This window comes from Euleptes europaea, chromosome 11 (assembly GCF_029931775.1).
Source record: "Euleptes europaea isolate rEulEur1 chromosome 11, rEulEur1.hap1, whole genome shotgun sequence".
In the NCBI taxonomy this organism is placed as follows: Eukaryota; Metazoa; Chordata; class Lepidosauria; order Squamata; family Sphaerodactylidae; genus Euleptes; species Euleptes europaea.
Genome location: NC_079322.1, coordinates 69,562,102 through 69,633,042, shown reverse-complemented (window position 1 = coordinate 69,633,042; position 70,941 = coordinate 69,562,102). Strand labels below are relative to the sequence as shown.

Sequence of the window (70,941 nt, the reverse complement as noted above, 5' to 3'; positions counted from 1 at the left end):
GTTCTTTCTGTATCATGCATATAAAATAAGATGCAAAATGCAGGCATTGCATTTCATGTATTATGTAAATATCGGACTTTTGAACAAACTTTAAATGAAGATATTCAAAGTGCTGACAGTTCAATCACATCAAAAATCTTGGGGGAGGGAGGGGTATCAAGGTGGTTGTGTTGTCTTATCCAAGTTTAACGGACACAGTTCCATAAATGTTAATTTTTTTGTGTAATTCTTCAATTTTTATAAAGATGCTAGTAAGTCACTACATATATCCTGATCTGTGTATTATTTGTTCATTGAGATTCAGAAACTTAAATTTGGTATGGATATTTTAGCCAGTATCTACTGTAGGTGGAGTCCATTTTTTTCTCCCTCAGAAGAACTTCTGTTTTAATTTTGTGACATTTTCAAATTCACATTACCGTTTATGACCTTCCTAATGAAAAAAAAATGCAGCCAATGTTGTGCAATGTTGGAATAATGTTCTTAATTACAACTTAACGGTTAATATTTAACTGGGCAATACTTTTTTTTTCCAGTGGAAAATACAGGGGAGATTTTTAGTTTGGTCCTGGGAACTTTTTATTTTTTTTAAAGATTGGGACACGGTTTGAGAATTTTATTTGACAAGGTTCGTAGGGTTATTTCCATCAGAGTAAATGCTTCCATCAAGACTAAAATAAGGTTGATATTCTTCAAAATGGCAATTCAGGCTGGTCATGGAATTCCCCATACTCTTCTGGCATACTGAATTTAACACTCCTTCATACTATCAAAAGTTGCAATATCGATCCTAAAGAAAAGTAGAGATGTCCATTTATGAATACTTAGATTGGACTTAGTATAGGGAGACTGAAATATTCTTATATAGTCCTACTAACAAAAAACACAGCCTTTATGTTCTAGGGGGCAAAACTCGAGAATGGGGATGAGTTTATATGATTATTTTTATGGGGAAACATTGGCACAAGGTGACATTTCTCTTTCATTCATGCTCGCTTGTTCATATCATTGTGTCCTATGTGGTGAAATCCAAAGATAACATACAGTATTTGTTTTCAGCAGCTGAGTTTTATGTGGTACTATCTTTGTTTCATTACCAGGACAACATGTGTATCCAGAGTAGCAACCCCAGAAGAATGAAGGGGGGATGTCATCTTGTGGTGGTATTCCCTGTGAGAACCAGTAGTATCACTTTTATTTTTTCCATAGTTTTTTTTATTTCTGATTTTTGTATGTAGATTGACAACTTCACAGCAAGGTTTAGCTTGAAGCATAGATGACATCAGGAATTCTGGCTGTTGTATGTAGCATACACATCAGTTGAGAGTGGATTTTTTTTTAGTCTATCCTTGAGCTAGTCCACTTTAATTGTTTAGCATCTTCCACAAATCTCTTGTGTATGAGTATTAGGGGATGGAATGATGTGTTTTGCCTCATCTCTGGCATTCCCGGGTAGGCTCTAGATGTCCTTATTTATTCCCCTTCCTTGTTTGTTACATTGTTCTTTGGCCTTCTGTTGACACATCCTTTACTCTGATGGCCTACACATCTGGGGGGGGGTTATCAGCTGCTCATAACTTTCTCACTGTCTTCTAAACTTTATTTTGCAGCAGCAATTTTGGACAAAACATAGATCTGGAGACCTCTTTATATAACACCAGAAGGTGCAATTAGATTGTAAAGGAGCACGCTGTAGAACGCCTCTAGGTTGTCAACATGTTAGAGTTTGCCTGTGGAATGTTGCATTAGCACCACTGTTAAATACCAATATGAATTTCAGAATATCAATACTATGATAGTAGCATTGCAAAGTATTAAATCCTAAGGATTTTCTGTAAGGTTTTTTTGTAACCTATATATATATCTACATAAGCCTTAGGGGGCCTTATGTACAGACTCTAGATTCATATTGGATCTCACGTATACCATCTTCTGGTATAAATGTGGTTGGGAAAGATCTCTCATTTTCTTTTTCGGTGATCTACAGAGGATACTTTCCCAATTTTCATGTTCATCTTGGTAAGAATGTCCTTTTTTACAATACATGTATTTTGGTGAGGTCAATTCTTCTTGAATACCATCAGCACCTTTCACCACTGGATTGGATGTGGATCTAAAAAGGCAGTCTGTTAACATGTGCTACCTTTTCAGCAGATTCTTGTTGTGTGTGCTACATGCCATCAAGTCTCTTCCGACTTATGGTGACCCTGTAAATTAATGACTTCCACAGGGCATTGGCGCACTCAATCTGGGAGGATAAATCTCTTAGAACCAATGTGCAGATTAAACGGAGTGTTCCAGTAGTATTTTTTAAAATGGTGTTATTGAAATTATAGATATAATTTTGAAAAAAATCTCTGAATGGTAAAATTCTGTTTTTTACCTGATTCTTTAGTCACTTGTTTTGCAGTGTGTAGTAGTTTTTATTGTTTGCTATTTGTATGTATCTAAAATTAATACTCTTTGTTTTTAAATAATTCAGTAATTTTCTTTACAGGTGTAGGGGAGACCGGGGAGCTGACCCCTAAACATCTGTAGGATTTGGCTTGGAAGTAAATACATTTCTTTTTACAGGTGCAGCAGATATATTAAATTCGTTTATTTACAGAGGATCTTTCGTTTTGCACATTTCATTCAATTTTAGTAATGTTTTAACGGCATTTTTTCCCAATTCCTGTTTTGCTTTTTATGTTCGCTTAACTGCCTTTATTAGGCTGTGAGGTTGAGGCTCACCCAAGGTCATCCATTTAGCGAAGTTTCCTACAAATTTTTCCGTGGTTCTTTCGTGTCCATATCTGCTGCTGTGCAACATTTTCCTGCTGTTTGACCAGACAGTGGCCTCATCTTCCCCTTCTTCTTATTCTCACAGTTCTTCCTTCCTATTTAGAAGACTGATAGAACCTAAATAGCTACTCCCTGGAATTTTTCATTGGGCCATATTTTGTTTGTTTCTGCCCCACCCTCCCCAGCCAAAGCTGGGCTCAGGGCAGCTAACAACAATAAACACAACAATTATCCATCATAAAATCATACATAACTATTATCATTAAAACACTGGCCATGCAGTCTTACTTGCTCACTGTTTGGAGAGCAGATTGCAGAGTGGCTCTGGGAGCTAGGGATGCCAGCATCCAGGTGGGACCTGGGGATCCCCTGGAATTCCAGCTCATCTCTGAACTACAGAGATCAGTTCCCCTGGAGAAAATAGATACTTTGGAGGGTGGACTCTGTGGCATTGTACCCCACTAAGTTCCCTGTCCTCCACCCCCAAATCACTAGGAGTTTCCCAACCTGGATCTGGCAACCTTACCCCCCCATCCCCCGCCGGTGGCCAGGGGGACCCAGCAACTCTAGTGGGTTCCTGCCTCCCCATCATGTGAGCTTCGCATCCGTCCTTGTGTGCAAAGTCCCAGTCAGGTCAGGTGAGGCCCATGCTGTGTCTCATATTGAAACACTCAGGTGACTGGATTACCTTCACAGTGCTTCTGTCTAATGTGTGAATGCTAGGAGAACTGAGGATAATAGGCAGTACGTACAATGCTGCCGCATACCATCAGACCATTGGTCCATCTAGCCCAATACTGCCTACTTTGGCAGCTGCTCTCCAAGAACTTAGGCAGAGGCCTTTCCCAGCCGGTGTAGTGGTTAAGAGCGGTGATTTGGAGCGGTGGACTCTGATCTGGAGAACCGGGTTTGATTCCCCACTCCTCCACATGAGCGGCAGAGGCTAATCTGGTGAACTGGATTGGTTTTCCTGCTTCTACACACGAAGCCAGCTGGGTGACCTTGGGCAAGTTACAGTGCTGTTAGAGCTCTCTCAGCCCCACCTACCTCACAGGGTGTCTGTTGTGGGGAGGGGAAGGGAAGGTGATTGTATGCCGGTTTGAGTCTCCCTTAAGTGGTAGAGAAAGTCGGCATATAAAAACCAACCCTTCTTCTTCTTCTTAACTGGGGATTCCAGATGTGGAACCTGGGACTGCCTGCATACAGAGTATTGACTCTACTATTGAATTAGGGCTTTGAGTGGATCGCTGAGTGCTTCAGTATAAGGTGCTCGAGGCGCTTGTGCTGATGAAATTGCAGTGCCTACAGCATAGCGTCGCAGCCTGAATATCCCAGGCTAGCCGGAGCTCATCAGATCTTGGAAGCTAAGCAGGGTCTGCCGTGATTAGTGCTTGGATGGGAGACCACCAAGGAAGACCAGGCTTGCTGGCAGAGGAAGACAATGGTGAGCCCCCTCTGCTCATCTCTTTCCTTGAAAACCTTGTGAGGGGTCACCATAAGTCAGTTGCGACTTGATGGCCCTTAATATTACTACAGCAGAGCATGTAGCAGGAGCTGTACCAGCCTCCAACCGAGCCTCTTTGTACCCACCTTTCATCTTACAGAACGTGCAGGATTGCACCTGTGAGACTTTTCACCACATCAAGCATCAGCGGCATTCTCCCTTTAGTAAGGGGGATCCAGCTGTCCATAACTGGCATGGAGTGAAAACTTCCAAGTCCCTTGAGTGGCATTGGTCTTTGGAATCCATGGCTGCTCAACTCTTAAATTGAATTAAATCAAAAGAGTTTCCGTCTAGACATTAGGAAGAATTTTCTAACAGAGCAGTTCCTCGGTGGAACAGGCTTCCTCGGGAGGTGGTAAGCGCTCCTTCCCTGGAGGTTTTTAAGCATAGGCGAGATGGCCATCTATCAGCAATGCTGATTCTATTACCTTAGGCAGCTCATGAGAGGGAGGGCATCTTGGCCATCTTCTGGGCATGGAGTAGGGGTCACTGAGGGTGTGGGGAGGAGGTAGTTGTGAATTTCCTGCATTGTTCAGGAGGTTGGACTGGATGACCCTGGTGGTCCCTTCCAATTCTATTATTCTTGTCCCAACTACGAGACCTCCGTGCCCCAGGAATGATTGCAGATCCATGGCCTATGGCCTTAATAAGGCACTTCAAACCAATATTTTAGGACACAAATAGGTGTTTCCACAGCCTCAGAGGAGGCTAGAGTGTTTGCAAATGCTTACAACACACCTGAGGTGGGATTTATTGTGGGTTCCCCCCCCCCTTTACATATTCTTTTTCTCCTTCTAGGAATGTTGTGAGGCTCTTAATCATTAACGTAGATTTGTTATCCATACAGGCAAGTGCCCCAGATCCCAAGGTATGTCTTGGCAGTACCTGGAGGATGCGTCGTCGCTAACCTCTTCTCTTTCCTCCTCCTCCCTTTTTTGCAGGCTCTCCTAAGTTCTCCCCGAACTCAGTGATAGTGATAGCTTTGTAACCTTTACCACGTAGCGATAGCAAGAACCTGTCGATCCGTTATAACTGTGACTGAATGTGATCCTTCCTAACCTGTGATCTCATGGCATGGTGTGCAGACTTGAATGTAACTGGCAGTGCCGTTCAAACTTGTACTGCTCTAATCTGGACTGTGAAATTTGTATTTATTAGGATAAGTTCAAGAGCTGGCTGCTGTGTTATGGCATTTGACACCACTGGCGGTTTGCAATCTGCCTCTTGTTTTCCGCAGTATCTGATGCCCTCATTGTGTTACACCTTGTTTTCTTAAATGTCATCCACGTGCCTTTATTGCGCCAAGTTCATTGCGCTTGTTTTACAAGGTTTCTCTGGAGTTTGTTGACTTGGTATGAATTCACGGAGAAAATCGGTGTGTAAATTTGTGATTCCAGATTTCAGAATGTCACTCTGCAATTAAACTTGCTCAGATGTCATTGTACAATTAAACTTATCCACTGTAACTGAAGTGTGTAAATAAAAAGCCCTTTCTTCATGACACGGCTTGTGTATTTTATTCAACAGCTTCAAGTATTCTAATATTAATTTGTGTGTGTTACTGTAAGTGCCGTCAAGTCGCTTCCAACTCATAGCAACCCTATGAATCAGTGTCCTCCAAAGTGTCCTATTTTTGACAGCCTTGCTCAGATCTTGCAAATTGAGGGCTGTGGCTTCCTCTATTGAGTCAGTCTATCTCTTCTTGGGTCTTTCTCTTTTCTTGCTGCCCTCAACTTTTCCTAGCATGACTGTCTTTTCTAGTGACGTAGGTAGTTACAATCCAACCTGGGGCAGGTTACCATACATTAGCTTCTTTCCACAGCAACCTCATGAGGTAGATACATTCTTCTTGACCCGGCTATGATCTGAATTGAGAACGACAACATCCTAAACCACTGTTCTGCCCTGTTGACCACACCTGATCTAGTTACGAGGTTGTGGTGTGGTTAAGAGTGGTGGTTTGGAGTGGTGAACTCTGATCTGGAGAACCGGGTTTGATTCCCCACTCCTCCACATGAGCGGCAGAAGCTAATCTGGTGAACTGGATTTGTTTCCCCACTCCTACACACATGAAGCCAGCTGGATAACTTGGGCTAGTCATACTCTCTCAGCTCCACCTACCTCACCGGGTGTCTGTTGTGGGGAAGGGAAGGTGATTGTAAGCCAGTTTGATTCTTCCTTAAGTGGTAGAGAAAGTTGGCATATAAAAACCAACTCTTCTTATAGATCGCAATTTCCTAGAGAAGACTATTGAAGAGCCAACTTAAGGAAAAAGTTAGAAGGACCACAGTTTTGATGGAATGGCTAGAAAAGTGTATTATTCAAGGTAAAAAGTAGCTCAAGGTTGAAAGAGTAAAAATGTTGCACTTTCCTGAAGGGGCATTCACATTCTTCCTGGCTACTTACTCAAAATTGAGCTATTGGTATATTTTGAGCATTCAATGTATTTTTCGCTAGCCTTTTTCCCAGTTCCTTTGGCATCTTATTTTCTACCGTGGTGTGTTTTCGCTGCTTATGGTACTCTGCCCCAGATGGTGGTTAGAATTCACGATGCAGGGTCTTGTTCTGATAGTCTAAATAAACAATACATTATAAATGTATGATATTTGCCAAACATTACACACAATATTCTTTTTTGTTTTGTTTTTTAAAGTCTCACCACCAGACACAATCAGGAACATTAACAAGAACCATCTTGCTCTGATGACTTGAATGATCTGAACTGTTTCAGTTTCTTAAGTTTCTCTGGTGCCACAAACCAACCAACCGCTATTCTCAAAAATAGTGGAGAGAGCGGGAGAGCAGGTAGTGCAGAACCACGAGCATACATAATACCACACGATGTTCGAAATTTGCAGTGCTTGGTTGCAGTGGTGGCTAGCACCCAGTGCGGCTGAAGGAAAAACATACACATGAACACATGAAGCTTCCTTATGCTGAATCAGACCCTTGATCCATCAAAATCAATATTGTCTACTCTGACCGGCAGCGGCTCTCCAGTGTCTCAGGCAGGGCCTTTCACATCACCTGCCTGCCTAGTTCCTTTAACTGGAGATGCCAGGGATTGAACCTGGGACCTTCTGCAGGCCAAGCAGATGCTCTACCATTGAGCCACAGCCCTTCCCCTTTCCCCACTATATTTCTAGATAAAGTGTTCTTGCTTTAAAAAGTTTTTTTTTAAGTTACAGTCAGACTTACAAGGATTGTCATGCATCACTCTTTTTTTTTACATACCCCTCCAGAAACCTGTATCAACTCAGTGACTTTTACTATAGCAGTAATTTTTTCTCTTTATTTTAAGGTTCTTTCTGGCCCTGGTCTGGTCTCTAACTTTCTGTAATAAATAGTTATACGGTAGAAAAAAAGCAAGAGTCCACCAGTAGCACCTTAAAGACTAGCAAAATTTCTGGCAGGGTATGAGCTTTTGTGAGCCACAGCTCGCTCCTTCAGATACAGCTAGAATGTGAGTCCATCGATCCTTAAATAGAGAAGTTAGATAGATGGAATCAGTCCTTTCTGCTCCAAAGACAAATGCCTCACTCATAAGGTTGCCAACTTCCAAGTGGCCCCTGGAGATCTCCTGCTATTACAATTGATCTCCAGGTGATCAAGATCAATTCCCCCGGAGGAAGTGGCTGCTTTGGAGGGTGGACTCTATGGCATTTTACCTTGTTGAGGTCCCGCCCCTCCCCAAACCTCACTCTCCTCAGGCTCCACCCCCCAAATCTCCAGGTATTTCCCAACCTATAGCTGGCAACCCTACTCACTTTCCTCACCCTCGTTCGGGCCTTCGGTGTTTGCCATGCATAGGGTTGCCAGTTCCCTCTTGGCCACCAGCGGGAGGTTTTGGGGGTGGAGCCTGAGGAGGGCGGGGTTTGGGGAGAGGAGGGACTTCAATGCCATAGAGTCCAGTTGCCAAAGCAGCCATTTTCTCCAGATGAACTGATCTCTATCAGCTGGAGATCATTTGAAATAGCAGGAGATCTCCAGCTAGTACCTGGAGGTTGGCAACCCTAACCATGCGACTGGGAAGTCAAGTTCATTGTCAGTCTTCAGTGCAGCCCCACATATGGGCCGTAATGGCTGTGGGCAAGAGGGAAAAGAGGTTTAGTTCAAACTTTTAACGTGAAATACTGATCACGGATCTCTGCCGCCATGTGTTTTGGCCCTTCCTCGTCACCTCTCATCTTGATCGGCAGCTTTGTTATGACAAAGCTGTCCCAGCTTTAAAGGAACCATCTCTTTAAGGGGGGAAAAAACCTACACATGCCTAATAAAAGCTATATGAAACATGGAATTCTGTTTTTTTTTTCCTCCCCTTCGGGCCTCACCCCACACGTCCCATTTAATCAGCCGCATTTTAAGCGAAAAACGCATTTCCTCGTGTCGAGAGCGGGGGCTCCGCCTCACATCAGCCAAACCCTCAATCACCACGCGTGGCCCAGCGGGTGGGCAGGGACCCTAATTTTCATCGAAGATTTCTTTGTGGCGGCCCGTTATCTTTTCCCCGGCTTCCAGGTCTTCCTCTCCCACCCCCCAGCCCCTTGTCCGTGCGTTTATGATCCCCCCCAAAAAAGTGGTCCCGAGGACCTGAAAATTAGAAGAGCTAAAAGGCCATCAAGGTTGCAAATGAGGCTGAATGATTATATGCTGCCAGCTGCTTACGGGGCACTGATTGAGCCTAATTGCCCAGAAATAATTGCCTCCTCTCGAAAACAGGCCAAATGGGCCCTAGTGCTGAATGCAGCTGATGAAGGGGCTTCCGGGCGAAGGGGGCTGGAGGGTGCTGCTCAGGCCAACCTCCAGGTACTAGCTGGAGATCTCCTGCTATTACAACTGATCTCCAGCAAATAGAGATCAGTTTCCCTGGAGACAATTCACAGTGGGTAGCCGTGTTAGTCTGTCTGCAGTAGTAGGAAAGAGCAAGAGTCCAGTAGCACCTTAAAGACTAACAAAAAAATTTTCTGGCAGGGTATGAGCTTTCGTGAGCCACAGCTCACTTCTTCAGATCTGAAGAAGTGAGCTGTGGCTCACGAAAACTCATACCCTGCCAGAAAATATTTTTGTTAATCTTTAAGGTGCTACTGGACTCTTGTTCTTTTCTACTCCTGGAGACAATGACTGCTTTGGCAATTGGACCCTACGGTATTGAAGTCCCTCCCCAAACCCCGCCCTCCTCGGGCTCCGCCCCAAAAACCTCCCACTAGTGGTGAAGGGGGGACCTGGCGACCCTAGTGGCTGGAGATCTCCCGCTATTACAACTGATCTCCAGCCGACAGAGATCAGTTCCCCTGGAGAAAATGACCGCTTTGGCAATTGGACTCTATGGCATTGAAGCCCCTCCCGTCTCCAAACCCCGCCCTCCTCAGGCTCCATCCCCCAAATCTCCAGGTCTGCTAGCCATGTCTGATGCCTTTCTACTAAATAGGAGCATTTTAGGTGAATACATTTCTGGTATGGCTACATGTCCCTGTTCAGTCTATGCATAGGAGCAAGTTTTAGTCTGTGGCCTTATACACATTACTAACTTATATTGTAGCTGTAAAAAGGTAAAGGCGTGCAAGCACCGGGTCATCATTAGCTTATCCATTCAATCGAGGTTTTTAGTTTCTGACTTTATACAGTTTCCTTTTTTCTTGATTCTCTTTTTATACCTACTGATTGTAATTTGTATGTATGCTGGTCTTTAACTGTATCAATAAAAACTGATTGAAGCCCTAGCTTGCCTCTGTGTAATGTGTAATAAGGCCCTAATGGGGACAAAAAATCAGCACAGATTCTAAAAAGATTTTATTTAACTTTTCCACAAGATGGCACTCAAAACGCATCCCGGATCTGCAGACCCTTTTGCATGCGCACGCACAACGATGCAACTGCTGACACAGTTAATTGGGTTTAAATGGTATCATTAGGACACTGACGAGGGAATTTCCACATTTAAATCTGGTTTCTCCACTGTTAGGAGGTTGGAAATACTGTTACACCGTGCAAATGTTAAACGCACAGCAAAGACCAATGGGTCTCCAGCTAGGGTTGCTGCAATTCGCATTTTCATGTGCTGTTTTATTTTTAATTTTGTTGAGAGTACATGTTAAGGTTGCCAACTTCCAGGTGGGGCCTGGAGATCTCCTGGAGTGACCATGACAGAGTTAATTTCACCTGGAGAAAACAGCTGCTTTGGAGGGCAGACTCGATGGATTTCTTCTGGCTGAGATCCCTCCTAAGGCTTCACCCCCAAATTCTACAGGAATTTCCCAACCCAGAGCTGGCAGCTCTAGTATATGCTAGTTTTCTTAGTGGTAGGGTAAGGATAGAAATGGCTCAAATAAAAAAAAAAAAAGTGAGGCATGGCTGCAGAGGACGCCCCCTCGTTAAATATCTTAGTGATTGGGAAAAAATATTATACACCCTTGGCCAGTGGCCCCCTAGATTTTGAGGCACCAAACGTTTACTAGGCAGACTGTTTATGGGGTGGTTTGCCATTGCCTTCCCCAGTCGTCTACACCAAAGCCTCTTAAACTGTTGGTCGTGACCCCATGTGGGGTCACGTAACTGAATGTGGGGGTTGAGAAAAATTTGATTTATTATCAATAAATGTTTGATTTGTATACCTATTTTATATACCTATATACCCGGGGTGAAGAAATCAGAAGGAGATTGAGATTGGGAAGGGCAGCCATGAAAGAGCTAGAAAAGATTCTGAAGTGTAAGGATGTGTCACTGGTCACCAAGATGAAGTTAATTCATGCCATCGTATTCCCTATTACTGTGTATGGGTGTGAAAGCTGGACATTGAAGAAAGCTGATAGGAAGAAAGTAGACTCCTTTGAAATGTGGTGTTGGAGGAGAGTATTACAGATACCCTGGACTGCCAAAAAAACAAATCAGTGGGTTCTACATTAAATCAAGCCTGAACTGACCCTAGAAGCTTAAAGAACTGAGGCTATCCTATTTTGGCCACATTATCAGAAGACCAGAGTCACTGGAGAAGACAATCATGCTAGGAAAAGTTGAGGGCAGCAGGAAAAGAGGAAGACCCATCAAGAGATGGACTGACTCAATAGAGGAAGCCACAGCCCTCAGTTTGCAAGGCCTGAGCAAGGCTGTCAAAGACAGGATATTTTGGAGGACATTGATTCATAGGGTCGCCATGAGTCGGAAGTGACTTGACGGCACTTAACACACACACACACACACACACACACAGTTGCGTAAAAATGTCTTCAACAAAAAGTGGGTAGCCGTGTTCATCTGTCTGCAGTAGTAGAAAAGGGCAAGAGTCCTGTAGCACCTTAAAAACTAACAAAAATATTTTCTGGCAGGGTATGAGCTTTCGTGAGCCACAGCTCACTTCTTCAGATACAGCTAGAATGTGAATCCATCTGTCTTTAAGTAGAGGAGAGTGAATTCAGACAAGCATTAGTATGTAAACGTGAACAGTATGTCAATGTGAATAGCAGGTGTGATGGGATTCGGTGTGGTCTGCAGAAGAGTCTGTGATGTCCAGGGGAGAGAGGGGTGTGGAGAAATCAGCCTTGGTCATGAGCCATGAATGCAAGGTCTTTATTCAGCCCAGGTAAATGCATTGTCTTTATTGGTTCTTGTGGGTTATCCGGGGTGTGTAACCGTGGTCTTGGTATTTTTTTAGTTGGTCTTTAGTTTGAATATTGTCTTTAGTTTGAATATCTTTCCACGAAAAGGGGTCGCGAGTGGGAAAGGTTTAAGAAGCCCTGGGGACTCAGCCTTCCAAGCCTTTAGGTAAATCCGGCACTGCCTGTAGGGATATCCAAGAGCCACTAGAGGTCGCTTTCATTCCACTTTTTTTTGGGGGGGGGGAAGGGGGCTGGCCTGGTATTCCCCGGGGGGCTTGCTCCCATTGGCCAATCAGCGCCTGCCCGGGGGCAGGCAGGGAACCTCCGGCGCGCGCGCCGGGCGCGTGCTCTCCTTTGCAGGGAGGTTCGCAAATGCAAATGCAAATGCAAACTGCAGAGCATTTTGCTGCGCGGTCCGCATCGGGGGCGAGGCGGGGTGGGGGAAGAAAGGGAGGGTTGCGGCGTGCAGCCCTGGGGAGGCGTTGGAGCGCTGCCTGGAGACTGTGGGGAAACCCCCATGGGCAACACCCTGAGCTCCTGGAAGGAAGGGCGTGGAGCTGAGATGTGGCAAATAAATATATGTTTACGCTCTGGGAGCGCCTTCGCTCGGTTGCTTTTCCTTGCTGCAGTTGTGGCGGTTGAAGTGCAGGAGCAGGCAGATCTGGGTTCGAATCCCCCAGTCAGCTGCAAAAGTGACCCTGGGCCAGTCTCCTGCTCCCACCAACGCACACGGTTGTTGTTAGGATAAGGCAGAAGAAGGGAGAACCATCTGTCTGCCTAGTGCGTTGCAATCTCATCCTTCCATTGCTCCCCTTCCCATATTATCCTCACAACAGCCCTGTGAGGTAGGTGGGGTTGCCAGTCTCCAGGTACTAAAGTAACAACAAACCTATGCTGGATTAACGTAGTTAGCAACAAGTAACAGCACGTGGGCTCAATATAGCAAGGAATCAAATGCACAAAAGTGGTTCTACAATTTTCATTCACAATAACAATAAACCAACAAATTATACACAAAGCAACAAGTCCCGTTTGGAATTACAACTCATTCCAAGTCAGCAAATATATATATTCCCAGTGGGAAAGTCATTGAGAATTGCAAGGACTTGAAATTGACATTACTTTCTCACTTGGAATGAGCTGCAATTCCAGACGGGAGTTGTTGCTTTGTGTATATATTTGCTGACTTGGAATGAGTTGTAATTCCAAACGGGACTTGTTGCTTTGTGTATAATTTGTTGGTTTATTATTATTGTGAATGAAAATTGTAGAACCGCTTTTGTGCATTTGATTCCTTGCTATATTGAGCCCACGTGCTGTTACTTGTTGCTAACCTCCAGGTACTAGCTGGAGGTCTCCTGCTATTACAACTGATCTCCAGCTGATAGAGATCAGTTCCCCTGGAGAAAATGGCCGCTTTGCCAACTGGAATTCAATGGCATTGAAGTCCCTCCCCTCCCCAAACCCTGCCCTCCTCAGGCTCCACCCCCAAAACCTCCCGCTAGTGGCAAAGAGGGACCTGGCAACCCTAGAGGTAGGTGAGGCTGAGAGAGAAAGTGACTGGCTGAAGAGCACCCAGCAAGCTTTGTGGCAGAGGGGGGATTTGAACCTGTTTCTTCCAGAACCTACTCTGAAACCAACTACTGTTCTAGCTATGGCTTACATCGATGGCTCTTTGAATGAAGGATGGGATAAAACAATGTAATCTTTATTTACTTAATTTATACGGCACCTTTCTCCCCAGTGAGAGCCAAAGTAGCTGACATCATTCTCCTCTCCTCCGTTGTATCCTCACAACAGCCCTGTGGGATAGGTTAGGCTGAGAGGCCAAAGGTCATCCCAGGAATTTGATCCCTGATCCCAGTCCAACATGGTGACCAATACACCACACTGGCTAGGTAGACATAGACTGCTTGTTAGAGTTGCAAAGGTTCCCATGCTCAACGGTATAGAGCCGTAGGGATAAATTCACTCATATGAGTGGATTTTCTGGCCAAACATCCAAGAACTAGCTATATCCAGCAATTTGGATGTGGAATGATAATTGTGAATCCACCTTTTTGTTTTTCAGATGGTTCCCATGGTCTTGAGAAAGAGTTTGTTTGGGGTTTTTTGCCATCAAGTCACATCTGATTTATGGGCCCCCTGGTAGGGTTTTCAAGGCAAGAGACGTTCAGAGGTGGTTTACCATTACCCACCTCCGCAGTGGTTTTCCTTGGAGTTCTCCTGTTCAGATACTTGCCAAGGTTGAGGCTGGGCGTGTGTGACTGGCCCAAGGTCACCCAACAAGTTTCCATGGCAGAGTTGGGATTCAAACCTGAGCCTGTGTGGTGTAGTGGTTAAGAGCAGTGGTTTGGAACAGTGGAGTCTGATCTGGAGAGCCTGGTTTGATTCCCCATTCCTCCACATGAGTGGCAGAGGCTAATCTGGTAAACTGGATTTGTTTCCCCACTCCTACACGTGAAACCAGCTGGGTGATCTTGGGCTAGTCACAGCTCTCTTAATGCTCTCTCAGCCCCATCTACCTCACAGGGTGTCTGTTGTGGGGAGGGGAAGGGAAGGTGATTGTGAGCTGGTTTGAGTCTCCCTTAAGTGGTAGAGAAAGTCAGCATATGAAAACCAACTCTTCAGCTACCTAGAGAGGTGGTGAGCTTCCCCTCACTGGCGGTCTTTAAGCAGAGGCTGGACAAGCAGTTGTCAGGGATGCTCTAGGCTGATCCTGCATTGAGCAGGGGGTTGGACTAGATGGCCTGTATGGCCCCTTCCAACTCTGTGGTTTGTGATTCTAGAAGCAGCATTTGAATGGGACTTCTACAACTTGGCTAACCTGCATTGGCAAGGAGAAGGGAGAGCCTTTTGGAGCCTGCAAAAGAGGCCTGGCGCCACAGAACACCGCAGCGAGGTCATTCGCCCGCCGTGTCCACGCCCAAAGCTTGCGTGTCGACAGAGAAGGGGCCGAGGGAGCCTCGCATTCCTGCCTCCTTTTGTCGCCCTGCTCTTTGACAAATTGATTTTCTTTGCACGTCCATAGATTATTTCGCGTGTAAATATTATGTAGGCCACTCAGTGTTTAATTTGGGTACGAGGTGAGGGGGGAAACGACAGAAGGGCCCTATAGACACACCTGGAATTCCTGACATATTTGAAGCAAGTCGAGATTCTGCGGCTCTTTCTGAGCAGCGTCAGAATAGCCATTTCCAGTAGGAGAAACTTCAGTGGACTTTCGTCCCAAAGGAAAATGAAGGTGGGGGGAGAGGTTAGCCTCAAATGGTGCTACGTGCTTAAGAGCCATCATGGTGTAGTGGTTAAGAACGGTGGTTTGGAGCGGTGGACTCTGATCTGGAGAACCGGGTTTGATTCCCCACTCCTCCACATGAGTGGCGGAGGCTAATCTGGTGAACTGGATTTGTTTCCCCACTCCTGCACATGAAGCCAGGTGGGTGACCTTGGGCTAGTCACAATCTTTCAGTCCCACCTACCTCACAGCGTGTCTGTTGCGGGGAGGGGAAGGGAGGATGACTGTAAGCCGGTTTGAGCCATCCTTAAGTGGTAGCGAAAGTCGGCATATAAAACCCAACTCCTACTCTTCTTCTTCTTCTAAATGCAGCCATTGATAGACCTGTGGTCTAGGTGATAAGTTCTGTATAAGACAGTTCCATGTGTTTTACTTTCTCAGGGATCTAAAGTTCCCAACCCTGGCTTGCGAAATTCTTGCTAGTTCCTGGGGGAGGATGGCATTTGTTTGGAGGGAGGGGTTTCAGTGGGGGATGTGATGCTACAAGGTCCACTTTTTGAACCTCCCAGAGATCTGATCTCTGCCATCTGGAAATCAGGTGTCATTCCAGGAGAACTTCATACCTCACCTGGAGGTTGACATGGATCTCTGGATCAGGGCCTCTGGAGGAAGAGCAAGAGATGAAAGGGAGTTTCATGTACAATCTATATTTAAAACTCAGAGTGGAAATCCCAAAGTGTGAAGACCTACTGGCTCATACATTAAGTTACTCCTTTTTGGATGACTTCCAGGGCTCAAGGTAAGGTATAAACTGGCTGGATGTTGTGGTTGTACCTGGCCCACAGAGAAGGACAGCCTGGGCCTCTTAAATGGAGTTTTCTTGTTTGCCTAACATCTACTTGATGGCCCGCACGGTGATCTTGATCAAGGCCAGTGCAGTGGCTGTGTTGACATAACGCCAAGAAGTTTGGAATCCAGAAAAGGAAAAAGAAGAAGAAAGAATCTCTAGCGGTACCGATAACGAGAAAGCTCTTAGAAGCCTATTTGCGGAAACATTAGGGAGGGAATTATCAATCACTCCGAGTTTTTATAGAGCGTAGTATACACCCCAAAATGTACATAATCCAAACTCGGAGAGTTTATAACCTCAAAGGTAGTCACAACATGCCAGCAACAGAGACTTTATAGCCTTAATGATGTTGACACAGGGCTGGGAGAACTGAGCACGGCTTTAACAAGCCCACAGGCTGCCCCTTTGTAGGGAGAGCCGTTCCCCACTTCAAGATGGGTTTACAACTCTGATACTGTTGTCACATTCTGAGCAAGGGCATAGCAGTGGCACGCACTACCCTGATCGGCGAGGACTAGAGAGGTCCACATTGTGCTGAGTTTTAAAGAGAGGTCAAGGTTCCTCTATAACTGAGAATGATCCCCCCACCCACCCAAACCTCCTCTTACTTTGAACTCACGTGAAATATCTCTGAAGCTATCTTCACAGTACATGGCTATCACAAAAAGTGACAACTCCTGTGCATTTCCATTGTTAAGAAGTCTAGGCAACTGACCCACGCTTTACTCTCTCTGGTTAGACCTCACCTAGAATACTGTGTTCAGTTTTGGGCACCGCAATTTAAGAAAGATGTAGACAAGCTGGAACATGTCCAGAGGAGGGAAACAGATGATGAGGGGTGTGGAGACCAAGTCCTATGAGGAAAGGTTGAAGGAGCTGGGTATGTTTAGCCTGCAGAGGAGAAGACTGAGAGGGGATATGATAACTATCTTCAAGTACTGGAAGGGCTGTCAGAGGAGGGTGCCGAGTTGTTTTCTGTTGCCCCAGAAGGTCGGACCAGAACCAATGGGTTGAAATTAAATCAAAAGTGTTTCCGTCTAGACATTAGGAAGAATTTTCTAACAGAGTGGTTCCTCAGTGCAGCAGGCTTCCTCGGGAGGTGGTGAGCTCTCCTTTCCTGGAGATTTTTAAGAAGAGGTTAGATGGCCATCTGTCAGCAATGCTGATTCTATTACCTTAAGCAGATGGTGAGAGGGAGGGCATCTTGGCCAACTTCTGGGCATAGTGTAGGGGTCACTGGGGGTGTTGGGGGGAAGGCAGTTGTGAATTTCCTGCATTGTGCAGTGGGCTGGACTAGATGACCCTGGTGATCCCTTCCAACTCTATGATTGTATTATTCTGTGACACATGGTGCCAGCAACGGGTGGAGATGGTGTGGAGTGGAGAGAACATCAAGAGAGGCGTAAGCTGCCCTAGACATTATGGGTGGTGGTGGTAGAAAGTGTCATCAAGTCACAGCCGATTTATGGTGACCTCATAGGGTTTTCAGGGAGGCAAGGCGGCATGGTATAGCCCAGTGGTCTGCAAACTCATTAGTCAACAGAGCCAAATATCAACAGTACAACGATTGAGATTTCTTTTGAGAGCCACCATCCTACTTGCCTGGTTCCTTTAACTGGGGATGCCGGGGATTGAACCTGGGACCTTCTGCATGCCAAGCAGATGCTCCACCACTGACCCACAGCCCCTCCCAAACGGTGCAAGTGCAGACTTCCCCCCTCCTGGTTTCCAAGCCCCCCCCCAAATAAAATGGCAACCGAGGCTGGCTGCCCAACCCTCGGAGGCCCCCGCCGCCACCCTCCCCAGGAAAGGGGCTCCTCTCTGCCCCCCCCCCCCGCCCTCCCAGCGCTGGGCACTGGCAGGCGGTCGGCTTGAAAGGTCCAATGAGAGGAGAGATTCGGGGACCCTCCCAATTGCACTCACATGAAGCTGCCTTATACTGAATCAGACCCTTGGTCCATCAAAGTCCATCGTGCCTGACCCCCACCCCCAGCCGATGGAGTCAGTCTCCTAAAGGGATTCCTCCGTGCCCCACTGCCGCCGCCCTCCCCTCCTTCCCGGGCCGGCTGGGCGAGGCAGCGGCAGGAGCGCACGGGGAGCGCAGTCCTCTCCAGCCCAGCATGAGGTGGAGCCTGCCTCTCCCCCACCCTTGCAGCAGCAGCCTGGGCGGCCGGCTGCCGCCTCTCCCCACCGCCTCTGATCCCTCCCTGCTGGGGGGAGAGAGAGAGAGGAGGGGAGGCCAGGGGAGGGGGCTCCGCCTCTCACTCGCCTGCTGGCTCCTCCCGCCTGGGGCACGCTGGAGCCTGGCGGGAGTGCAGAGCCTCTGCCTGGCTGGGCACGGGGATGCGGAGGAGCTGCTGAGCCGACGGACGGGGGGTGTTGAGGCGGGGAGCCGGATTGCTGGCTGGCGGGATCCCTCTGGCAGTTGGGCTGGGCCAGGAACCGCGGCCGCCCGGGCCCCGGGGAGAGCCGCATTCAAGGGGCCAAAGAGCCGCATGTGGCTTGGGAGCCGTGGTTTGCCGACCACTGGTATAGCCCAATCTCATCAGATCTCGGAAGCTAAGCAGAGTTGCTTCTTGGATGGGAGACCACCAAGGAAGGCTCTGCAGAGGACGGCAATGGCAAACCACCTCTGCTTCTCACTTACTTTGAAAGTCCCTTTCCAGGGTCATCATAAGTTGGCTGCAACTTGACGGCACTTTAAACCCACATAGTGTTTTCAAGGCAAGAGCCATTCAGAGATGGTTTGCCATTGGCTATCTCAGCGTAGAGACTCTGGACTTCCTTGGTGGTCTCCCATCCAAGCACTAACCAGGGCTGACCCTCCTTAGTTTCCAAGTTCTGACAAGATCAAGCTAGCCTGGCCCATTCAGGTCAGGGGAATATTAATGAGAGGGGAAATAATTTGATATTATGGGAGGGTCAATTATGTCCACTTAGCTGTTTTCACCATACATTGGACACAAGGGTTAGGTCCTCTTCACACAATGCATAGTTAAATTGTGGGACTCCCTGGCCCTGGATATGGTGATGGTTGCCAACTTGGAAGGCTTTAAGAGGGGAATGGACATGTTCATGGAGGAGAGGGCTATTATCCATGGCTACTAGTCAAAATGGCTACTAGTCATGATGCATACCTATTCTCTCCAGGATCAGAGGAACATGCCTAATATATTGGGTACTGTGGAACACAGGCAGGACAATGCTGCTGCAGTTGTTTGTGGGCTTCCAGGCCCCTGGTTGGCCACTGTGTGAACATACTGCTGGACTTGATGGACCTTGGTCCAATCTAGCATGGCTTTTCTTATGTTCTTATGTTCCTGTGGATCCATTCCACTAAAGGTGCTACTTTTCCCTAATGCAAGGATCCTGCCCTTGCCTCTTCTGGCCAGGGGAAAGCATTTGCTGGTAGAAGAATGGATTTTCAGGATCCAACCATCCAACCCCAAGTGTAGTTCTAGCCTCAGTTTGGAATCCTTAAACTTTAGAGAGCTTGCCCTCAGCCCTTCCCCACCCCAGACTTTCATCAAATATGTAAGTCCTTACAGCACAGCTAGGATGAAAAACATGAGATTTGCCAGGAATTATTGCAAATTATTTTGGCAATCTTTTTTGAAGTTCAAATGAATTGAGAAGACAGAGGCAGGACTCCCTGGGATATGAGAGAATCCAGCTGGCACCCTGAGCAGAAGCTGGGCAGAGCACATACTCACACAGCGGCTGGGAGAGCCAGCGTTGTGTAGTGGTTAAGAGCGGTGGTTTGGAGCAGTGGACTCTGATCTGGAGAACTGGGTTTGATTCCCCACTCCTCCACATGAGTAGCGGACACTAATCTGGTGACCTGGATCCCCCCCCACTCCTGCACATGAAGCCAGGTAGGTGACCTTGGGCTAGTCACAGCTCTTAGAGCTCTCTCAGCCCCACCTGCCTCACAGGGTGTCTGTTGTGGGGAGGGGAAGGGAAGGTGATTGTAAGCCAGTTTGATTCTCTCTTAAGTGGTAGAGAAAGTCAGCATATAAAAACCAACTCCTCTTCTTCTCCTCCTCACACCAAGGCCCCAATTGATGGTTTCCCAGGTGGAGCTTAAGGCTGGCCTAGAAGCTTTGCCCTGACCTGGACAGCGCAGACTAGCCTGAGCCAGTGAGATCTTGGAAGCTAAGTAGGATCAGCTTTGGTTAGTACTTGTATAGGAGACAACCAAGGAGGTCCAGGGTTACTACGCAGAGGCAGGTAGTGGTAACCCACCTCTGTTTGTCTCTTGTCTTGAAAACCCTCTGGGGTGCCATAAGATGGCTGCGACTTGACGGCACTTTCCACCAGAAGCTTTTATAGCCCTACCGAGTCAGGAGAACCAGTGGACTGCTCTAGGACTGGGTATCTTTCAGTCAGTTTCCTTGAGTTAAATTATCCCAATATTTCGCCTCTTTTTTCCGCCAAGAGGAACTGAAAAGGAACAGGAGAAATGTGTCAGAATGAAGACTCTCACTGTATCAAAGGCAAATCTTCCATCTGCGACTGCAAGGGTGATGAATTGCCTGTTTGATTTGGGCCTGGTTCTTTGCGTGATTGTTTCCCGGACTGTCTTTAATGCCTTTGATCGCTGGTAAGTAATCCTACGCGTGGAATATTGTGATGGATTGGGCCAGGCAATAATATCATATTTTCAGTGTTCAAAGCACTTCATATTCATTGGCGTGGATCCATCCCTACAAGCCTGGACATCCCCCCACATTCTCCTCCGTTCCTGAAGACTGCTCCCATCCCCAGAATGATTGTTCCTGGTATTGTGTGATCCTAGCGGGTTAGTGGGCAGCATTGCGAAGGGATGACCAGATGGCTTCTTAGCTTGTGGAGCTATGCTTGCCAAAGAGGAAGGGAAATAGGGTTGCCGACCTCCAGGTGACGGTTGCTAACCTCCAGGTACTAGCTGGAGATCTCCTGCTATTACTACTGATCTCCAGCCGATCAGTTCACCTGGAGAAAATGGCAGCTTTGGCCATTGGACTCTATGGCATTGAAGTCCCTCCCCTCCCCAAACCCCGCCCTCCTCAGGCTCTGACCCAAAAACCTCCTGCCAGTAGTGAAGAGGTACCAGGCAACTCTACTCCAGGTAGTAGCTGGAGATCTCCCGCTATTACAACTGATCTCCAGCTGATAGAGGTCAGTTCACGTGGAGAAAATGGCCACTTTGGCAATTGGACTCTATGGCATTGAAGTCCCTCCCTTCCCCAAACCCTGCCCTCCTCAGGCTTCACCCCAAAAACCTCCCACTGGTGGCAAAGAGGGACCTGGCAACCCTAAGGGGGAGGGATTTCACCCCTTTGGCCCTCCTTGCTTCAGGCCCCCCAACCCACACAGTTATTCCTCCACACAGGTTTCCCAACTCTAGAAGTGGCCTTTCTAGGGGCTGGAAGGGGCTGCAGGAACAGAGAGGAAGAAGAGAACATTCTGTTTTCCCGTGTTCCAAGTTGTAGGATACACACCATTGTTATGTTGTAATCATTACAACTGCCCTGTAAGGTAGGCCAATATGATTGTTATCCCATATTATTGATGAAAGGCTAAGGCAAGGAAAGGCTGATTGCAAAGTGGGTAGCTGTGTTCTTCTGTCATAGCAAAATAAAACAATAGTCCCGTGGCACCTGTAAGACTGTTGAAGCTTATTTTGATACAAGCTTGATACAAGTTGTGTATGATTTATCCTGCATAATATTGCACAGACAATGATTATATAATTGTATGTTAACTATATGCCTAAATTGAACAAAGATATACCTTGCATTTATTGAATGCTTGTTTTTCTGCTATTTTGTATTTGCTAACTAACTGTATAGCAGGCTAACCTTTATTTACCGAAACCTCCAGGTAATAGCTGGAGATCTCCCGCTATTAGAACTGATCTCCAGCCGATAGCAATCAGATCACCTGGAGAACATGGCCACTTTGGCAATTGGACTCTATGGCATTGAAGTCCCTCCCCTCCCCAAACCCCGCCCTCCTCAGGCTCCGCCCCAAAAACCTCCCACCGAGGAGGGACCTGGCAACTCTACCTAGTGCAGGGGCATCAACTCATTTGGTACAAGGGCCGGACATGACATAAATGTCCCTACGTTGGGCCGAGCCATGCCTCGTCAGCCCAGATCGGGACTGGGAGGGGTGCTGTCTCGTCTGGCTTCGCAGGCTAGATAAGAGCTCTCGGGGCCGAATCTGCCCCCACCCCGGGGCTATATGTTTGACACTCCTGGCCTAGTGGGTTTGAGGCTGAGGCAAGATTTGCACTGGGGACTTCCAAGATCACCGCTCATTTTCTCCACTGCCCCCCCACACACCCACACATACCCAATGGTCCGTCAAAGTTAGTATTGTCTACTCTGAATGGCAGCGACTCTCCAGGATCTCAGACAGAGGTCTTTCACATCACCTACTGCCTGGTCCTTTGGGGATTGAACCTGAGACCTTCTGCACGCAAAGCAGATGCTCCACCACTAGGGCTGCAATTGCCCCCCAATCCAGTGCCCGGCTTGGAAGCAGGGATCGCGCGCGCGGGCACGTGGACGCGATCGCGTCACTGCCGGTTTACACCCGGAAGCGCTGCATCACAACAGGCAGTTGACCACACAATCCCTGCATCAGCTTCACCCCAAAGACCTCCCACCGGAGCTGGGAGGGGACCTGGCAACCCTATCCACCACTGAGCCATGGGTGATATCAGATAGTCACAGCTACTATTTAAAGAACCTTTTTAAAAAGAAAAAAACAATGTGATGCACCAGGAATTCTTTGTTCTTATATACTAACCAGACTGTGCATGGCACATTTTATTTCTATAAAACTATTAAAACTATTACAAAATATTCAAAAAATACATTTTAGTAAATTGACAGCGGTTATTTATCAGTTTATTAATGCAAAACATCCTTTCCCCCCTCTGTACAAACTATTCTCCATTGTCACTTAATCGCCCACATGTGCGCTTTTTCAAAAATATTATTTTCTCATAAACTTCTTGATTTTGAAGGTAAAAATAAGAGAGTTTCTCCCCTCTCCCTTCCCCCACTCCCCATGGGCTTGCAAATGAAAAAGTTTTGTGTAACAGTCTTGAATTCTTTCTTTTTTTATACAAACCAAAATATGTCAGAGACAATGGCAAACGATAACAGGAGCCGACATTACATTTGATACTATTTAAATTAAAATAATATATTCTCGTATTTTACACTATTTCAAAAAAAATGAAATGTGACTGTGAAGTATTGATCTCTCAAAAAAATTGAATTTACAATTCTGTGTATAAAAATATAATTTACGGACCCCCTCCCACCCCATGAAAATTCCCTTCTGTTTGTTCCAAGACTCGTGGAAAGGAAAGCGCAACGAAATGGGCAGATGAGAAGGAGAGAGAGAGACTTTTTTTTCCCTTTTGGAAAGTCTGGACACGCGTGACGTATAGAAAAATAGAACTCTGTGCAGTTTTGCTTGGCCTCACAAAATAATTTTCTTCTCCCTGTGAGTATACAGTTCGCATGATAATAAATTACCAAAGAAACTATTTAAGGCTCTTGACGATCAGGTTCATATTTCTTTAAAACATCTATTTCAAAATACCAAACAAATAAATATCCAGGAGATGAAGACGACAAAAAAACCAACAAAACAGACAAAAAAATATAAATCAAATAAAAATATATATATTTATAAACTAAAACAACTTCCTGGGCTCTTCCTGTTCCTTTACGTCTACTTTGGACTGTCCTACTATTATTATTGATTAAAGTCTTTTTCTTTCTTTCTCTTTCTTTCTTTCTTTCTTTCTTTCTTTCTTTCTTTCTTTCTTTCTTTCTTCCTTTCTTCCTTTCTTCATCTTCGTTTCTTCCTCCATTTGTATTATTTTATGTTTATGGCGGAGAAAGGTGGAGTGTTCAGAGACCCGTTCCTCCCGCCCCTCAGCTGGCCATACCCAGCGGATGCAGTGTCTCAGAATCCAATACCCAGCGTCCGATGTGGTAGAGGAGGCGGGAATACCAGTGGACGCCAGCCGTGGCCTCGCCGGGAGCAGCAAACAAGGAAAGGCTGGGATAAGAATGGCTGCTGGGGGTCAGCATTGCCAGGATGGTGTGGGCTACCCGGAAAGGGGCAAACGCCCAGTGGGCCCAGCTATGCTCTTCGATGACGGCATAACACGAAGCCAGCACCTGATTGATGAGGATGGTGCCCTGGGCGGTCAGCGGGGCGTACGCCCCCGAGGCCTCTTCCTGCAGGGACACCCGGTGCACCGCGGCCTGGAGCAGCGTCTGACCCCTGTCGCCCAACACATAGACACGTTGTCCCGGCTGCACGCGGCTGGCAAAAATGGGCTGGGGCTGAGAGTGGTTCTGCGGCGGGGCTACAAAGAGCAGATGGGCGGCCGTGAGCAAGAGGCGTGTCCGGGGCCTCCGGGTCTCAATGACGTAGAAAAGCCGGTGGACAGGGGGGTCCTCTTGGTCCAGGAAAGCCAGGAATTCACTGTAGAGCAGTCGCCCCTGCCCGTCCGCTGCCAGCACCCGGTCGCCCGGGCTCAGGTCCTTCACCTGCTTGGTGCCCCCTTGCTCCAGATTCACCAAAGCGGATCCGGGGAAGCAGCCGCCCGATTTGGCAGCCACTGAGTTCTCTGTAGGGGAAACAAAGGAGTAGGCATTAGAGCAGAACAAAGAGATCCACTAGTAAATGATTGGGGGGAACAAACTTGCGTGCACTTTTGCAAGCATTTGGAACTGACTGACAGCCAAATTCAATCTTATTTCAATCTTTCCTACATAAGAACACAAGAAAGGCCATGCTGGATCAGACCAAGGTCCATCAAGTGCAGCAGACTGTTCACACAGTGGCCAACCAGGTGCCTCTAGGAAGGCCACAAACAAGATGACCGCAGCAGCACCATCCTGCCTGTGTTCCACAGCACCTAATGGAATCGGCATGCTCCTCTGATACCGGAGAGAATAGGTATGCATCATGACTAGTATTCATTGTAACTAGTAGCCATGGATAATAGCCCTCTCCTCCATGAATATGTCCACTTCCCTCTTAAAGCCTTCCAAGTTGGCAGCCATCACCACATCCTGGGGCAGGGAGTTCCACAATTTAACTATGCTCTTCATGATATCAGTGGAGATCAGTTGTAACAGCAGGAGATCTCCAGCTAGTACCTAGAGGTTGGCAACCCTAACTTGATGGCACTTTACACACACAAACAACGCTGTACATTGGAAGAAGAACTCTCCTTGGGAGCACAGAGGGGTGGAGGTTCCAGGTCTCGTATAACCTCTAGATCAGCTTCTCTTGCTTTTCAGTGGCTTCCTGGCAAGGCCGAATTAGCAGTTTTCAGCATCCTTCAACCAAACACCCCCCGGGTGTGTGAGCTTTGGTGCCTTGCCTTGGGAATGCCCTTGCCAAGGCTCACCTGGCCCCTGCCTCAGTCTCCTTCAGGCACCAGGCCAAAACATTTCTTTTTACCCAGGCCTTTAACTAAGAAGTGTTTATCAGTTTCGGTCGTTTTATGGTCTGCTTCTGGCCCAAGGCCTGTTTCATGAATATCATTTGAGGCTGCTCAATGTTTGTTCCAGGCCGTTATTATGCCCCTGGCTGGTTTTTAATATTGATAATTTATGTTGTTGTTTTTATGATTTTGTTGTATTGTTTGGACTTGTGAACTGCCTTAGGCAGTTCCCTGCAGAAGTGGCATATATATTCCCTGAACAAATAAGAGAGAGGAAAATATTTAGCATATTAAAATTTTGGTCAGTGTACGAACACATCAAATTAAGCCTTGAGGCTTCATGCTTATAGAATCATAGAGTTGGAAGGGATCACCAGGTCATCTAGTCCAACCCCCTGAACAATGCAGGAAATTCACAACTACCTCCCCACCCCCAACACCCCCAGTGACTCCTACTCCATGCCCAAAAGATGGCCAAGATGCCCCCCTCTCATGATCTGCCTAAGGTCATAGAATCAGCATTGCTGACAGATGGCCATCTAACCTCTTGTTAAAAACCTCCAGGGAAGGAGAACTCGCTACCTCCCGAGGAAGCCTGTTCCACTGAGGAACCACTCTGTTAGAAAATTCTTCCTAATGTCTAGACAGAAACTCTTTTGTTTTAATTTCAACCCTTTGTTTCTGGTCCAACCTTCTGGGGCAACAGAAAACAACTCGGCACCCTCCTCTATATGACAGCCCTTCAAGTACTTGAAGATGGTTATCATATCACCTCTCAGTCTTCTCCTCTTCAGGCTAAACATGCCCAGCTCCTTCAACTTTTCCTCATAGGACTGAAGGAATTTGAAGCACAAGGAGCCAAATGGAGAGAAGGGAAAATCTAAATATATCCACAAATACAGGTTGCTTGCATTAAAAGTACGCTAAAAAGAGCCATGAATATATATTTGTTTGTATGTATATATATACTGCCCTGACCTGGATGGCCCAGACTAGCCTGATCTCATCAGATCTCTGAAGCTAAGCAGGGTCGTCCCCGGTTAGTACTCGGATGGGAGACCACCAAGGAATACCAGGGTTGCTGTGCAGCGTAAGGCAATGGCAAACCACCTCTGTTAGTCTCTTGCCTCGAAAACCCTACTGGGTTGCCATAATGCAGCTACGACTCGACGACACTTTACACACATATATATATACTGTCAACACTATAAAGCTAAACTGGTGGTTGAAAGTGCCTTCAAGTCACAGCCAACATATGGAGACCCAGAATGGTTTTCAAGCCAAGAGACCATCAGAGGTAGTTCGCCATTGCCTGCCTCTTCCACTAGCCCTCTCCATCTTTCTCACAGCCCTCTGTTCTCTGGGTCGTCCTTTTGCTTCAAGGCCTGGTCCCTCTTGCTAATTCACCCGGGGGCCGGGTGACTCTCCCTTTATTTGTGCCACAGAGATCATTCTGGGCCACCCCGTCTACATGGACCAGTACTTATCTTTGAGTAAGCAAACCTTTCATACAATTCCCTAGAGATGGGTTATAAATGGAGATGGACTGAGTGTGGCCAATATTTTTTTACGGGCCCAGTAAAACTTTTCCTATCATGGAGAAATAGAATGGGCCACCCTTCTGTTGCTCACTTTGGCCATTTTCGCATCATTTATCTGCCTCAAGCTCAATACTGTTTGAAAGTGGGGGTTTTCCTGTTTCTCCACAGTGTCGTGGTGCATTTGTGCACATCCCAGGTTTCCCCAGCTTTTCTCCAACCTTTCTGGAACCTGATCTGCTTTGAGGTTTTGGGAAAGAATGCATTAAAGCAGGGGTGTCAAACATAAGGCCCACGGGCCAGATCCGACCCCTTGAGCGCTCTTATCCAGCCCGCAAGCCAGCTGAAGCAGCCACACACACCACACTCTCGATCTGGACTGCTGAGGCATGGCCTGGATCGACCAAGTGACATTTATGTCATATCCGGCTCTCATAACAATTGAGTTCGAAAACCCCTGCATTAAAGCCTCAATGGATGATGTGTGTGTGGGAAAGTTCGGATTTTCCCACCCGCATGACAGCCATTTAAACTGACACCCTCCCCAGGGTGGCCAGTTCCTCCCCCTGCCACCAGGGGCTTTTAATCTTTTTTAAAAGTCAGCATTAAAATATTGTTATATTGATATACTGTTGTAACGATATACAGAACAGGTTTTCTGCATTCTCAGCTTTCAAAAAGTAAATATTTTGCCCATTTCTTGCAAAGATACAAGGGGAAAGGTGTATCTCCACAATAGAAGAGGCTAAAGACTTTTTTTTTTTAAATAAAAGCTGGGAATTCAGATAACTTGTTACACTTATTGTTATAGGATTGCCAACCTCCAGGTACTAGCTGGAGATCTCCTTCTATTACAACTGATCTCCAGCCAATAGAGATCTGTTCGCCTGGAAAAAATGGCCGCTTTGGCAATTGGACTCTATGGCACTGAAGTCCCTCCCCAAACCCTGCCCTCCTCAGGCTCCGCCCCCAAAACCTCCCACCGGTGGCGAAGAGGGACCTGGCAACCCTATATTGTTATGATGTTACGAGTGGGGGGCCTCCAATACTCGCAGGGAAGGAGTTTTCCTCGCTGCCACCAGGCCCAGCATGGTTCCCCCTCCCATCAATGGTGAGTCCCACGCGGCTCCCAGCTGCCAGGCCTGCCAAGGCTGTCTCTCCCCCCCCCCCCGCCGCTACCAACACTGGTGAGCCAGACTCTGCTGAAGAGCCCACCAAGGCTCCCCCCCCCCATCAACAATGATGGTGAGTCCCCTTAGGCTCCTTGAGGTTAGTTTCTCCCCTGGAAAGCCCTGCAAAACTCCACAGGGCCAGTCATGGCTTCCTGCTGCCACCACCATCCAACAGAGGAAGAGGAAGAAGTGGGAGTATTGTCTACTCATCTTTTTGTTTTTGGAGGGATTTAAACCCCCAGTGTATTTTAAAACCTTTTCAGCTTTTTCTGCAGCCCTAAGCAGAACTACCTGTTCTTAGTCAACGTGGGCCCCATGTGCGGATTTAGATATCCACAGATGAGCCCATGTGTGACTCTTAGAATATGTGATCCTGATATAACGATATTCTAGTGCTGGTTTTTTTTTAAATTGCAAAAACCCTGGTGGTCTAGGGAATGGAGTGGCCATTGCTGAGGGGCTAAGGTAGGGATACTGCGGGGAAACCTGCTATGTGGAAGCCTGGTTGGCGCTGGGCTTTATCAGCAGCCACACCAGCAACAGGGGAACGGCCTTTGATACATAAACGGTTCATTGCCCAAAAAAAGCCAACTCCTCCCCTTCTCAGAGTGCCTCCGGTCACAACAAAGAGAACTACTTCTGGGGAAAATCACAAGAGAACTAGGGACAGTGGATATGGCAAAAAGAGGTTGCTGATAGTTCACCAGGGGTTGGTGGGTTCCCCCACAATCCTCATTGCCTGCCAGAAATTTGATACAGCCATGGTTTAAGGTAAAGGTAGAGTTCCCTGTGCAAGCACCGCGTCATTACTGACCGATGGGGTGACGTCACATCCTGATGTTTACTAGGCAGACTATGTGTGGTTTGCCATCGCCTTCCCCAGTCATCTACACTCCCCCTCCCCAGCAAGCTGGGTACTCATCTGACCGACCTCGGAAGGATGGAAGGCTGAGTCAACCTTGAGCCGGCTACCTGAAACCGACTTCCGTTGGGATCGAACTCAGGTCGTGAGCAGAGCATTTGACTGCAGTGTTGCAGTTGACCACTCTGCGCCACTGGGCTCCTGTTTAGTGACACATAAGCCCTGTGCTCATCTACCTCACCACTCCCTCCTTCTCTCCAGCACTCTTGCGGCCATAATTATGACTAAACCATAATTTGCCATGACATACAAACGAGGGAACAATGGCGAGCACTCGGTCTCCAAACCCTGGTTGCAAACCTGCCTGCTTCAAACCGTAGTTTGCAGTCCAGGTTTGGACTGGGTCAAGTGACAAACCATCATTGGCTGGTTCAGATGTCATGGTTAATGCGGGATGATGCTGAAACACAAATATAGAATTGAATCGCAACAAACAAGGGGAGGAGGGCGCAAAAGGGGGAGAGCTGCACGCTCCAGGACTGTTCCTGAATCGTGGTTTGGCACGATGTGTCGAACCAACCCAGAATCTGTTCATGCCAGCTCCACTTCTCTTTGCCAGCATGGAGAGACTTCAGGATTCACAGGAATGTGATGTGCGGTTTCTCCACATTACGTTCCTGGCTTTTCCCAGGTGCCACTGGGAATGCATAAGCCAACTCGTCAATAGAAGAATGTTAGATGCCTTCAGTTTGGCTGGCCTGCTATGGTTCAGGCTGCACTGAAACAAGGCAGCTGCTGCAAAACACAGTCGGCTTCTGGCTCAACTCCATGTCTGTCCCTATCTCTCTCCCTATAATTATAATTCCAAGACCTTCTTCACATGGAAGGGAAAATCCAGGACTTAATTTGAGCCCAGGAACATGTTTTTTTTTTAAGCGCCGGAGGAATAATTAAAGCAATCAAGAAGGGAGTGCTCTGAGCACGTGCAGGGTACCTGCCGAACGCTCTGGGTATGCCAACCCAACATTTTGCAGTGGATTATTCCATTTGCTGTTCATGTTTGAAGTCATCATTCGTGACCGGAAAGTTCCAGCGGTGACTGTTCTACCTGGTCTCAGTGGCTGCCGTTGCTCTTTTCTGGTGAACACCTGAAGCTGCCTTATACTGAATCAGACCCCCAGTCCATCAAAGTCAGTATTGTCTACTCAGACCGGCAGCGGCTCTCCAGGGTCTCAGGCAGGGGTCTTTCGCATCACCGACTTGCCTAGTCCCTTTAACTGGAGATACTGGGGATTGAACTGGGGACCTTCTGCATACCAAGCAGATGCTCTACCACTGAGCCGCGGCCCCTCCCCATTGCTCGTACCATTGATCTAGATCCTACCTTGTCATTCTAGCTTTCATCACTGGCATGGGGAACGTTCAGAAGGCCAAACGGCTCGAAAATTGGAAAGTGAAATGAATAAGCACTGGCTCCCCCTTGTACATCTGAGGATGGGAGACGAGCTCCCAGATTCAAGTTGTAGCTTTGAGCCGGCAACTCCTTTCTAACAATTAAATGCTGGGAAAATCCCTCCCGTTGGCAAGAGTGCAGGACGGAGCCCATGTGCATGAGAATGCCAGACTCCAGAGCACGTCTGCCTCCTTCCCAGGACAGGCTGGGAAGCCTTTGAAATCTAATCGCCCTCCTCCTGCCTCCCCCTGGCCTCCCCACCCTTACATGTTTGTACACCTGCTTCCCTACCTATGAAGTTAGCACGCATTATAGTAGAATGAAAGGGGCAGCCGGGGAAGGTGTGAATGTGGGCTTGCCTCCCATCCTCCCTCGCCGGGGCTCAGCTGTCCAGATGCTAGTCGTAAGTAGACACCGACACATGCCCCTTCTTTCAAGTGTGAATTAAGGCCTGCCCCTGCGATTGCTGCCTTAAAAGCTGATGGGGAGCAGAGGTGGGCTGGCTGTTTGGACCAGCTTTTCCAGTGGATGGGTAGGGAAGGCAGCAGGGTATGGCCTGATCTCGTCAGATCTCGGACGCTAAGCAAGGCAGGTATTTGAATGGCAGACCACCAAGCAAGACTCTGCAGAGGAACAGGATCATAGAGGGGGCAAAGAGGGACCTGGCCGCCCGAAGGCAGGGGCAGTCTAAAGTATGGAGCGGTACATCTCAGTGCCCACTGAAACTCTGTTACTACAGAAACGCAGTTGCTAGGGAGAATTTGCGCTCTTGGATGTGCGGTAGCCACGCAAAAAGCATGTCCCATGCCGGCTCACTTTTAATTTGGTTCGTTGCTGGCCTAGTTTAGACAGGCTTTGGCTGACGGACTGAGAGGTTACTGAAAGCCATCAGAAGTGTCTCTAAATCTTCACACCCACACCCAAAGCAAAGCCACACCTTCCGGCCTGTCTCCCCTCTCCCCTCCTTGCGTAGCTTCCCCTTTGAAACTTAGGTTTTAAGCACCCTAAGGCAGCAATCTGTCCTTTAAAATTAAGGCGTCGTTATTGCTTGGATTCAGGGCCTTGACCTGGCTTACAACCAAAGAGTCCAACAGATTAACAAAGGACAAAACCGACACTAAATCCGCACTAACATCAAGAGCCAACTAAAATGGTCAGACCGAGCCAGTTCCTAAAACAGCAGCAGAGAGCTATCAGCACCCCCTGCCCCTCCAAAGACCTCCATAAAGCACTGTACCACAACTCAGCTGTAACGTGGTATAGTGGTTAGGAGTGGTGGACTCTGGAGAACTGGGTTCGATTCCCCACTCCTCCACATGAAGCCTGCTGGGAGACCTTGGGCCAGTCACAGTTCTCTGAGAACTCTCTCTCAGCCCCACCTGCCTCACAAGGTGTCTGTTGTGGGAAGAGGAAGGGAAGCCCATTTGTAAGCCGGTTGGAGACTCCTTAAAGGTAGAGAAAAGCAGGGTGTAAAAACCAACTCTTCTTCTTCGAAACAAAAAACCGAGCAGGGCAAGCAGGAAGAAAAAGAACGCTTCCATATTTTAGTGAGGTCATTATTTTTTGGAGTAGCACCTTCAGCCATTTTCTACAAGGAAACAGATCTCTGTAGTCTGGAGATAAGTTGTAATTCCAAGAGATCTCCAGGACCCACCTGGAGGTTGGCAGCTCTAGCTCTCTCAGCCTCTGCCATCACCACCACCACCCATAGGGTTGCCCACTCCGGGTTGGGAAATACCTGGAGATTTGAGGGGGTGGAGTCTGAAGAGGGTGGGATTTAGAGAGGGGAGGGACTTCAATGCCATAGAGTCCAATTGCCAAAGCGGCCATTTTCTCCAGGTGAACTGATCTCTATCGGCTGGAGATCAGTTGTAATAGTGGGAGATCTCTAGCCACCACCTGGAGCTTAGCAACCCTACCCCCCAAGCTGAAACAGAGGGACAATACTGACCTACATCTCACGGGCGCTGAAGGGATTACTGTGATAACATAAGTGAAGTGCTTTGAACACTAAAGGTGCCCAGTGTTGTTAAAGTATCCCTCAACCATGAAGCATACTGGGCTGGCCTAGTCACTAACTTTCAGGCCTAACCTACCTCACAAGGTTGTTGGGAGGGGAAAAAAATAGAAGAGGAAGCCTTGTGTACACTGCCCTGAGCTCCTTAGAGCATGATGGGATAGAAATGTGATCGATAGACAGGTGCATTGATGGCACGATCATAAGTAATGATTTCCAGAAGGGGGAAAAACCCAACTGACCACTTAAGACTGGGAACACAAAGGCATGAGAAATCTTAAGTGTCAAATGGGTGTCTTGAGAAAGAAAGGCTCCCGCTGGTTTCATTTCAGTAGAGATGATGATACCAAAGGATCAGTAAAGCCAGAGCGTTCGGTCCCTTGCGGGTCCCCCAGAACCTAGTGCCTCCGTTCCTGCTGGTGGAGGCCAGCACACTACGCCAGCTTCCTCGGAAATATTTCTTGCCCGAAGCAATCTAGCGCCTCTCGCCAAGCATAAGGGGTGGGTCTCTGGCTCTACCCAGGAAGTTAAACATCAATACTCAAACAAGGAATGTTTTCGGACGCTCAGCCCAGTTCAAATTCACAATCAGGTTGTGTGTGTGCGGGTGTGTTTACTGCTGACTCAAAAACCCTTTCAGGATTCTGTACGACACAAATTCCTCCTGGCTCAGATACCTACTTTCTAAGCACAGAGGCTGGTATCCTGACGGGATGGATAATTACTTCCGTGTAGGGACAATGCATAGCACATTGGGGTTGTTTTGTGCTCTCCAAAATAAGTTGATAGACATTAAGTCTTAAGATTTTCAAATACCAGCAAAGAGTAGGCACATTTAATGGCTCTGGCACCATAAATAGATACTGTAGAAAAGACTTCTTCATCTCAGTGTACATTTTTAGCCTGCCCTTCCGCCCTGGAGATCAGGGCAGTGAATATTTTCTCTCTCTCTTCCCTGTTTTAGCCTCACAACAACCTTGTGAGGTAGGGTAGGCTGACGCAAAGTAGGGGCAGCCCAGTGGAAAACCTGGGGTGGGCTACCCTGGAATGACATTGGTCTTTTGGAATCCTGGCTAGGATCAAGGAATGGATCTGTCATCCACACTACGTCCCTGGGTATTCACCTCTATCTGTTCTGCTTCACAGGCAAGCAATGGGAATTCAGAGGAGGGGCATCAGCGAGGGTAGGATGCCACAGACTCCACCTTCCAAAGCAGCCCTGTTGTCCAGGGGAACTGATCTTTGTAGCTAGGAGATTAGTCATCATTCAAGGAGATCTCCAGGTACCACCCAGAGGTTGGTAGCCCTACTCCGCAGAGAGACCCAAAGCTGCTTACCATCAGGAATACAAAAGTATACAGACCAAAGCAAACAAATCTGGGCTGGTCAGGATCTATTAAGCTAATTATCACTGGACCCAATCTAAGGGCCCAGGGCTAAGAGCCCTTAGGCTTATGCCTAGGGTTGCCAGGTCCCTCTTCGCCACCGGCGGGAGGTTTTGGGGCGGAGCCTGAGGAGGGTGGGCCTTGGGGAGGGGAGGGACTTCAATGCCATAGAGTCGAATGGCCAAAGTGGCCGTTTTCTCCAGGGGAACTGACCTCTATCAGCTGAAGGTCAGCTGTAATAGCAGGAGATCTCCAGCTAGTACCTGGAGGTTAGCAACCCTACTTATGCCCAAGGGCTCATGCCTCTGGTCCTGCCCAAGTGGTGGTGGAGGAGGAGGAAGAAGAAGAGCCTTGCCCCAAAAGCCTCAGTACAAAATGACTCAGGATCCCTCGTGCTCCCTTTGCCTGAGGCAAGCACACGATTACTTAGCATCCACAAATGCAAAACTGGTTTTACTCCACAGTATAGCCTCCTGGGGACGGAAGGCAGTATGGTATCCCCTAATCTCATCCGATCTCAGAAGCTAAGCAGGATCAGCACTTGGGAGACCTCCAAGGAAGACTCTGCAAAGGAAGGCAATGGCAAACCACCTCTGCTCATCCCTTGCCTTGAAAGACCCTTGCTGGGGTCGCCATAAGTCGGCTGCAACTTGAGGGCACACACACAGTCTCCTGAGCCCGAGGACTGGCGTTCCCCTGGCCACTGCTGTTTTCAGCCTGAAAGCTTCTCTGACTTAATTATTGATAGCTGTGCCACTGACCCTCTGCTCAAACAGCAGAGTCCTCTCGGGAGGAATTTGCCTGCTTGGTCAGGCCTGGTCAGCAAGCTTGTTGATGACATTAGAGGTGAGCAGCGAACCAGACCATCCTGGCTGTGTTTCACAGCACCTAATATATTTGGCAATCACCTCTGATCCTGGAAAGAATAGGTATGCATAATGACTAGCATCCATTTTGACTAGTAGCCATGAATACCCCTCTCCTCCATGAACATGTCCACTCCCCTCTTAAAGCCTTCCAGGTTGGCAGCCATCCCCACATCCTGGGGCAGGGAGTTCCACCATTTCGCTATGCATTGTGTGAAGAAAGACTTCCTTTTATCTGTTTTGAATCTCTCGCCCTCCAGCTTCAGCAGACACCCCCCCCCCCCGTTCTAGTATTATGAGAGAGGGAGAAAAGTGTTGTTCAATCCACTGTTTTTTTTTAACGCTCTTTTTAATTTTTGGCAAGACAGCTTCCATTAAAATATTTAGAGCTTGTTTTTCACACAAAAAAAAGTTGTACATAGACATATTGTCCAGTGCTTAATCCAGAACGGAAAACAAAATCTGTGTAATACTTTTTATTGCGGGGGCACCCAAAATGGCACAAAACATTGTGAAAGCTTTCAAGTTCATCAGAACTCTTCATCTGGCCAGACATTCAAAAAAATTTAAAAAATGAAGGAAGGAAAAAAAGGAAATTGAAACCTTGCACAATTGTTTGTGTCATTTTAGGTCCCCCCAATAAAAGGTATTACGTGGATTTTGTTTCTTGTTCCATCCTGTTTGCAAACAAGAACTTTTTTGATGAAAAAATATCAGCATTGACTGCGGCCCACCCCTGTCAGCAATAAGCACAGGAACACATGAAGCTGCCTTACCCTGAATCAGACCCTCGGTCCATCAAGGTCATCATTGTCAACTCAGACTGGAAGCAGCTCTCCAGGGTCTCAGGAGGAGGACTTTCACATCACCTACTACCTGATCCTTTTAACTAGAGATTCTGAGGATTGAACCTGGGACCTTCTGCATTCAAAGCAGAGGCTTTTTCACTGAGCTACAGCCCCTCCCAAAGGCTCTGACTTCCTTTTATCCCACAATTCACCTGACTTATTGCAGAATTTCCTCTGACTTGAGAGTGGATTTTTCAATCTTTATATTGCTTAAAAAATTATTCCCCCCCCCCGAAAAAAAAATTCAGCTGCAATAATGGTGATTTTGGAAGGGTACTTGGTGGGGGGCTGAAGACAAGTATAAAAGTTTTCACTATAACCAAGGAAAAGATTCTAAGATTTGAAATAATAGTTTTGAATCTAGTTTACACATTTCTGCTCCTAGTGAGTCAGAGACACTAAAAGACACTCAGAGGCCTGGCTATTGAGCATCAAGGGGTTTTTTTGGGGGGGTGGGGAGGATAAGGAAATCCCCATCTAGCAAGGAAAGCTGGCTTCAGCTCTGGTGGCCCCTTTCACACATTACATGGTTTTACACCTAATATGCTTTGTGTGCATCAAAAAAACCTAAACCTATGTGTTGGAAATTAGACAGCGAGTTTTGTCTATGTCAGGACAACAAAAATAGTTAACTGTTAATATTTGTTTGCATGATCTCGGGGAACAGTGCTGGCCACTTAGCCAGCGTCAATTGGTCAGTTAAGCTGGTATTGGCCATGTGATGTTCAGTCGCATTCCAAGAAGCAAGAGTTATACTGCCGTTTTGTTGTTAAGAGGGACTTGCTATGCTTAAACACTTCTTCAAGTTATGTGACAGCAAGAGTGAAATAAAAATGAGTTGTAGTTGTGTGTGTGTGTGTGTGTGTGAAGTGCCATCAAGTCATTTTCGACTCATGGCAACCCTATGAATCAATGTCCTCCAAAACGTCCTATCCTTAACAGCCTTGCTCAGATCTTGTAAATTGAGGGCCATGGCTTCCTTTATAGAATCAATCCTTCTCTTGTTGGATCTTCCTCTTTGTAGTTAGAAGCTGTTATTTTATATCCCAAGTTTACCCTCCCTTTACTATAGTAAACATAAGTTTTGTTAAAGAAAGCGCAGTATTTAGAGTCTTTGTGTGTGTTTGTGATCCATAATCCACAAGATCACGATATTTTCGTATTTAATCTCAACACTATGACTGCCACAAGCTTTCATTTGTCAACCCCTGGACCATCCTGTCCGCACTCCTCAGGGATCCAAGTGGCTGCAGGTCCCTGTTAGGGGCACATGTGGTAGCCAACCCAAGTTTTCTTCATGTGTCAAATGGCTCTCATGAGTGTGATGTTCATGAAATATAGAGGAATCCCAAACAATGTACAAGATGTGACCATCGGCCCATCCTTCGTTCATCCAGGGCCAATTCCCAACACAGATTTTGAAAACATAGATGGGAGAGATGACAATGTAAGAAGCAGCCTTGAGGAAACAGGATTAGAAACTAGAAATCAGTTATGAATTTATGAGGAGGTGGCCATAGCTCAGTGGTAGAGCATCTGCTCAGCACACAGAAGGTCCCAGGTTCAATCCCCGGCATCTCCAGTTAAAGGGACTAGGCAAGGAGGTGATGTGAAAGACCTCAGCCTGAGACCCTGGAGAGCCGCTGCCAGTGTGAGTAGACAATACTGCCTTTGATGGACCTTGATGGTGTGATTCAGTATAAGGCAGCTTCATGTGTTCATGTGACTCCCTGATGCTGTAGGTGGCCATCACTTCTTTAGGGGAGGGGCTGTGGCTCAGTGGCAGAGCATCTGCTTGGCAGATGCAGAAGGTCCTAGGTTGACTCCCCTGCATCTCCAGTTAAAGGGACTAGGCAAGTAGGTGATATGAAAGACCTCTCTACTTGAGACCCTGGAGAGCCGCTGCTGGTCTGAGCAGATACTGACTTTGATGGTCCAAGGGTCTGATTCAGTATAAGGCATCTTAATGTGTTCACCCGATAATTTGCTCATCTTCTATCAACCAAAAGATTAATTAAAAAATGTATCCACCCAATTAGCAAACGGAAAGAAAAAGCCTCTTTGGTTAAAACCAGCGTATTCTCTGGTCTTGTCTAGAAACATCTGTCTAAGAAACACCCCAGCTTGACACTTCAGAAGAAAAGGCAGAAAAAGCCTCAGAGCTGATTGAGTTGGATCCGTCCCACACTCCAAACTATTGGCATGCCTAATTGACAGCATTTCCACAGCTCACCTGTAATCCCTACTTAACCTGGGTTAATAGTGGGCCTCTTTTTTGATTATTTTAACTATTGTTATTACAAGCCCTTGGGAGGTTCCATAGCATTCACCAATACAAGCCAAACCAAGACTGGCACTTTCAATTTATGGCACAATCTTATTTATCATTAAAATAAGAAGAGATCAATAAATGGAAGCCATATTACACCCAGTTTTGTTGATGGTTACACGGGGGAAACACAATGGCCATTTATGCATAGGAGGTTTTTTGGATGCACATTTTCCTCATCTAAATTCTCAAAACTCAACAGTAAGTCCCTATGCAGAGTTCTGAGAATTTGGATGGGGGAAATGTACATCTAGAGAGTGGCAAATCCAAGGCAAAACCTCCCATGCATAAATGGCCAGTGAGTTGGATCCAAAACTAAACTTTCTTCTAACAGAGCCAGTGTGGTGTAGTGGTTAAGAGCGGTGGTTTGGTGCGGTGGAGTCTGATCTGGAGAACCTGATTTGATTCCCCACTCCTCCACATGAGCGGCGGAGGCGAATCTGGTGAACTGGATTTGTTTCCCCACTCCTACACATGAAGCCAACAGGGTGACCTTGGGCAAGTTACAGCTCTGTTAGAGCTCTCTCAGGCCCACCTACCTCACAGGGTGTCTGTTGTGGGGAGGGGAAGGAAAGGTGATTGTAAGCCGGTTTGAGTCTCCCTTAACTGGTAGAGAAAGTCGGCATATAAAAACCAATTCCTCTTCTCCTGTAAACCCCCAATTCACCCCTCATACCATTCCTGATGATTCCGTCCCCCCACCCCAGTAGAGTTTTGGGGAGATCAATGGACTACAGAAGGAGAGGCAGGAAAGTGAGGAAATTTTTAGTCTGGATCCACCCCAAGAAGATCTTTTGCTTTAACATCTGGGGAACCACCATCTTTGTATTGAATCTGTAGCTTGCGCATTTCAGTAGACTGAACATCAAGTGTTGCATCCTGAAGTGGTACAAAACATGCCGCTCTGTGTGATGCCAGAAAAGCAGGAGACAAATATTTCAAACATGCAAGCAACTAAATTACAGAGGACCTGCCGGGCAAGATCCAGATGAGATTCCATTAGCTTCAACGGGGAAGTTAAGTCTAGCTGCAAAAAAAGCAGAGACCCCAGATCTGTTGAGGACTGATCATATCACAAGCTAAAAAAAATTATCTCTAGGAACTGTCGTGTTCCAATCCTCCACAACTTTAAAACCAATCATGACTCAGTGGCTTGTGCTGCTTAAGTCTATCAGGATCACACCACAGACTGGCCTCAATACCAGATAATGGCTGTTTGTCATTTCTATGCAATTGAGTGGAGTTAGGTAGAACTCACAGGTAATCGAAGATTTTACAGGACACACCGTTCTTGGATGCATTAGAGCAGTGAACACAGCTATGCCGCAGTTTGGCTTACTCATTCCTTCCATCTACTCAGATCATTTTGGCACAGGAGAGAAGGGGGATGAGCAGGGATTTCTAGCAGCAATTTCACAGTACCTTCAAACTTCAGCTTTCAGGATCCTTGGGAGAAGCCACGACAGCTAAACTGGTACAAAATTGGTCTGCATTTGTGTCATAGCTAAGCCCACTGATTTCCAAAGGATGGGCCTAATCTGGGGATCACTGGATCCCCAATCTGATGGAATATGGAACCAGGATAGAGGAAGCCACACACAGTGCCCCCTGCTTTTGGGAGTAAAGGGCTCATAAGGGCCAGAATGCAGTGGCCACCATGCTTGAGCATAGAATATCATGGTGGCTGAAGTCCTGGCAAGTTCTTGGCTTGACTTCACTAGAGGGGCTGTGGCTCAGTGGAAGAGCATCTCCTTTGTGTGCAGAAAGCCCCAGGTTCAAACCCCAGCACCTGCAGTTAAAAGGGTCAGGCAGTAAGTGATGTAAAAAATCTCTGCCTGAGACCCTGGAGAGCCTCTATCAGTCAATGGTACTGAATCTTGTGGGACCAATGGTCGGATATGATATAGGGCAGCTGCATGTGTTCAGACTTTTGGGGAGGGGCCGTGGCTCAGTGGTAGAGCATCTGCTTGGCATGCAGAAGGTCCCAGGTTCAATCCCTGGTATTTCCAAGGGACTAGGCAAGTAGGTGATGTGAATAGACCCCTGCCTGAGACCCTGGAGAGCCGCTGCTGGTCACAGTAGACAATACTGACTTTGATGGACCAAGGGTCTGATTCAGTATAAGGCAGCTGCATGTGTTCATGTGAGGCAGGATGCTACCCACAGCTGAGAACAAGGAAGGTCACCCCCCCCCAAAAAAAATGTGCCTCCCTCCCTTTTAGGGTTGCCAGGTCCCTCTTGCCACTGGCAAGAGGTTTTTGGCATGGAGCCTGAGGAGGGTGGGGTTTGGGGAGGGGAGGGACTTCAGTGCCATAGAGTCCAATGGCCAAAGCGGCCATTTTCTCCAGGTGAACTGATCTCTATCGGCTGGAGATCAGTTGTAATAGCAGGAGATCTCCAGCCACCACCTGGAGGTTGGCAACCCTACTCCCTTTCCAGACAGTTACTTCCTGCTTTTGGAAAAGACTTTTTAAAAAAGTCCCAATTTCCTCCTGAAAGCAGAAGCAATGCAGGCGCCCAGCGGTTCGATGCCGCTCACCCTCTGTCTGCGGCTTGCAGCCCCAGTTGTTATGGTTTGAAATCAGCCGCTGGAACATCTCCTAATGCTTCTCTCGAGAAGAGCAAAAAGAAAAAAAGAAAAGGAAGATTGGTATTGATTGTTCCAGAACTTTATCAAGGTGGTGGGGGTAGGGGGGAAATGAATCAGCCAGAAATCTTCAGGGGAAAGAGAAGGGGAGACGAATGAGCCATAGGCCTTTTATGTGGAAGAAAACAACACCTTCCGTAACCCCCACCCCGCCCGCCCGCCCCAAGTCCCAGCCTCTGCCCGGGCTTTGTTTGCACACTCAGAGGGCCTTGAATAGATCCAGTTGTGTAGCAGCTTGGCAAACATGCCAGCAAACCGGCAGAGGTGTGAAAATCTGCCCCTTTGAGCAGGCCCTCCGTTCGGGGGGCTCCCTAATTAAAATCCAATAAAGGACGCTCATTGTCATTCGGAGGCCTGTAATAAAGGCAGCCACTCTGAGAAGAGAGGACACTTCCAACGCTTCCCCCCATCCCTATTTGTTCAGGTGCTTGGACCCCTCCATGCCAATTCACACACACCCTCCCCCCACCCCAAACCCCAAGGCCTTCCAACCCCCTATTTGCACAGACTGGGCCACTTTTCCAAAATACTCAAGATGTGTATTTGAATTTGAAACGGAGGAGTTTGCTCTCCCGTACCCCCACCTGCCTCCATTATCCCCCGGTCCCTTTTACTGTGCCTGCCCTCCTCTCCTTTGCCCTCTTGACAGTCATTCAGGCCTTGGGAGGGGGAAGTCGCCTCTTTTGCATTCCAATCTCCAGGATCATACTTTTTGCAAATAGAGATGAGGGGGGAGCTGAAAGCATCTTCCTGCCTGGAACCGCGGCCTGGCTAATCTTCTCATCAGATTCCCAGCCATGCAGCCAGAGCCTGGCCATTCGAAACCAGCTGGGTCGGGCCGGATTCGAGGCAAAGCCATGTTGTGCAGTCACACGACCTCGCCTGACATGCTGCCGATTATTCCTCTCCCTTCCGAGGGTGCCCTGAATGCTAATGCCTGGATTTGGGCCCCCCCGTGGGATTCTGGGCTTCCTGCAACGTGGGACCGGATCAGGGCCGGCCTTGGGAAGAAAGTGGCTTTGTTCCCCCACCCCCACCCCCAAGTGAGGGGAGCCTTCGCTACTGTACAAGAGGGAAAATGTCATTTATTTATTCATTTGTTGTAGAAGAAGGAGAGAGAGAGAGAAATATGGCTCCGGCAGGGCTTTAGATGAGAGCTGGCAAAGCCCAGTAGCTAAAAGTGCCTGCTGGGAATCACTTGGTTCAAATGTCGCCTTTGTAGGTAGGTAGGGTGGCCAACCTCCAGGTACTAGCTGGAGATCTGCTATTACAACTGATCTCCAGCCGATAGAGATCAGTTTACCTGGAGAAAATGGCCACTTAGGCAATTGGACTCCATAGCATTGAAGTCCCTCCCCTCCCCAAACCCCACTCTCCTCAGGCTCCGCCCCAGAAACCTCCTGCTGGTGGTGAAGAGGGACCTGGCAACCCTATATGTAGGGTTGCCAGGTCCTGCCGATAGAGATCAGTTCACCTGGAGAAAATGAACACAGAGGGAGGGGGGATCACAGGGCCCTCCCCCAGACCTATGGCCTTCTAGTGCCCATTTGCCCAGACCCTGTTCCCATAAACCCAAATGGACATAGAATCCCATACCCATAAACCTTGTGCTTCCATTTAGCCAGGGTAGGGAGCACACACAAGTAAATTATCAGACCACAAAGCCTGTAAACATTGGCACGCACCTCTATCCTTCCCCTCCACACACATTTTTATTTCTGCATGAGTCCAGTAGCACCTTAAAGACTAACACAATTTCTGGCAGGGTATGAGCTTTCTGAAGAAGAAGTAAGCTGTGGCTCATGAAAGCTCGTCCCCTGCCAGAAATTTTGTTCGTCTTTAAGGTGCTACTGGACTCCTGCTCTTTTCTACTGCTAGTGACAGACTTAACGTGGCTACCCATCATGATTTATTTCTGCATGTATATAAAATGCCATCAAGTCACAGCTGACGTATGGCGACCCCTTTTTGGGGTTTTCATGGCAAGAGACTAACAGAGGTGGTTTGCCAGTGCCTTCCTCTGCACAGCAACCCTGGACTTCCTTGGTGGTCTCCCATCCAAATACTAACCAGGGCTGACCCTGCTTAGCTTCCGAGATCTGACAAGATCAGGCTAGCCTGGCCCATCCAGGTCAGGGCAGATAAACAGAGGTGGTTTGCCATTGCCTGCCTCTGCTTAGCAACCCTGGTATTCCTTGGTTGTCTCCCATCCTGGTACTAACCAGGGCCAACCCTGCTTAGCTTCTGAGATCTGACAAGGTCAGGCTAGCCTGGGCCATCCAGATCAAGGCATTTATGATGGATTAGTGCTGGTAAGCTGCAGTACTACAGTCCAAGCTCTGCTCACAACCTGAGTTCGATCCCAACGGAAGTCGGTTTCAGGTAGCCGGCTCAAGGTTGACTCAGCCTTCCATCCTTCCAAGGTCAGTAAAATGAGTCCCCAGCTTGCTAGGAGTAAAGGGGAGATGACTGGGGAAGGCACTGGCAAACCACCCTGTAAACATAGTCTGCCTAGTAAACGTCGGGATGTGACGTCACCCCATTAGTCAGGAATAGGGTTGCCAGGTGCCCGCTGGTGGCGGGCAAACTACTGGTAATGTGCCCCTCTTTCCGCCGACCAGCTGAGGGCCGACGGGCAATTGTGCATGCACGCGCGCAAACGCTCACACACAAGATTTGAAGAGAAATCTCCCGCCGATGGTGAGTACGGACCTGGCAACCCTAGTCAGGAATGACCCGGTGCTTGCACAGGGGACCTTCATCTTTAGTGCTGGACTAGTGCTGTGGTAATTCTATGATGGACTAGTGCTGTTGTAATCCCCATATTTGCAAAGGAGGGCAGTTTGAGCCCCAGGCCATCCAAGCAACCTATGCTCTTGGCTGAAGTGAGATTTGCCCTGAGCATTCCCCACCATGCAGCCTATACCTTTAACCACTACACCAGAAGCGAGATGACTTCAGCCTTGCATGGACTTCTTTATTTATTACCATCACTGTGGTCCACCCCCTTTTTTGTAAACAACGCAGCAAGTGTCCATACAGATCATCTTTTGTACCATAAAGATAATCTTTTACCAGCTGCACAGACATGGCTAAAGGATGCAGAACGCACACTTACTCTTGCTCACCAATATTGCCTTGCTGGGTCAGACCCAAATCCCTCTAGAACAGCGTTCTTTGCAAAGAATTACAGCAGCCAATCTGCCCCAGATGGCCCACCAGAAATTGGCCAGTAGAAGAAGAGGTGGTTTTTATATGTCAACTTTCTCTGCCACTTAAGGAAGAATCAAACCAGTTTACCTTCCCTACCACTCCCCACAATAGACACCCTGTGAGGTAGGTGGGGATGAGTGAGTGTGACTAGCCCGAGGTCACCCAGCTAGCTTCATGTGTAGAGGTGGGGAAACAAATCCAGTTCAGATTATCCTCCGCCGCTCATGTGGAGGAGTGGGGAATCAAACCCGGTTCTCCAGATTAGAGTCCACCACTCCAAACCACCGCTCTTAACCACTACACCACACTGGCTCATGGACCATGGCCTACTTTCCGTGCCCTCCTGGATTACGTCACATTGAGGAAGCTGAATTATTTAACCAGCCATGGCTTTTTCTCTTGCGAGGTGGTCTATAAATGGTGCTATAAAATGAAAGTTTCGTTAAAATACGGCTGAGTGGTGGCGGGGGCTGGTGGAGAACTATCCCTTTGGGGGAAAGTTCAGAGAGCATCATCAGAGGAGCAGTTCTCTAACACCCATCTCATGCATGGGGTGGCAGGTAAAATAAAATGAGGGTTGCCACCTATACATTTGGGAGCTGCACGTGCTGTGGAGCCCCAAAACCACCTCCACAACAGACAGAGCGAGCAGAAAGAAGGTACAGGATCCAATCCAAGGTCTGTGCAACCTCATAAGTACCCAGTCCAAGCTGGATGACAACTATGGTTGGACCAGAACCAACAGGTTGAAATTAAATCAAAAGAGTTTCTGTCTAGACATTAGGAAGAATTTTCTAACAGAGCGGTTCCTCAGTGGAACAGACTTCCCTGGGAGGTGGTGAGCTCTCCTTCCCTGGAGGTTTTTAAGCAGAGACTAGATGGCCATCTGTCAGCAATGCTGATTCTATGTCCTTAGGCAGATCATGAGAGGGAGGGCATCTTGGCCATCTTCTGGGCATGGCTTAGGGGTCTCTGGGGGTGTGGGGTGGGAGGTGGTTGTGAGTTTCCTGCACTGTGCAGGGGATTGGACTAAATGACCCTGGTGGTCCCTTCCAACTCTATGATTCTATGAATCCCTATTAATATGCATATGTAATATAATTAGTGAGATATGCTTTGGCCTAGGATATTGGGCATGGAGTAGCGGTCACTGGGGTGTGTGTGGGGGCTGTGGCTCAGTGGTAGAGCATCTGCTTGGCATGCAGAAGGTCCCAGGTTCAATCCCTGGCATCTCCAGCTAAAGGGACTAGGCAAGTAGGTGATGTGAAAGACCTCTGCCTGAGACCCTGGAGAGCCACTGCCGGTCTGAGTAGACAATACTGACTTTGATGGACTTTGATGGTCTGATTCAATATAAGGCAGCTTCATGTGTTCATGTGTAGTTGTGAGTTTCCTGCATTGTGCAGGAGGTTGGACTCGATGACCCTGGCGGTCCCTTCCAACTCTATGATTCTATTCTATGATTCTATGGCTCAGTGCTAAAGCACATGCTTTGCTCATAGAAGGTCCTGGGTTTTGATGTCCAGCTGAGGGATCATCTCAGGTAGCTTGTGTTAGGGAAGACCTTTTCCCTACCTGGCCAGTCAGAGCCGACCAGATGGACCAAAGATCTGTTACAAGATAAGATAGCCTGTCTTAAGACTTTACGCTGCTATGATTCAGCACCTATGCATGTAAAATGGGAATACTGGTACCCTAACCCCCTCCCTTGTGGCTGATGACAGGGTAAACAGGATAGGCTTGGAAAGTAGTTTGCTCACCAAAAGCCTTGGAAGGTGGATTCTATGGGATTGTACCCCATTGAAGCCCCTCCTCTCCCCAAACCCCATTCTCCTCAGGCTCCATTCTGGCCGTTATCTGACCTGTCTCCTCTGAGCATTGCCCAACAACGAACTGCACTTCTAACACCCCCTCTCTGTCTCATCCAAAATATTGACACACACATAGACAAACAAAGGTCTTCCCCCTTCATGCACTCTATAGCCTCATCCGAGGGAACTGTGACTAGGCCAAGGTCACCCAGCAGGCTGCATGTGGAGGAGTGGGGAATCTGGTTCTCCATCGCTCATGTGGAGGAGTGGGGAATCAAACCTGGTTCTCTGGACTGGAGTCCACTGCCCCTAACCACAACACCACACTGGCTCCCTTATAAAACCATAAGAACGTGTTACTGGGTAAACAGGATAGGCTTGGAAAGGATTTCGCTCACCAAAAGCCATTGTAGGTGGGCAAACAGGATAGGGTTGCCAGATCCCTCCATGCCACCAGCTGGAGGTTTCAAGGGCAGAGCCTGGGGAGGGCAGGGTTTGGAGAGGGGAGGGCCTTCAATGCCATAGAGTCCAATTGCCAAAGCAGCCATTTTCTCCAGGTGAACTGATCTCTATGGGGTGGAGATTGGTTGTAATAGCAGGAGATCGCCAGCTAGTACCCGGAGGTTGGCAACCCTACACTCACCAAAAGCCATTGTAGGTGGGTAAACAGGATGCAACCATGAACATTCAAATCTGCCTTGTCCAGCGCCAGATGACTGGTCTATAGAGTCCAGTATTGCCTTCTCTGCCTCCGAGATCTTTCAAGTGGAGATACCAGACTGAGGCCAGGCCCTTCCGCAGGCAGAACTCCAATCCCAACAGCCTCACCAGGCTCGGCCTACTGTCCTGCCGCTCTGCTCAACGAAATCTTCCCTTGAATGGGTGCCCCCCCCTCCCTGGCACACGCCGGCTCCCTTATGCCTTCCTTCTTATGTCAACGGATATATTTAGAGTCAGTTCATTATTGTTTTTTCGCGGCTGCGTGTTTCTTGACACTTTTAAAAGCGTTTTCTCAGCTAAAAGCTGCCATTAAACTGCAGCGGAGATGCCAGGAAACAACCGAGAGGGGGGGAGAGACACAAAACACACACACGAAACCAGCGGTGCTTCTCCCAATCATTCAGCGTTAACTGTTTTTGCTAAAGAGCGACAATTTATGCAAAAAAAAAACCTGCCTGGAAGGAAGGGTTGCTGTGCCCGGCTGGAACAGCAGGTGGCGCTCTAAGAACAGGAGAATGCAGGGATTCCTGGAGGCTTCAGGTGAATGGGATGGGGGCTAAAAAGGATTCGTCGCAAGGAAGAACGATCCAGATCCTGTGAAGGGTTCTGGCACCGTTTACGATCCGGATTGAAACTAACAATCCACACACACACACACAGAGGCATACACGCAGAAGAACAAGAGAAGCAGGACTTAAAAGGCCAAAAAATGAAAGCGTTTCCCTCTCCTTCTGTACGATGGCTTTTACTTTAAAAGCGTTTGATCCTCTGTTCTAACAGACGACAAAATTCTTGTTCCGCACAGAATCTCGTTTCTTGGGGCGAAAGAGGGGGGATCACCTTGTAGGAAACCGGTTTGACCTGCTTCCCCCACACACACATACACACACTGATGTCCAATCAATCTACAAGGGCTGTTGCCCTGGGATAAACGTTTTGAGGATCAGCAAGCTAGTTCACCTGTTCCCTCTCAGGGGGTTACCGCATTATGTATTCCCAGCGATGTATTAAGAGTTTGAAACTGTTATAAGAAAATACTGTTCGCACTTTGTTTGGCCCCTTTAGCTCTGAAGACGTCTTCCAACCATTTTTTAGCCGTGGCATCCAAAAACCCTTTTAAAGCGATGTTTTTTGTAACATTTTCAAACTCTTAATACATCGCTGGGAATACATAATGCGGTAACCCCCTCAGACACGTTAGTCTCTCTACACCCAGAATCTATTTCACTCCAGCACTGACGACCAAGGCCGCTCTCCTACATGCCCCTTTTATTAAGTTAAACGTTAAGGTCGCTCCCACCCCCCACCCCCGCCAGAAGTCTACGGCCATTGAAAACCATTGCTTGGGGATTGGACTGCCAGCTAGTTAAGAGTGGGTTTCTCTCTTTTTTTAAAAAAAGAAGCACCGGGCCATTCCTGACCCATGGGGTGACGTCACATCCTGATATGTTTGCGGGGTGGTTTGCCAATGCCTTCCCCAGTCATCTTCCCTTTACCCCCAGCAAGCTGGGTACTCATTTTACCGACCTCGGGATCGAACTCAGGTCGTGAGCAGAGCTTTTGACTGCAGTACTGCAGCTTACCACTCTGCGCCACAGGGCTCTTTCTCTCTTTTTACTAGAAGTCTTAGCAACCACTTAGTGCCAGTTGTAAGGTGGAAGTCATGCTTCAGTGAAGTCTTCGGCCACAACATTCGTGGGGGGGGAGGAAAGAAAGGAGGGACCCTTTCTTCTCCCCTGTAAGGGAAGGGTGTCCGGTAGTTCTAACTCACACCTCATTGTAAGGGTGTGACCCTGCCCGTGACCTTTTCACATAAAGCTAGATGTCTTTTACAAAGGGCAGGCAGATTCTCACAGGTCAGTTCTGTTTGACAAGATTGTTATCTGGAACCTCCAGCTTCAAGGGCAGTATACCTCCGGGTTGCGAGATGCTGAGAAACAAACAGGGCCCTGCACGCCCTCCTTCTGGGGAACATCTGGGTAACAGCTGTTGGGCACAGAATGGTGGCCTGGATGGACCCTTGACCCAAAATTGCTCTTATGTTCTTCAGGGAAAGAGTTTCTCAGGGCCTTGGTAAAATGAGAAGTCTTTTCCCACCAGAGACCTTAAAGCGAATATTGCAAGCTGCAGGGCTACCAAGGAACCAACGGGATCTTTGGCTTGGGTTGTTCACTTGGCCGGTTAACCATTCTGCCTCCACCCATGTCCATAGTTTAATTGTGGAACTCCCTGCCCCAGGATGTGGTGATGGCTGCCAACTTGGAAGGCTTTAAGAGGGGAGTGGACATGTTCATGGAGGAGAGGCTATTCGTGGTTCCTAAAGCCAGTGTGGTGTAGTGGTTAAGAGCGGTGGTTTGGAGCAGTGGACTCTGATCTGGAGAACCAGGTTTGATTCCCCACTCCTCCACATGAGCAGCAGAGGCTAATCTGGTGAACTGGATTTGTTTCTCCACTCCTACACACGAAGCCAGCTGGGTGACCTTGGGCAAGTTACAGTTCTATTAAGAGCTCTCTCAGTCCCACCTACCTCACAGGGGAGGTGGGGAGGGGAAGGGAAGGCAATTGTAAGCCGGTTTGAGTCTCCCTTAAGTGGTAGAGAAAGTCGGCATATAAAAATTAACTCTTCTTCTTCTAGTCAAAATGGATACTAGCCACAATGCATACTTATTCTCTCCAGAATCAGATGAGCATGCCTACTATATTAGGTGCTTTGGGACACAGGCAGGATAATGCTGCTGCAGTTTGTGGGCTTCCTAGAGGCCCCTGTGTACAGACTGCCAGACTTCATGGACCTTGGTCTGATCCAGCATGGCCTTATGTTCATATCGCTCAGCCCCCTTCACCAACTGTCACGTAACCTACCACACACCACGGAGTAACTCTACACCACCTAGCTCTTCAGGGGGTGCTCACCAGCTCCCTCCCCCCCCCCAGTTTCTGGCATTATCTGCTCAGTTTCCCCAGAGCGCTATGCTAGCCCTGTCCCTCTAAGATATAATAAACTGCAACTATTCGTTTCTGGATAGTATGCAGCATAAATACGTGTTAAATACTACTAGTCCTGGCTGCTGCTTCTGAGACCCAGTAATCGGTTGCTACATTATTTCATATAAATACTACTGGTAGTTAACAGTCCTGGCTGCTGCTTCTGAGACGCAGTAACCAGATGCTACATTATTTCATATATAAATTCTACTGGTTCAATACTACTGGTAGTTAACAGTCCTGGCTGCTACTGAGACCTAGTAATCGGTTGCTACATTATTTCATACAGCAACTGGCATGCTGGCACTAAATTTAAGTGAAGCGTTCCTAATCTCAGTAGTAACAGAAGTACAGAACTGCAGCATCTAGTAAGCTGTTCGGCTTACGGCCCAGTCTTTTCAGCATTCTTTACAGCACCCCCGCTGTTGTTAGTGCTGAACAAACGTGTGGTTGCATTCCATTTTAGCTGAAGTGCTACTAGAAGCTTACTACCGGTCGTAAGTTCTTAAAAGCCGCTTTGCAATGTGTGTCGTGAGCCCTGAGGGTTTCTGCCGGCTGGCAAAGGGAGACCTTTGAGGGGCCTGGGGTGTCTGGAGGGGGGCTGAGGAGGCGCTGCCCGGTCCCCACCCCCCGACCAGGGGGCTCCTCCTTACCGGCTTTGACCGAGCAGTGGATGTGCGCCTTGGACTCGTAGTAGACCCAGTCGAAGCCGGCCTCCACGGCCAGGCGGGCCAGCATGCCGTACTTGCTGCGGTCCCGATCCGAGGTGGTGATGTCCACGGCGCGGCCCTCGTAGTGCAGCGACTCCTCGGAGTGGTGGCCGTCCTCGTCCCAGCCCTCGGTCACGCGCAGCTTCAGGCCGGGCCACTGGTTCATCACCGAGATGGCCAGGGCGTTCAGCTTGTCTTTGCAGCGCTGCGGGGGCAACAGGGAAGCGGAGCGTTGCTGGGGGGGCACAGCGCGGGTGGGGGGAGCGCAGCAGGACAACCCTCCTTGCCCCCCCCCTTACCAAGGGCTAAACGACATGGGATCCAAACCACCGCCCCCTCCCTCTCCTGGAGCATGGATTCAGGGGCATGAATTGAGGAGGGGGTACCAGGAGGGTCCAGAGCCCCCCACCCAGGCCCACGATCGCTCTTTCTCTCTGGACAGCTCCAGAGCGCTCGGGTGGAGGATGGGGGGGGGGGCTTGGCCAAATGGCAAGGGAAGGAGGCTGCGATTCTCAAGGTAGCACAGCCTTTCTAGATGGCAGGTCGTGGAAGGGCTTGGCATGGGGGGAACCGATCCTGAGCGTTGCTGGGGGCGGGCACAGCAGGGGCGGGGGGGCAGCGCAGCAGGAAAACCCTCCTTGCTCCCCCCCCCCTTGGCTTAGCAAGGGTTAACGACCTGGGATCCAAACCACCGCCCCCTCCCTATCCTGGAGCAGGAATTCGGGGGCACGAATTGAGGCGGTCAGTGGGGGGGGGGTGCCAGGTGGGTCTAGAGCCCCCCACCCCACCCAGGCCCGCGATCGCTCTTTCTCTCTAGACGCCGCTTGGGAGAGCGCGGTTGAAGGGTCGGGTGGGCTTGGCCAGACAGCAAGGGGAGGAGGCTGCGATCCTCAAGGTAGCCGAGACTTTCTAGATGGCAGGGCTCGGCAAGGGGGGCACCGATCCTGAGGGTTGGGGGGGGGCTGATTTCAGCACCGGAAAGGGGGAGCGAGCTTAGGATCGCAGCCTCCGGGCTCCCTCGGGAGTCTGTTCCGCGGAGATCTTTCTTTAAGGCGGCCTGAGCGATGCCCGCTGATAATAGCGCGGGATGATCCTGCGGCGCCTTTAGATTTTTAGGATGAGCGCAAGGCTGGGTTCGGGTTCCATGTAGTAATTGGATGGGGGAAGAGAGGAGCTGAACAATAGAGGGATTCTAAGGACTCGTGGCTCAGTTTGTAGAGCCTCTGCTTGGCATGCAGAAGGTCCCAGGTTCAATCCCCAGCATCTCCAGTTAAATGGACTAGGCAAGTGGGTAATGTGAAAGACCCCTCTGTCTGAGACCCTGGAGAGCCGCTACTGGTCTGAGTAGACAATACTGACTTGGATGGACCCAGGGTCTGGTTCAATATAAGGCAGCTTCTTGTGTTCAACAGGAAGGCGACAGTCCTAGGGATCCATAATGCATGGCGTCCCATTACACTCAATGGGGCTTACGTTCGAGGAAACGCGCACCTAAGCCTGTCCTTCCAGCCCCAAAACCATCCAATGAAGCTGAGAGCTGGACTGGCCCAAGGCCAAACCACTGCTTCGTGGTCCCGCGACTCCGCACTAACCACTGCACCGGCCGGCTGTCTCAGGGGTGGCAAAGAAACAGGAGGTCTCGGGTTCGGATCTAGCCTCCGTCCGGAAATCTCCAAAGAACGGGTGGGGGGGGGGGAGCCGTTTTCTGTCAGCCTCACGCCGATTAAGAAGGGGGCGGATGCTACTGACCCACCTTCCGAGATTGTTGTAAGGATTACAAATCAATGCACGTGAATGCCCTGAACGCTCAAAAGCGTTGTATAAATGCTGCTGTTTGAAGATGTGATTTCTTGCCATTGAGGATCTCTCTCTCTCTCTCGTTCTTAGAACTTCGTGCACCACCGCCTGCTAAGGAGCCAGCTGGTGCAGAGGGGCACCCCATCGGTCCAGGTTCGATGCACCTTCTCCTCCCGCCCCCCAGCCCCCAATCCTTCTGATCTCAAAAGCGACCCTTCCTTCCCTAAGGCCATTTATGCCTGAAGGGTTTTGCCTTGGATTTGCCGCTCTCTAGATGCACATTTTCCCCATCCAAAATTCTCAAAACTCAACAATAAGCCCCCCACCACCACCACCATGCAGAGTTTTGAGATTTAGGACGGGGAAAATGTGCATCTAGAGAGCGGCAAATCCAAGGCAAAACCCTCCAGGCATAAATGGCCTTAGAGTTCCCTGCCCCCCACCCACCCCACCCCCTGTGCATTGGGGATCGAGCTCTTTCCAAAGGTCCTTTCTCATCAGCTGCAGACAAAGCAAAAGCTACCCGGACAGGACAGATTATTGCCTACCAAAAATGCCAGCGTCCCTGCCCCCAAAGCAATCTACTATCCGGATTCTAAGACGCATGCGCGGATTGCGAATACATGAAACTGCATTATAGGAGTCAGGCCATTGTTCTATCAAGGTCAGCATCGCCGACTCTGACTGGCAGCGGCTGTCCAGGGTCTCTGGCGGGGTTCTTTCACATCACCTAACTCAGGGGTGAGGAACCTTTTTTCCGCCAGGGGCCATTTGGATATTTATAACATCATTTATGGGCCATACAAAATTATCAACTTAACTCTCCCCCCTCCACGTGCATTTTGGCCCTGCCCCCTTTAACCCTTCCATTGTCGACACTTCCACCCCCAGCCCTCTTGTAGTACAGAGGGAATACGTTTCTCTACGGCCCAGTTTCTTGGGCTGTCCTAGCAGCTCCATAGCTAATGACTCTTCTGCAAGGGGGAAAGAAGGTTCCTTTTCTCGGCAAAACAAACTCACATCCGCCTCGAATAGAGGCTATTCCTGTCCGTGGGAGGGGGTGGATCACCAGTCTTAGATCCTTCTGAGCTAGAGATCTGCCAGGACCCACGAAGGGCCAGACCAAATGATTTTGCCGGCCTTAAACGGCCCCCGGGCCTGAGGTTCCCCACCCCTGACCTAACTGATCTTTTTTACTGGATCGGGGGACTGGACCCTGGATGCCAGGCAAATGCTCTGCCACAGAGTTTAGGCATAAGAACATTAGAACATAACAAAGGCCGTGCTGTATTCAGACCAAGGCCCATCAAGTCCAGCAGCCTGTTCCCACAGTGGTCAACCAGGTGCCTCTAGGAAGGCCACAAACAAGACGACTGCAGCAGCATTCTTCTGCCTGTGTTCCACAGCACCTAGGCCTCACTCCATAAGCTACTAAGTAAAAAAAAACTGGCCCCAGAGCACTATTCTTAGAAAAGAAACACATTTCAGGCAGGGGTTCCTTAAGCCAGGTGCTAGTCTCTGACATCTTAGATAAATTCATATGCAGATTATTCTATCAATGGTTCTTTAATCATAATGGCTAAATGGGACCTCCATGTTCAGGAGTATACCTCTGAATACCAACTGGGGGAGTGACAGCAGGAGAGAGCTCTCCTCTTCTTATGGGTTTCCTGGGAGGGGCGCTTCTTGGGCGGATGAAAGCCCCAGATACCAACAAACAATTTGTTCCACAACCCTGCTTATCCGAACAACAAACGGCCGAATCTGAAATCCATTCACACTGAAGTCAGTTAGGTTCCCTTCAGAGACTTCTAATGCACCCATAAGCCGGCGGGGACCCTCCCTGGTGTCAACGGGGCTGCCAAAGCCCGATCCTAAAACTAAACTTTACATTTAGGGAAGTCAGTAAACAAGTCATCATTAGGTGACACCTTTCGGCTCAATGTGTTAATTGGAAGTCAATCCTCTTTAGGACAATGGAGTTTAACTTCGAAGTAAATTGACCGAAGGCCGGTTTTCTAAGCAAAGATGCCGAAAACCTTCAAGCTAAGCATTCCAACTGCGCTCCCTGGACTTTAGCCTCGCATTCTCCGTTTCTGGCAGGGAGGGGGGAATATACATTCTATAGATTCTCCAGGTAAAGATTTGGCTTCAGCCCAAGACTGGATGAAGTGGGCGGGGTGCAGATCTGAATACTGCCCCATGCCAACTGAATCCCCTTCCCAACGTGGCTTGCTCACAGACAAATGCAATGTCAGAGAGTTTAAACGAGGCTGAACCTCTCTCCCTGAGCTGCTGGTTTTCTGCCTTCAGGGACGTTCAGGTCAACAGTGGCCATTTACGCAGGGGAGGTTTTGCCTTGGATTTGCCACTCTATAGATGCACATTTTCCCCATCCGGATTCTCAAAACTCAGCCATTTATGCATGGGAAGTTTTGCCTTGGATTTGCTGCTTTCTAGATGCATTTCCCCCATCAAAATTCTTAAAACTCAAAAATAAGCCCCCGTGTAGAGTTCTGAGAATTCAGTTGGGAAAAATATGCATCTAAAGAGTGGCAAACCGAAGGCAAAACCTTCCATGCGTAAATGGGTGTTCACATCCAAGCTCACACCTGCCGCCCGAGAGGCTGCTGCCTTGCTATTTCATTCCTGCACGGTGTCAAAACTGGCCTTCCCAACTCCCCTGCTTATGTCCCAGACTCCGCCCCTTCTGTCTTCGCCCCGCCCTCTCTGGTCAGCCGCTCTGCGCTGCCTGAGTGAAGACAGGCTTTGGGGGCAGAGGCCCTCTTGTACCGTCTATCCTCCGGCACTCTACGTTCAGGACAGAGGCAGGGGAAGGGCCGCGGCTCAGCGCTAGAGCCCCCGCCTTGTATGCAGAAGGCCACAGGTTCCATCCCAGGCTCGGAAAGCAGCCGATGCGAAAAACCCTGAGAGCCCAGGCGGCTCGGAGTGGACAAGGCAGACCTTGATGGCCCGTGGGTCTGCCTCAGTATCCGAAAACCTCTAGGAAGATCCTCCCTGGTGCAACCCATAATGGCACATTGACGCGGGTTTGGATGGCAATGAATGGGGGTTTCAGTCATGCTCGCCAAGTGCGGTGGGAACGGGTTTAGACACACATTCCTCGCCTGGAAAACAAATACTGTGGGTCCCAGCCGCGTCCTCCTCTTTAGAGGAGGTCTGTCTTCTCGAGGGAGAGAGAAGAGGACCCAGGTCTAGAGCCCCAAAGCGCATCTATCCATAGTCCTCTCGGTTATTTCCAAAAGCAATAGATGCGTGTTTACTCAGAAGCAAGCCACACCGTCTTCAGTGGGACTTCTGTTTCAAGGCCAGAATTGCCCAGAATTGTCATGTCACCCAGCCTCTGCCGGGCCTCGGCCTTCTCCAGGGCAAATTTTCCTAACACCTTACCAGTAGCTACTAAAGGCCTTTATCACCGTCCTAGGGGAAAAGAAAGGAGCAGGGAGAGGTAGGCTGGTGTGACCATAAGTATGTAAGAGGGGCCCTGCTAGATCAGACCCAGGCCCATCAAGTCCAGCAGTCTGTTCACACAGTGGCCAACCAGGTGCCTCCAGGAAGCCCCCAAGCAAGATGACTCCGGCAGGATTATGTGTTCCAAAGCACCCAATCTAATAGGCACGCTCCTCTGGTCTTGGAGATCTTACACTTTTGAAGGACCTGACCATATTGTGTGTGCGTGCTTGTGTCTAAAGTGGGTTTCAGCCCCCCCCCCCATGAGGTTTTCAAGGCAAGAGATGTTCAGAGGTGGTTTGCCATTGCCTTCCTCTGCATAGCGACCCTGGTGTTTCCTTGGAGGTCTTCCATACAAGTACTAACCAGGGCCGACCCTGCTTAGCTTCTGAGATCCGACCAGATCAGGCCATCCAGGCCGCACTGTTGGAGAGGAAAGACCTAGAGCAGGGGTGTCAGACTCAATTGTTACGAGGGCCAGATATGACATGAATTTCACTTGGCCGGGCCGGGCCATGCCTTGCCAGCCCAGATTGAGAATGGAGGGGGAGGCTGCCTCGGCTGGCTGGCGGGCCGGATGAGAGCTCTCAAGGGGCCTGATCCGGCCCCGGGGCCTTGTGTTTAACACCCCTGACCTAGAGGAAAACGGGGCAACCCAGGTAGGCATTACTATTGTTCTGGCGCTAGTGCTGGTTCGGTTTGAGCAGTTGCGGCGCTGGTTGTTTTGCAGCCAGGACGACTCCGGCCGTCCAAGAGACTAGGAGGCGGGCCGGGCAAAGTCCCAAGAGGCGGTGCAGAGGCCCGAAGCCGCTCGGGCTGGTCGGTTGCGCCGTCAGGACTCCCCCGGCGTCTCCTCGCCTCGACGCCCCTTAAGGCGGGGATCCAGCCCGTGGGAGTGGGGAGGCTGGATCCCCGCCGAGGGGAGGGGAGGGAAACCTCCGGACCGCCCCCAGCGCCCCCCTCCGTCCTTCCCTCCGAGATTTCAGGCGAGTGACCCTCGGAAGTGGCGACCAGCGCCCTTTCCTCTCCCCCCACCCACCCTGGCTCCCTCCCCTTCGCAGCAGCAGCCGCCCCCTTCTCTCTCTCGCCCTCCTTAATCCCTTTGCCAATCGATGCCTGCCGGCGTCTGCTCCGAAGCAACGTCGCGAATCCGACGGCGCGGCCGAGTCCCTCTTTGCGCGGTGACCCGGGCGCAAGCCCTGCTCGCTCCCGCGGGGCTTACTCCCCGGGAAACACGCCTAGGATCGGGCCGCGGATCTTCGCTGCCCCTCCGCCGTTCCTTCCCCCTCCTCCTCGACACCTGACAGGCTGGGTCTTGGGGCGGGGGGGGGTGCGCGCCTTTGCCCTTCACTGGCTCCTGGATACACCCCCCCCTTATTTCAAGCGAATTCCAGCTTTATCACCCACGGCCTGGCACCCTTATCGCGCCTCCAGATCCAACCAATGGAGGAGGCGGGCAGAGGTCTAGGTGAGGGCTGGGTGCGGGAGGTGGGGGGGGCGGCGTGTGTGTGTGTTTGTGTGCGTTGCGTGTTGCATTGCGCTCTCCAGGGCGGCCGGGCCACCTGTAAGGAAGACGGAGCCCGCCTTCGGGAAGGCTCGTTCTGTTTGCCTTCTTTCTCTCCCTCTCATTCCCCAAGTTAATATTAACCAGCAGCTCATGCATTCAAGCAGCTATTCGGAAAGTTGAACGACTCCGGCCCAGGGCGACAGATCTGCGCACACACACACACGCACACCCCCTCCAAGGTTGAAGGAAGCAGAGGGAGGCCAGGAGGAAGAGACGGCCCAGCTGGGCAGGGGAGAAAGAGCGTGCCGGGAAGGAGGCCGGCGGAGAAAAGGCGGCCGCCCCGCCAGGGTCGCGCCAGTGGCTAGAGCCTTCCAGAAGGAGAAGAGTTGGGTTTTCTATGCCGGCTTCCTCTGCCACTTAAGGAAGAATCAGACCGGCTTACAATCCCCTTCCCTCCCCCTCCCCACAACAGACACCCTGGGAGGTAGGTGGGGCCGAGAGAGCGGTGACTAGCCCATGGTCGCCCAGCTGGCTTCATGTATGTGTGTGTGTGTGAAGTGCCGTCAAGTCGCTTCCGACTCATGGCGACCCTATGAACGAAAGTCCTCCAAAATGTCCTATCTTTGACAGCCCTGCTCAGATCCTGCAAATTGAAGGCCGTGGCTTCCTTACTGAGGCTTCATGTGTAGGGGCGGGGAAACCAACCCCGTGCACCAGATTAGAGGTCGCCGCTCCTGCGGAGGAGCGGAGACTCGAACCCGCTTCTCCGGATCAGAGGCCACCGCTCCAAACCACCGCTCTTAGCCACGACGCGACGCCGGCTCTCCAAGCAAAGGCACCTCTCCCCCCTACCTCCATCGCCGCCCTCCCGCCTGGGCCCGGGCCAACCCGCGTCTCCCCCAGCCCTAGTTGGTGAGACACCCCCCCCCCCCAAAAAAAACCGCACCGGCATCCTTGCATCTCTCCCCACGCCCTTCTCCCGCTTCTGGGCCTCGGTGGGCGACCCCCGACGGGGCCCGACCGCGCTGCCCATCTCTGCCCAGACTCCCCCCCCATTGCACCTTGCATGCCCCCCATGCACCGCGGAGGGGAAAAGGAGCGCCCCTAGGAGACCGGGGTGTGTGTGTGTGGGGGGGGCATTTGTTTCCCCTTCGCCTTCGGGAAGTTGACAGGAGGTCAGAAGTTCAAACGCTGCCAGCGCCTGCAGGAAAGGAGGCCACAGCCGCCAAGCAGGCAGCCAGAGGGAGCGCCGGGAGGCTCTGGGCAAGCGGGCAGGAAGGGCGAAGGGAGACCCCCCCCCCCATCCTCTATCTAGGTTGCCGGCGCGAAAGCGCGCCCCACTGCCCCGCTGCACGCGCCCAGGGAGGAGACGCGTGCTGACATTGGGCTCGGGAGACCCAGGGGCGCAAACGCACGGTCGCTTGAGCCTGCTTTCTTCCCTGTTCCAGCCAGGATCCAGCCAGGATCGAACGCACGGCCGTGCGTTCGATCCTGGCTGGATCCTGGCTGGAACAGGGAAGAAAGCAGGCTCAAGCGACCGTGCGTAAGCCGGACTGGACCAGACAGCAGGGGAGAGGGAGAGGGACGCGCGGCCGGCTTTTCCCGGGGCTTCCTCGCTTCTCTTGCGAGCGGCCAGAAGACGACAGCAGCAGCAGCAGCAACAGCCGCCGCCGCCGCCTTTGCAGAGGATCCCAGCTGAAACCCGAGCCGTTGCGATCGATACGCGAGAGGAGTAAGTGGAGCTGAAAATGCGCCTTGCAGCCGCGCGCCTCGCCCGCCCGCCCCCCACCGCGCGTCTTTGCAGCTCGGGAGGGAGGGAGGCAGGGAAGGAAGGAAGGGGGCCCTGGGCAGCGCCGGGGATTGGGTCGCCTCGCCCCAGAGCCGGCCGGCTCCAGCCCTGCCTTCCCCGGTCCCCCCCCCCCGCCCGCCCGCCCCCCTCCGGCTCCCTCGATGCCTTCGGCCGCATCGATCCGGCCTCTCGCCTTGGCGGCGGCGGCGTGGGGCCGGCCGAGGCTTCCCGAGGCGGGCGGCTCCGGCCTGCGCAGATGTCACCCGGGCTCGCGCGCCTCGGCCTGGCGGAGCGGCGCGCGCCCCGGCGCTCCCAGGGGGGGCAGGAGGATTTAAGGTGGTCGGGCCGAGATCGCCGCCCCCTCGGCCCGCGCCGAAGCCCCGGGACGTGCGGCCCGGGGAGAAGAGGGGCGGGGGGAGGAGGGGGCCGAGTGCGGGAACCCCCCTCCCCAGACCTCCAACCCACCCTAGAGACTCCCGCTGAGTTCTTATTATAGGACCCAAGGTGGGGCTTAAATCTATTAATGGGGGGTGGGGGTGGAGAAAAGGCTGTTGACCTATATTTGGAAGGCAACCCAGGATGGATGGCAGCTCCATCGCAGGTAGTTTGAAGGAACTCCGCAACTAGGAAGCTGGAGCGCTGGGACCGCATCTGCCCCAGAAACAAGCACGGGTCGTTCCCCATCAGTAAGGAGGGTTACAAAGAACGGGAATGCCGCCGGGGATTGGGGAAAGGGGTCTAGGTTCTTATCTGGGCCCTGATCTAAGATGCACCAGATGACACCGGACATCTTTGGAAAGCCAGACTGCCATGCAGGGCTGGCGAAGTGACCGCTGGAGAGAGAAGGAAGGCGAGCATCCTTAAGGAGATATCGACAGATGAATGCTGTGGTGGGCACGGTTGCAAGAAGATGGTTCTTGCCTGAGCATCGTTGCAAGCGAATGGATGGCCCTGCTAATAACCCAGGTTTATTAGCCTGATTCGCGTTATTTATTCCCACCCTCGGCCTTTGGGGCTTGCAAGGCGGTATTTTCTATCTTTCTTTCTTTTTAATCCCCTATAATAAATAGCATCTGAGATGCCCCAGGGAGAGCACATCTTGGCACGGGGATCTGTGCACTTGGGTTTTCTTGGAAATGCACCCGATTCCTTAGACCCTGTGGATCCTAGAAGGGGGGGGGGGTCAGAGGCAGGCAGAAAGACAGGCTCCTCGACCAACTCCCGGGGCACGGCGCAACCCTGCGCACCCCCCAAGCCCCCTCCCTTTCCCTGCAGCCTCCATCCAGCCTGCATCGAGGCACCGGGGCAGGTAGGGGGAAACCCACCGGCGCGCGATTTACTGCCCCCTGCCTCTGGGTCGCCCAGGGATGGATGAACTCTCGGCGGGCCAGGGGAGGAGCCCCGAGGGAGAGAGGATATGGGGGTGCGGCCGCCGGGGATGCTCCCGCCGGTTCGGCGCGCCTCCCCCGCCGGTCCGCGCCCTCCCGGCGGGAGCAGGGGGGGGGGAGGAAAGCGAAGCCAGTCTGACCTGAGTCATCAGCCGGTCGGCTCCCGTGTTCTCCTCGTCCTTGAAAATAATGTCCGGGTTGTAGTTGGGGGTCAGCTCCTTGAAGCGCTCCGAGCTGCGGCTGATCTTGCCCTCGTAGCGGCCGCTGGCCCCCAGGGTCTTCTCGGCCACATTGGGGATGAACTGCTTGTAGGCCAGGGGGGTCAGCTTCTTGGGGTGCCGCCGCTTGCCGAAGCCCCGGCCCGGTCCGCAGGCCAGCCCGCCGGAGAGGAAGAGGGCGCCGAGGAAGAGCAGCGGCAGCGCCGGCCTCCCCGAGAGCAGCATGCCGTCCCCGGGGAGAAACGGCCGCCGTCCCCCCCCCTTCCTCCTCCTCCTCCTCCTCCTCCTCCTCCTCCTCCTGCCGCCGCCGCCTTCGGTCCCCCGCCCGGCTTGCGCGGTGCTCTGACTTCCCCGCGCCTCGGTCTCTCGCTCGGCGTCTCTCGAGATCTGCGTCTCCTTCTTCCTCCTTCTCCGCCTCGCTCGCCTCCTCCTCCTCCTCCTCCTCCTCCTCCTCCTCCTCCTCCTCCCGCGCCTCCGGGCTCTAGCCCCCCAGCCCTGGCGACACAGGTGCGGCGACCGGGGCTTCGGGGCGGCTGCCGCCGGCGGGACTCATGGGCGTGGGATCGCGGCGCGGCCAGGCGGGGAGAGACACGCGAGGCAGAGGCGGCAGCAGCGGGGCGCGCTCGGGATCCCGCGCGGAGCTCAGCTGGGCAGGCTGGGGCGAGGAGTCGGCCTTGAGTTATATTATAGCTGCCAGTGCTGAGTTCTGATTGGCCGGGGCCGGGCGAGCTCGCCTGATGCATTAACCCTCGACGAGGCGCGCGCGCGCGCCCGGGGGGGGGGGGGAAGACTTGGAAGATCGCGCTCGCCCGCCTGGGACCTGACGGGCTGAGAAATAGAGGGAGCGCGGAGGGCGCTTTCTCGGGATAGCATCGATTATCCCCCCCCCCCCGTTAAACTTTCTTGGCAGAATGGGACATTTATCAGCAAGAGTAACAGATGTTGGTGTGGAATGCCTTCTTTCCTTCTTTCCTTCCTTCCTTCTTTCCTTCCTTCCTTCTTTCCTTCTTTCCTTCCTTCCTTCTTTCCTTCTTTCCTTCCTTCCTTCTTTCCTTCTTTCCTTCCTTCCTTCCTTCTTTCCTTCCTTCCTTCCTTCTTTCCTTCCTTCCTTCCTTCTTTCCTTCCTTCCTTCTTTCCTTCTTTCCTTCCTTCCTTCTTTCCTTCTTTCTTTCTTTCCTTCTTTCTTTCCTTCTTTCCTTCCTTCTTTCCTTCTTTCCTTCCTTCTTTCCTTCTTTCCTTCCTTCCTTCTTTCGTTCTTTCCTTCCTTCCTTCTTTCCTTCTTTCCTTCTTTCTTTCTTTCCTTCTTTCTTTCCTTCTTTCCTTCCTTCCTTCTTTCCTTCTTTCCTTCCTTCCTTCTTTCCTTCCTTCCTTCTTTCCTTCCTTCCTTCTTTCGTCCTTTCCTTCCTTCCTTCTTTCCTTCCTTCTTTCTTTCTTTCCTTCTTTCTTTCCTTCCTTCTTTCCTTCCTTCTTTCCTTCCTTCTTTCCTTCCTTCTTTCCTTCTTTCCTTCCTTCCTTCCTCCCTTCCTCCCTTCTTTCTTTCTTGTCTGGGTGTATTGCTGCTATGCCACTCTTCAGCCTCCAGACGGTTGGAAATAGTTACGCAGGAACACAACCACATTGATTTGAGTTTTGAGCGAGCGGTAAGGACAGTCTCCCAGAAGTTCCAAAAAGATAGTTGGCTCCGGCAGAAGATGTTTTTAATATGGGGGGGATTCATCCACCGTGCCTACTGAACAAAGGTATAGCAACTCTGGGCAACGTTTTGGTAAAAGTTGCTTTTATTTATTTATTTATTTATTTATTTATTGAGCGCCGGGAAATTGAGTTTGTAGACAAAGCAAGTGATACGAGCTGCTACTTGGGGGGAGAATCTAGACTTTCTTTCTCCAGTTGCTGAAAGACTCCTCTGGCACCATTCCCCAGACATCAAGTGAATGGCATGGAGAGGGTCTAAGTTTAATGTTAAATTTATTTAAATCTTCTGTTAACTGGAAAGTGACGGCTTTTTCCGAGGAAGTTAAAAAAAGAAAAAAAGAAACCCTCCTGGGCACACAAAGGTGTTGAGAGACAAGCAAAATCGTGGAGAGAGGAGGGTGCTAAAGCAGCTTCCACAACTCATGAGGAGTCCCAGCTATGTGCAAACATTTCGGTTGTGAGTTGCAGACCTGTTGGGCGGGTTTTCTTGTTCTTCAGAAGGAAAATGCAATTATTCTTAAATTCTGACCTCAAATAATTGAATAAATCAATCAATAAGTCCAAGATGACTGTCTGTCTGTCTGCCTTCCCCTTCCTGTCTGTCTGTCTGCAATTTGTAAAAGAAGAAGCTACGAAGGAGCCATCCTGCCTGTGAAATAAGCAAGCTCCCTCCTCCAAGACATACTTATTGGAAGTTAAGTCAGCCCTATGAATGGGTCCCAACAAGGGTGCTCTGTGAATTTCCATGATCTGAAATATTTCAAAAAAATCTCTTACACTTTGCAAACAAACAAACAAATAAATACATAGGGTATGTTTTTGCAAATCAGAGCAAACCATAACACGCAGTCCCTATTTACTTCAGAGTAACCCTATTCAAATCACCGGGATTGCTACAGTGTGAGCGAGTTGTGAGTTTCGGGAGCCGGCTGCTGCTTGGATTTCCCCGATCCACCACTTAGGTCGAAGTTCTAATTTTTAATCCAGATTTACCTGTTGATTCCAAAGAAATTTATTTCCGAGGTGATGTACTGAACGCTCAAGGTATAAACCTCGGTTTTAGCCGCAGTTAGTTAGGAATCATTCCTAGGGAAATCAAATGGGGGAGATGATGGAAGAAGTGAAAACTAAAATAGCCTATAATTGTACCCCTTCGGCTCAACTTGCCTGTGGATCGGGGCTTCCAAAGGCGCATTTTGCACTTCAAGTGTAAGGCTGGAGAGGAAAACGGACCTGTTGCGACCACAGAGATCGAGGCTCTCCCGAAGTTTCAAAGCGCCAGTCCCACCCTCATACATTAATTTATTTTAATACGTCATTTATTTTCTGCCCCCCTCCCCAATCCCCGCTGATTATGTGTAGTTACCAGCGCAGACTTCAGAAGTTTGACATGTCTCGTCTAACTGTGCAAAGAATGGACTCTCTAGATGTAGAAACAAAAGCTGAGTCCTTGGCTCGACGTGGTTTTTTTTGGGGGGGGGGTCCTTTTTCAAGATCACGTGCGCACAGGGCACAAATGCGCTCTCTCTGGGAGAAAAGGGACCGGGGCTCTCTGCAGATCCGCCTACAAAAAGGACCGGGTTCGCCTTTTGATGGGGTTTTCCAGAGGATCACCAGAGCAGAAAACCAGCCGCTTTCTCCCGAGAGACTCCAAAACTTGAAGCGCCTCCCCCCCCCCCAAAAAAAGAAAGACCGGGTGGAGTCTGAACTGGAGAACCGGGTTTGATTCCCCACTCCTCCACATGAGTGGTGGAGGCTAATCTGGTGAACTGGATTTGTTTCCTCACTCCTAAACATGAAGCCAGCTGGGTGACCTTAGGCTTGTCACAGCTCTCTTAGAGCTCTCTCAGCCCCACCTACCTCATAGGGTGTCTGTTGTGGGGAGGGGAAGGGAAGGTGATTGTAAGCCGCTTTGATTCTTCCTTAAGTGGTAGAAAAAGTCGGCATACAAAAACCAACTCTTCTTCTTCCCACCGTTTTGCGCAAAGGCGCGGAGGTTGCGCTCCGCAGGAAGGAGAGGGAAGCCCCCACCCCTTTCATTATCAGCCGGCCATATGTACAAACCAGTGACCCAAAGATTAGCAGGAGAGGAAACGCGCCAAGGAGGAATTAATTACTACACGCGAGTAATAAAAAAAGTGGGAGGAGGGGGCTGGGGAGAAGGGAAAGAGGAAGAAAAGTTGTAACCGCATAGGAAGTTCCGAAGGGCTCTTGCTATCAAAGAGGGGATGAAAGAAAACAGAACTCCGCTTTGGCGAGGCTGGCTCTAGTCAGTTGCACCTAACTCGGCGGCTCCCAATTGCGCGCTCTCCCCCCCCCCCCGCTAAGAAGATAATTGATTTACAGATGATGGAGTGGAGGGTCGCGGGCGAGGGGGGGATTTCAGTCGTCTACCTCAATGACTAAACTGAGGCTATCGTGCTTTGGTCACATTATGAGAAGACAAGAGTCACCGGAGAAGACAATCATGATAGGAAAAGTTGAGGGCCGCAGGAAAAGAGGAAGACCCAACAAGAGATGGGTGGACTCAATAAAGGAAGCCGTGGCCCTCAATTTGCAAGATCTGAGCAAGGTTGTCAAAGATAGGACATTTTGGGGGACTTTGATGCATAGGGTCTCCATAAGTCGGAAGCGACTTGACGGCACTTAACACCCACCCACACCTCAAAGCTCTCCCTCCGAAAGGGGACGTCTACATATTTCACCCTACACAGCGGGCTGTCTTGCCAGGAGGTATTACTTCTGGAAACTGCCGCCTGCTTCTGTAGCGGTCCCCCAGTTCCGGAGTTGGCACTTAAGCCGACTCCCCATGCCCCCTGTCCCGTTTAGAGTAGGTTGGGCGAAGGACTGTCTACTTTTGTCCGGTCGGATCGCCGGACAAAAGTCTATGCCGACTTTCTCTGCCACTTAAGGGGAGAATCAAACCAGTTTACAATCTCCTTCCCCTCCCCACAACAGACACCCTGTGAGGTAAGTGGGGCTGAGAGAGCTCCAAGAGAGTTGTGACAAGCCCAAGGTCACCCAGCAGGCTTCATGTGGAGGAGTGGGGAAACCAACCCAGTTCACTAGATTAGTGTCCGCCGCTCATGCGGAGGAGTGGAGACTCAAATCCAGTTCTCCAGGTTAGCCGTCTCCCCTTCACACGCACCCCTCTGGCTTTATAGGTGTCGCCCACCCTTGGGAAAAGCAAGGTGGGGGGGGACGGGAAAGGACCCTTTTTGTTCGGCCCTGCCTGCGGTCTGCAGACCCCGACGATGCGTCTGTATCTCCAAACAGCTCTAATCGCCAGATCCTGGGCCTAGATGAACTCTTGCACGAGGATTAGTCCCTTGGATTAAAAATACGAAAAAAAGAAGAAGAAATCAATGGGGAACCAGTTGCTATCGAGAGCCGCAGCTCGCTCTGTGTGTTTTCCTTGGGGTGTCTTCTGAAAGATTTCGAGAAAGCTCTTGGAAGGAAGAGAGGAAAAAGCGAGGAGCCCCACCCCCACACTGGGGAGATTCCCCAAACCACACATTGACCATAAGAATCCGAAAACGAACCTCATGAGCTTTGGAAGTCTTCTTAACTAATATAGGTCCCTCCATCCAGGATTACCACCTCCCTTCGTTTCTTCCTCCGCACCTGCGAAAACTTGCAGGGAAAGCATAGCCTTCCTTTTCGGTAAATTACAGATCCTGGGTTCAAATCCTTGTGCGGCCAGAAAGCTCCTTGGGAACCGGCAAGGCGTTTTCGGTCTTTGATCCCCGCCTACGACCTGGAAATCCCCGGAGAAACAAAAATCATCTACCCTGGCAGATAGTTCCCAGCTAGAGGATAGTAAAAACAGCGGAAACGCCTTTGGGATCCTGTTGATCTTTGTAGACCCCCGTGTGCAGCCTGTCTTCTCATACTCTCAGTAGGCGGGAGCTCTTTTCTTTATCCTACATAACGCTACAGGACCTGCTGTGCTAATGTAGACATTTATACGCCGCTTTTCTCCACTCTGGCGACCCAAAGCGGAGCACTGTTCTTCCCGCCCCCATTTTATCCTCACAACACCCCTGTGAAGTGGGTTAGGCCAAGAGACGGTTATGCAGCCAGCTTCCGTGGAAGAGTGGGAATCCGAACTGGGTCTCCCGATCCTAGTTCGAACCTTTCAATGCAATACCAGGCCGGCTCTCCAATCTTCTTCCCAGCCCCAGGTCTCCCCCCCCACGCCCCCCCCCACGCCCTGCGAGAATCTATAAAGAGGCTCAGATTCCAGCTAGCAAAACTGGTGCTTTTGCCCTTGGATGTATCAACAACCTGTGGGAACCTCTCAGTCCAGTATCGACAACCTGCGGGAACCTCTCAGTCCAGACGCAGCCTACCTTGGTTTTCACATTTCCCTTCACCAGTTCAAGCTCTCTGCTTCACTATTAACCGTTTCTAGCCAGGCATTGACTCATACCCGGTAAATACTCCGAAGGAGACTGTGCAGAGGCCATTGGGACCCGTGTCTTAGTGAGCCAACAGAGGGGCTGTTCGACTGGGACCGGACTCCGGTTGAACACACGAAGCTGCCTTCTACTGAATCAGACCCACCCCTGGTCCATCAAAGTCAGTATTGTCCACTCAGACCGACAGCGGCTCTCCAGGGTCTCAGGCAGGGGTCTTTCACATCACCCACTTGCCTAGTCCCTTTAACTGGGGATGCCGGGGATTGAACCTGGGACCTTCTGTGTGCCAAGCAGATGCTCTGCCACTGAGCCACAGCCCCTGCCCACAGCTAAGAGCTTCCTGTGCCCAGAGGCTGCTTGATCCCAGGAGAAGATGAGTGCCCCAGGGATGAGTTCTGGGGCACATCATAGGAACATAAGAAAGGCCCTGCTGGATCAGCCCATCAAGTCCAGCAGTCTGTTCACACAGTGGCCAACCAGGTGCCTCTAGGAAGCCCCCGAACAAGATGACTGTAGCAGTATTCTCCAGCCTTTGTTCCACAGCACCTAATAGAATAGGCATGCCCCTCTGATCCTGGAGAGAAATCATGATAAAGAGGCAGGTGCTTGGGGACATTTGCAGCATCTACTTTCCTCCCCACCACGTTGGCTCAGCGGCGGAGCTTCGTACGGAGAAGGTCCCAGGTTCGGATCCCGGCTGGTCCTGCGAAAAGCTTCCACTAGTGCGTGATGTAAAAGACCTTCCCCAGAGACCCCGGAGAGCCGGTGCCACTCGGAGCAGATTATACCGGCCTCGATAGGCCAGTGGTTTGCCTGGCGCGCTCCTGGGCCCCCAACACCTTCGGGGGCAGAGGTTTCAAGGCCTTCGTGCCTGGGCACGCCTCCCTTCGTCCCGAAACCGAGTTTGGAGGGTTCCCTCTCCAGGGCGCGCAAGCTCCCAGGGGCTCGGAGGCGCAGAGCCCCAAACCAGCTCGCCTTTCCCGGTCTCGGTGCGCACCTCCCGGCCCTACCAGCATCTCCGGCAGCGCGCCGCGCAGCACGTGGAGAAGGCGCCCTTCTGGCCACCCGGCGACCCCCGGGACTGGCAGCCACGAGAAGTAGAGAAGACCGCCGGACTTCAGCAGCGCCTCCTGGCCCCAGCGCCTGGCCCCTGGCTCTTTCCTTTGGCGAGGGGCTGTGGCTCAGTGGTAGAGCATCTGCTTGACATGCTGAAGGTCCCAGGTTCAATCCCCGGCATCCCCAGTTAAAGGGACTAGGCGGGTAGGTGATGTGAAAGAACTCAGCCTGAGACCCTGGAGAGCCACTGCCAGTCTGAGTAGACAATACCGACTTTGATGGACCCAGGGTCTGATTCACCAGAAGGTACCTTCATGTGTTCGTGTGTTCTTCTCTCACCCACAGACTGGGGAGCGGCGGCTGGGTGCCCCCCCCTCCTCTCCAGCCGGCTCCCATTGGGGAGGGTCTCCCCATTCCCTCCAGCGCTCCGGTTCAGGTTGCAGAGATCCACACGACCGGACAGAGCCAGCGGTCGAAGGTCAGTGCTGCTGGCCGGCAGATTACTCCCCACCCCGATTCTTAGACCTGTCCATGATGGGCTTCCTCCCAGGATCACCGCTGGGACCACCCGTGCAGCCTTTCCTATTAACTGCGCTGCCTCTTCCCAGCGCTCATTGCCCACCGCGGGGCGCTGTTTTCAGCACTACTTGCATTCCTGCGATGATTTCCAGGCTCTCACTCCGGTCAAAAGCTTGGTGGGACCCTCCCACTCCCCTTGGAGGAAAGAAGAAGAAGAAGAGCCGTGGCTCAATGGTAGAGCATCTGCTTGGTATGCAGAAGGTCCCAGGTTCAATCCCCAGCATCTCCAGTTAAAGGGACTAGCCCAGTAGGTGATGTGAAAGACCTCTACCTGAAACCTTGGAGAGCCGCTGCTGGTCTGAGTAGACAATACCGACTTCGATGGACCAAGGGTTTGATTCAGTATAAGGCAGCTTCATGTGTTCAAGACAAAGAATTGGTTTTTATATGCCGACTTTCTCTACCTCTTAAGGGAGAATCAAACCAGCTTACAATCGCCTTCCCTTCCCCTCCCCAAACCAGCTTACAATCGCCTTCCCTTCTCCTCCCCACAACAGTAAGCGCTAAGAGAGCTGTGACTAGCCCAAGGTGACCCAGCTGGCTTCATGTGGAGTAGTGGGGAAACAAATCCGGTTCACCAGATCAGCCTCCACTGCTCCAAACCACCACTCTTAACCACTACACCATGCTGGCTCTCAGTGGCTACTAGCCCTGGTGACTAAAGGGAACTTCCATGGTCAGACCATGATGGGTAGCTGTGTTAGTCTGTCTGTAGCAGTAGAAAAAAGCAAGGGTCCAGGAGCACTTTAAAGACTAACAAAAATCCTGGCAGGGGATGAGCTTTCTTGAGCTCACTTCTGGAGAAGTGAGCTGTGGGTCATGAAAGCTCATCCTCTGCCCGAAATTCTGTTAGTCTTTAAGGTGCTACTGGACCTTTGCTTTTTCCCCCTACTGTCCCACATTCAGAGGCAGTCAATAGTGAATACCAGTGCCAGGAGGCAACATCAGGGCAACATTGGGGAAGATCTTGGCCTCTGTGCCGGGTTGTGGGAGGAACTGGTTGGCCCCTGAGTGAGACAGGATGCTGGACTACAGGGACCACTGGTCTGATCCAGCAGGGCTCTTCTTACGTTCTTACAGGGCCTTTAGAAGACTCCCTTGGCGCACCTAAGAGCACCTCCAGAGCCAAGAGCTGCCTGTTCTGCAGCATCACTTGCCGGCTCTCACACCTGTCTCTGCTGACCCTCAGGATCCTCTTTTCTGCCTCTGTTTTTTGTGGCTGTATGTCCTTTAACAGCCCAGCCTAGCCTGATCTCATCAGAGTTAGGAAGCTAAGCAGGGTCGTCCAATCAGTACTTGGATGGGAGACCACCAAGGAAGGCTGTGGTTGCTGCTCACAGGCAGGCAGTGGCAAACCACCGCCGCTCATCTCCTGTCTGGGCTGTGACTTGGCAGTGCACTATTGTTGTTGTTGTATTATTAGACCCCTTCAGCAAGTCTCACCGTGCTTTGGGCTAGCACTGGGCTCCCTGTGGTAACATTGAGCCCCAGACATCGCCTAGGAATACCTTTTCATCTCCAGCCTCTCCAAAGGCTGTGGAACTTCCTTGCCTTCAGATACATCCTCGGTGCTTATCTCACATGAACACATGAAGCTGCCTTATACTGAATCGGACCCTTGGTCCATCGAAGTCAGTATTGTCTACTCAGACAAACAGCGGCTCTTCAGGGTCTCAGGTAGAGGTCTTTCACATCACTTATTTGCTTAGTCCAGGGGTGGGGAACCTTTTTTCCGCCAAGGGCCATTTGGATATTTATAACATAATTTGCGGGCCATACAAAATGATCAACTAAAAAATTAGCCGACCAAGCCCCAAGCAGGCAGCTGCCCCAGATGCCCCCCCAGGCGCAGGCAAGCAGGCAGGCATCCAGCCGGTGACGCACTCGCCCACCTGGTGGCACAGGATGGTCTGCTGCACCAGCTGGGCGTAGCCATCCAGCCGCACTCTGGAGTTGCTCCTGCTCCACATGATCAGTGCCGGATTTTACAGCTGGCCCCTGATACCTCCTCCTGCAGGGGTGAAAAGATGACACACTGGCTAAGAACTCACACACACACACCCTGTGCATTCTGGCCCTGCCCCCTTTAACCCCTCCATTGTCCCCACTTCTGCCCCCAGCTCTCTTGTAGTACAGAGGGAATATGTTTCTCCATGGCCCGGGTGGGAAAGGGTTAACACAGTTTCTTGGGCAGTTCTAACAGCTCCATAGCTAACGACTCTTCTGCAAGGGGGCAAAAGGTTCCTTTTCTTGGCAAAACAAACTCACATCTGCCTTGAATAGAATAGAGGCTATTCCTGTCCGCGGGAGGAGGCAGATCACCAGTCTTAGATCACCAGTCTTAGATCCTTCTGAGCTAGAGATCTGCCAGGACCCATGAAAAGCCAGACCAAATGATTTCATGGGCCTTAAACAGCCCCTGGGCCTGAAGTTCCCCACCCCTGGCCTAGTTCCTTTAACTGGAGATGCCGGGGATTGAACCTGGGATCTTCTGCATGCCAAGCAGAGGCTCTACCACTGAGCCACAGCCCCTCCCCACAGCTGAGAGCTTCCTGTGCCCAGAGGCTGCTTCAGAGGAGGGGATGAGACGGCCAATTCAGGTAGTACATCCTGGGTGCCTTTAAGGGATTCCCCCCCACCCAGGCTGAACATGAAGGTTTATTAGGAACAGACCCTGAGGTGGGCAAATTTATCAATTTATTTATTCCATGTATACTCTTGTCTTTCTCTCTACTGGGGACCCAAAGCAGCTTTACATCATTCTCCTCCATTTTATCCTAACAACCCTGCATGATGCGTTAGGATGAGAGGGGGTGTCTGGGGGGGCCCAGGTCTCCCAGCAAGCTTCCATGGCAGAGTGGGGATTTGAACTTGGGTCGTCCAGATACTCGACTGACACTCTAAACACTGCACCATACTACACACTACACACACTGGAGAAACACAAAGCCCCTTGCACAGCATAACATTCCCTTTGGGCTCTTTCATTTTTAATAACACTTTGAGGCTTCCCAGTCCCCCCCTCCC

General features: G+C 50.1%; 1 protein-coding gene across 1 annotated transcript; it reads right to left on the bottom strand.

Moving 5' to 3' along the window:
* Positions 1 to 23,908: 23,908 nt before the first annotated feature.
* SHH (sonic hedgehog signaling molecule) lies at positions 23,909 to 60,388 on the bottom strand. Its single transcript, XM_056858012.1, has 3 exons — positions 60,086 to 60,388; positions 49,937 to 50,198; positions 23,909 to 24,612 (listed from the first exon to the last, which is right to left on the bottom strand). Exons 1-3 carry the CDS (start codon positions 60,386 to 60,388, stop codon positions 23,909 to 23,911), a joined length of 1,269 nt encoding a protein of 422 aa, XP_056713990.1.
* Between the last annotated feature and the right edge of the window lie 10,553 nt (positions 60,389 to 70,941).

Coding starts and splice junctions, on each gene's coding strand:
- SHH (XM_056858012.1), bottom strand. CDS start 60,388: ATGCTGCTCTCGGGGAGGCCGGCGCTGCCGCTGCTCTTCCTCGGCGCC. Junction 50,199..60,085: donor CCGACCGGCTGATGACTCAG/GTCAGACTGGCT, acceptor TTGCCCCCGCAG/CGCTGCAAAGACAAGCTGAA. Junction 24,613..49,936: donor CCACTGCTCGGTCAAAGCCG/GTAAGGAGGAGC, acceptor TTTCCCCTACAG/AGAACTCAGTGGCTGCCAAA.